Source organism: Cibotium barometz, chromosome 13 (genome assembly GCF_041138505.1).
Source record: "Cibotium barometz isolate CiBa-2024 chromosome 13, ASM4113850v1, whole genome shotgun sequence".
In the NCBI taxonomy this organism is placed as follows: domain Eukaryota; kingdom Viridiplantae; phylum Streptophyta; class Polypodiopsida; order Cyatheales; family Cibotiaceae; genus Cibotium; species Cibotium barometz.
In genome coordinates this window covers 23,339,609-23,411,697 of record NC_141058.1, presented here as the reverse complement: position 1 = coordinate 23,411,697, position 72,089 = coordinate 23,339,609, and the positions used below count along the sequence as shown (strand labels likewise).

The window sequence follows — 72,089 nt, the reverse complement described above, 5'->3', positions numbered from 1 at the left end:
TCCTTTATGCATACTTCTATGCATGAAATTAAAAATTGATAAAAATAACACTTTTGATATAAAAATTTATCCATTATGCATACTTCTATGCATGAAAATAAAAATGGTAAAAGTAACACTTTTGATATAAAAATTTAACCATTATGCATACTTCTATGCATGAAATAAAAATGGTAAAAATAACACTTTTGATATAAAAATTTTTCCTTTATGCATACTTCTATGCATGAAAATTAAAAATGATAAAAGTAACACTTTTAATAAAAAAAAAATTATCTTTTATGCATACTTCTATGCATGAAAATCAATTATGCATAATATAAAAATTAATTTCTCTATGATTACAATGAATATCTTTCAATCAATCTAGGATGATAATTCCTAGAATATGGTAGGAAGTCCTCTTTTTATGCTTTGAATGAAATTATTTTATGCATAATTTTTATAAAAATTTTGCCATAGCTCCGCTGCTATGACTGATAAATCTCAATTTTTCTAAGGGATAAAGCTTATCATTAAGGAAATAATTAAAATGATCTCTAATTGGATCATTCATCCATAATGGATTGAATCATCAATATACATAAACTAAAAGCATAAAAAAAGCCATTAATTTGGCCTCAAGCATAGCTTAATCTTGGGTTAAGGTGATTTGGATTGAGAATGGGTCATGAGTATGACCATTTCTTGATTGAGAGAGAGAAATTACATAAAAACTATTAGAATTTAAACATAAATAGAAATTAACTTCAATAGCATTTATTAAATTATGTAACTCTTCACTAACATTATCAATTCACTTCAATAGCATTCAAAAAAAAACCATACCAATTAAGCTTCTCAAGCTTGAGAGGGGTTGAGAAGAGAGAAACATTGAGAAATTATAGAAAGATCAATATTCACTAATTACCTTACAAATTGCTTGATTCTTTGTTCACGGTAGAGGCCCCCAACCAATCAATTGGTTAAGTATGTTGATGGAGCCACTAATGGGGATTGAAGAAAGAGGGAAGCTCCAAAAACTAGTGAATTATTAAATGAATTCACAGTTCTTGGCTTAGGTGGAGTAGAGTAACGATGCATAAACACTATGTTTTTTTCAACAAGGGGGAGGCTTCTATTTATAGGAAAAATTGAGCTCCTAACCAAACAAACTGATTCTAGAATTTTCTAAATCAGTTTGGTCAATATTTGACCATTTTTAGGTCAGTTAAGCTAACTTTTTGGAACTAGACTTGAATGAGGAGAGAGGAGAGATGAAATATCTCAATTTTTATGAGTTTAAAACTCATTCAAGCATGTGAAATATACACCTCCTTTAAAGAACTCCCCTTCCTTACATATGTGTCATAATGGAATCATTTTAATATTGCTCATAGTTTTTTACTAATAAACCTTGTACATTTTCAACTCTTCATCTTATGTGAAATATGCACCTCCTTTAAAGAACTCCCCTTCCTTACATATGTGTCATAATGGAATCATTTTAATATTGCTCATAGTTTTTTACTAATAAACCTTGTACATTTTCAACTCTTCATCTTATGTGAAATATGCACCTCCTTTAAAGAACTCCCCTTCCTTACATATGTGTCATAATGGAATCATTTTAATATTGCTCATAGTTTTTTACTAATAAACCTTGTACATTTTCAACTCTTCATCTTATGTGAGCATTTACTCATTTTTGGATACCCAAAATATCTCATATTTTTAATATTGCTCATAGCTTTTTACTAATAAACCTTGTACATTTTCAACTCTTCATCTTATGTGAGCATTTACTCATTTTTGGGTATCTTCTTTTACAAATTGGATTTATCTCCTCCCTACACATGGATTGATGCTATTGGCCCATAGGAACCTTAATTGGACCATAATCCAAAAATTTCTAAAAATCTAGACCCTTAGGCTAAGGTCCTTTATACCCAGTTCCAATTAATTCCAATTGCACATTGGAAAGTTCTTTTTGAATTTCTGTTTCAGGGGAACTTATTTTAATAAGATGAGTTATTTTTTTATCCAAAAATATTCATAATCTGAATATTCTCTCTCTAGAATATTTTCTCTCTCTAGGTTAAAACAGTTAGAAACAAGGTCTTTATATTTCTGAAGAGGGATTGATTACAGGGGAAGATATTAGACATCAAAAGGGGGTTGGGGGAGGAATCTTACATGCTGTGTGCTCTTGAGGTCTTCAGTCCCTTTGCTCACAATAGCTCGATACCATGCGAGGGCAAAAGGACGAAAGGACTAGATGTGCGAGAGATCAAAAAAAATCAACAAAGCACGAAATGGATGAATGAGTGTATGTATGATGGTGAATAAATTCCCGTACAAGAGACCCTCTGTTGTGAGGTAACTCTGAGTAGTAGACCATCGAAGAAGTAAAGACGAGGTTAGAACTGAAGCACGGTCGGTGACGAAGGCTTGTGTCGATGTGAGGCGAAGGCACTCCGAGAGGTGGTCGATGTCTATAGTGGGCAACGAAAGGTGTAGTGGTGCAGGCTCTGCTGACGAGTGATGCGGTACTTGAGGGGTGTAGCCTATGGTGATGAGGGTGTTGCAGTACCTGGAGGGGTGCAAGGCTGGATGTCGAAGGCACACGTGGATGTGAGGCAATGGCTCTCCGAAAGTGAGGTGATGCAGACAAACGCAAACCTGCAAATGAGTGACCTGCAGGAGGAACGTAGATATGAGGAGCAGAGAGGAATGTTGTCCCAATGTCGTTAGGTGATGATGAGCAGAGAGGGCTACTATCCCAAGTCGATGGAGAATGATGAGCAGAGAGGGCTATCGTCCTAATGTTGAAGATGATGAGTAGATAGGGCTGCTGTCCCAATGTCAAATGATGATGATGAGTAAAGAGGGCTGTTGTCCCGATCTCGAATGATGATGATGAGCAGAGAGGGTTGCTATCCCGATGTCAATTATGATGATGAGCAGAAAGGGCTTCTGTCCCAATGTCGAATGATGATGATGAGCAACGAGGGCTGTTGTCCGAATGTCGAATGATGATGATGATGAGCAATGAGGGCTGTTGTCCCGATGTCGAATGCTGATGATGAGCAGAAAGGGCTGTTGTCCTGATGTAGATGAGATCCACTGCAGGTATCAAAGGCTGAGCGTTGCAAATATCAGATCAAGGAGTGTTGCTGCCATGGAGGATAGAGCCAACAACACACAGATATGGACGGAATCGCAAGCGGCTGCTATGAGCAGGGGATGGAGCCAACGGATGTTGCAGATGATAAACGATGCTGCTACTGTTGCAGAGGTGGTTGATGATATGATGTCCTGTTGTTGTGCTGAATATGAAATGATGCATATATATGGGGTTGGGCGAAGGCTGGATGTCGAAGGCACTTGTCGATGTGAGGCGATAGCTCTCCGAAGGTGAGGTGATGCAGACAAACGCAAACCTGCAGATGAGTGGCCTGCAGGAGAAACACAGATCTAAGGAGCAGAGAGGGCTGCTGTCCGAATGTCGATGATGATGATGAGCAGAGAGGGCTGCTGTCCCGATGTCGAATGATGATGATGAACAGAGAGGGCTGCTGTCCCAAGTATCAAGGGCTGAGCGTCGCAGATATCAGATCAGGGTGTGCTGCTGCTGTAGAGGGTAGAGCCGACATCACACAGATATGGACAGAATCACAGGCGGTTGCTGTGAGCAGGGGATGGAGCCAATGGATGCTGCAGATGATAAACGATGCTGCTGCTGTTGCAGAGGTAGTGCCAGCAGCAGACAGGTTGATGATATGATGTCTCATTGTTGTGCTGAATATGAAACGATGCATATATATGGGGTTGGGCTGCTGGTCAGCCCAGAGCAGGGGCTGTCGGCCAGCAGCACAAGACCAAAATCCAAAATAAAATCAAATAAAAACCGGTTTTAGGGCTGGGAAAAATACCATTTTCACACATACCCCAACTTCAAAAAGTTCCGTCCAAAACAGCCAACTATTTGTTGAAGAGTTGCTTCACTATTTTCTTTGTAAAACAACATAAATTTAAAACAACAGATGGAAACTCTCTCATGAGGTAAAAGTCTAGAAAAGGAGGAAGGTGGGGCTCCCTCCATGGCTGGCCACTCTTAGAAAGAGGCTACATATGACGGGGAGGGGGGAAAGCCACACTGGGCGCTGTCACCTCTCTACTGCGGAGAGATGACCAGTAGCATTTGGAGGGCTGCTGCCTCAAGTCCATTAAGGGGATGGCAACTTCTCGCACAGAGTCAGTCTGTTCCATCTGGACAGAGCTCATCCAAACCCTGTGTGGCTGATAGGAGTGAGAATTTATGGACCTTTCTAGTTTAGAGGCAGGTCACCCCAAGTCATGTGCACCTAGCCGGCCAATGTGACAGTCAGCTGCACATATGCCAGATGTAGTGGCAATCTACATCGCCCAAGCAACTGAACCTCAGGCAGTGTGTGTGAAGGAGAAGCCAGGGTGGGGCTGACAAGCTGTAGGGTCCTTAACGCCACTCCCTTGGGCCATTGCGAATGTGCAAGGGCCAATGCTCGTAAGCCCATAAGCACCAAGAAGGGTCCTATCTGCCAACTGCAGCTGTAAAAGCCAATGATCCCAATGCACTGGAGTGGGCCTCTGGAATCCTCTTCTTTTGAAAGGTGATGGTGCTGGCTTTGGCGGCGAGACTTTGACATCAAAGGCCTTGGCGAAATCCTTCGCCATCCGAACTACTTCGGCCATGGAAACTGGCTTGGCATTCTTCACCAGGATATTCAAAGGTTCGTTCAGTCCCCAAATGAACCTGGCCATCAGCTGTTCTTCATCCAGCGGAGGCGAGTATTTGAGAAGGAGGGTGAATGCTTGGTGATATGCTTCAATAGTTCTACTCCCCTGGGTTAACTCTAAGAATTCGTTCATCTTTGTTTCTAAAAAGCCGGGAGGACAGAACCTCGTCCTTAGGTAAATTTTGAGATCAGTCCAGGTTTGGGTATTTCGGTCGAGATGGTTTGTCTCGCAGTGGTTTCTCCATGCCACTCTAGCTGACTCCACTATCTTTAGCCTTGCAAGAGCCATTTTGCTCTTCTCATTGTACCCGATGACATCGAAGTATTCTTCCATTGATTCGATCCACTTCTCCACAGCCTCGCCCAAGTTTTTCCCCTTCTCCCTTGAAAGGTCCAGGCTGCAAACTATGAAGAGTTTTACGAACATCCAGGTCGAGCTCTTCTTCATCGAGTTGGGGGTTAACATTTCTACCACGACGACCTTGATCCATGTTCCTATCAATACGAAAATTCTTGTTAAGTCTCTTTATTTATGATTCAATCCGATTTTTGATTCAACTGATTCCAGGGTTCTCTTAATAGGTCGGCTCCCCACAAAGTCAAGGGATAAAGATACTCATATAGAACGAATTATCAGTTAACAATTCATTCAGAATTATCTCATTCATATCTTTAACACAATAATGGTCCATCAGACTGAATTTTTCTATCTAAACAATCCTCCATGGGGATTTCAAATTTTTAGATTTTTAATTTATCAACCCTTAACTTGATCCACTGATGATAAAAAATTAACGGTAGTAATCTGCCAGCACAATCCACTAATCTCATAGTGATTTGCTGAAGTCATTAATGTCATTCTAGCTACGAACATTATCACAGGGACTCGTCCCATTCATCCTCATTGAGGTTTTGCTTAGTTATTACAATTCAGCCAAAAATTCAGAAATCTTCATTTTTCAATCAGAATCTAAATCAACTCATCATTTCTTAATCAGAATTTAAAATCATATCAACCACATTCGAATTCATCATCTGGATAGCATTAATGCTTATAATTTCAAGTCTTAGATTTACTCGTATATACTGCCAGTAAAGAGCTGCAGTTATACCCTCGGTATATACCCTCCCATCCATATATCCATTTTCACATCCACATTCATATATCCACATCCACATCCACATCCATACATCCACATTCACATCTACATCCATACATCCATTTTCACATCCACATTCACATTCATACACCACATCCACATCCACATCCATATCTACATCCATACATCCATATTCACATCTACATCCATACATCTATTTTCACATCCACATCCACATCCACATCCACATTCATACATCCACATCCACATCCACATCCACATTCATACATCCACATCCACATCCACACCCATACATCCATTTCCACATCCACATTCATACATCCACATCCACATCCACATCCACATCCATATCTACATCCATACATCCACATTCACATCTACATCCATATATCCATTTTTACATCTACATTCATACATCCACATCCACATCCATACATCCATACATCCACATCCACATCCACATTCATACATCCACATTCATACATCCACATCCATACATCCACATCCATATCTACATCCATACATCCATTTTTACATCCACATTCATACATCCACACCCACATCCATACATCCACATCCACATCCACATTCATACATCCACATCCATATCCACATCCATACATCCATATTCACATCTACATCTATACATCCACATCCACATCCACATCCATACATCCACATCTACATCCATACATCCATTTTCACATCCACATTCATACATCCATTTTCACATCCTCATTCATACATCCACATCCACATACATACATCCATACATCCACATCCACTTACATCTATCTGATTCCTATCACATCTATTTATAGAATGTAAGAGAATTCTAATTTTTTGATATAAAGATTCTTTACGCATATAATTAGGCATAAAGACAACTTTAGGAGGAATTTCTTTACGCATATAATTAGGCATAAAAACAACTTTAGGAGGAATAACACTTTTATAAAAATCCTTTTATGCATCTATTTAGGCATAAGTTTAATTTTAAGAAAAATAACACTTTCGAATTAAAAATAATCCTTTTATGCATTTTACTATGCATAAATTCCATTTTAATGAGAATAACACTTCTAAAATAAAAACAAATCTTTTATGCATTTTACTATGCATAAATTCCATTTTAATGAGAATAACACTTTCAAAATAAAAATAAATCTTTTATGCATCTAACTATGCATAAATTTAATTTCAATGAAAATAATACTTTCGAAATAAAAATAAATCTTTTATGCATCTTTCTATGCATAAAATCAATATTGATAAGAATAACTCTTTTGAATTAAAAATAAAATTCTTTATGCATCTTTCTATGCAAAAAATCAAAATTGATAAGAATAACTCTTTTGAATTAAAAATAAAATTCTTTATGCATCTTTCTATGCATAAAATCAAAATTGATGAAAATAACTCTTTTGAATTAAAAATCAAATTCTTTATGCATCTATTTATGCATAAAATCAAAATTGATGAAAATAACTCTTTTGAAATAAAAATAGATTTCTTTATGCATCATTCTATGCATAAAATCAAAATTGATGAGAATAACACTTTTGGATTAAAATAAATTCTCTTGCATCTTTCCATGCATAAATCCAATTTAGTAGGAACTACATTTTTATAATAAAAGAATTTCTCTTATGCATCTAATTTATGCATAAAATCCATTTATGATGAAAATCACACTTTTAATATAAAAAAATCTTTTATGCATATGTTTATGCAGACAAATCATTTATGATGAAAATCACTCTTTTAATATAAAAGAATTTCTTTTATGCATCTATTTATGCATAAAAATTATTTATGATGAAAATCACACTTTTAATATAAAAAAATATCTTTTATACATATGTTTATGCATACAAATCATTTATGATGAAAATCACTCTTTTAATATAAAAGAATTTCTTTTATGCATAAAAATCATTTACGATGAAAATCACACTTTTAATATAAAAAATTATCTTTTATGCATGCATTTATGCATACAAATCACTTATGATGAGAAAACACTTTTAAAATCAAAATAACAATTTCAATATGCTTCCTTCTATGCATAGAATTTAATTCTAAAGAAAGTAACACTTTTTTAATAAATTATTTTTAGTATGCATTTTCTTATACCTATGATGAAAAATAACACTTTAAGAATACATATACGATGGGAATTACTCTTTTTGAATAAAAAAATAAAACTTATTTTTCATAATTTTAGAAATTTTTTTCCATAACCTCCTTTGTATGGCTGACCATTTTTTAATTTTTAACTCTCTAAAATTAATTAGAAGTTCACCAAGAGTATTTAAATCATTCTAATGTAAACATTTTCTACTTTATTAAAGAGAAACATTATAAAAAAACTTGATTTTATCCATTAATCATTCATCTAGGATAAAGAATGGTTGTATTTACTAAAGAAGAGGGGAATGCCTTTTTTTCAATGAGGCATAACATCATAATCATTTTAGAGAAGACAAAAATCATAAAAAACCATAAAATGAAATAGAAAAGAGAAGAATCTTCAACTTACAAGGAGAATTTGAGAGCTTTCCTTTGGCTTGATGGTTTGAGGGATCTACTCTTGTTTGAAACAAGAGTGGCCACCAATCTTTTGAAGAGGGAAGGTCAAAAACTAATGAATTATGAGTAAATTCACAGTTTTTGGCTCTTGGGAGAAGCAGGGTAACAGTGCAAAAACACTATTAAGCTTTAACAAAGGGAGAGGCTTCTATTTATAGGAAAAAGTGAGCCTCTAACCAAGCAAACCGATTCTAGAACTTTCCAGATCAGTTTGGTCAATTTTTGATCATTTTTAGGTCAGTTTAGCTCACATTTTGCATCTAGTTGAAACAGGAGAGAGGAGAGATAAAAATATCTCATTATTTGGGAGTTTAAAACTCTCAGATCCCACATGTGAAATAGGCGCCTCCTTCATGAGGGGAATTCCCCCATACGGAGGTGTCAAAAATGCATCATTTCTTCTAAATATCTCTCTTTTTTAACTAATAACCTTGTCCTTAGTCAACTCTTCATCTTATGTGAGTATTTACTCATTTTTGGGGGGATTTTCTTTATTTCTTCCATTTATCTCCTCCACACATTTGGATGAATCTTATTGGCCCATAAGAACCTTAATTTAAAATTTCAAAAAAATCTTGACCCTCAGGATAAGGCCTCTTGAACAGATTATACTTGATTTCTAATGCACCTTCTGAAAATCTTTTTGAACTTCTGTTTCGAGGGAACTTATTTTAATAAGAAGAGATATTTTTCATCCAAAAATATTTAAAAACTAAATTACCACTCTCTAGAAGATTTTCTCTCTCTAGACCAAAACTGGTAGAAACAAGATCTTTTATATTTTGGAAGAGGGATTTGACTACAAGGGAAGATACTGGACATCCTGAGAGGCTGGGGAGGAATCTTACATTCCACCCCACTTAAAAAACGTGAGATGTCCTCATCTCGCTGGTCGAGTATGATCTCTTTCATCTTCTTCTTCTTCTTCAATCACTTCCAGCATTATTGCCTTGGAAGTGGACGGCCCATTTGGGAACAACTCTCTTTGACTTCCTCTATTCTGAGGTGGAGGTCTTGCATTACCTTGGATTGAAACTGCAGGTTGGATAGAGGGTCTACCTCTAGGATTTCCCTGATTTTGGCAGATAGAACCCTGATTACTCTGGACGGAAGGGATTGGAGTCTGGAATCTTGATCCCTCATTTTCTTGCCCTGAAAACCTTGATCCAAAAGGAGTTGAGCAATCCATGCTGCGATGTCCAAACCCTTGACCGTTATAGCATTTCACTCTCTTGTTCAAGGGTGGAACTTCTGAAGTTGAAATCCAAGAATTTGAGTTTCGAGAAAAGGACATTTCTTCCATTCTGGAACTTCCCATATCTTGGGTTTGACCCTGATATCTCTTAGGCAGAGGAAGGTTGGAATCACCTTCTGGGAATAAAAACCTTTTGAAAGGTGATGGTGCTGGCTTTGGCGAGACTTTGACATCAAAGGCCTTTGCGAAATCCTTCGCCATCCGAACTGCTTCGGCCATGGAAACTGGCTTGGCATTCTTCACCAGGATATTCAAAGGTTCGTTCAGTCCCCAAATGAACCTGGCCACCATCAGCTGTTCTTCATCCAGCGGAGGCGAGTATTTAAGGAGGGTGAATGCTTGGTGATATGCTTCAATAGTTCTACTTCCTTGGCTTGGCATTCTTCACCAGGATATTCAAAGGTTCGTTCAGTCCCCAAATGAACCTGGCCATCAGCTGTTCTTCATCCAGCGGAGGCGGTTTGTCTCGCACTGGTTTCTCCATGCCACTCTAGCTGACTCCACTATCTTTAGCCTTGCAAGAGCCATTTTGCTCTTCTCATTGTACCCGATGACATCGAAGTATTCTTCCATTGATTCGATCCACTTCTCCACAAGCCTCGCCCAAGTTTTCCCCCTTCTCCCTTGAAAGGTACAGGCTGCAAACTATGAAGAGTTTTACGAACATCCAGGTCGAGCTCTTCTTCATCGAGTTGGGGGTTAACATTTCTACCACGACGACCTTGATCCATGTTCCTATCAATACAAAAATTCTTGTTAAGTCTCTTTATTTATGATTTAATCCGATTTTTGATTCAACTGATTCCGGGGTTCTCTTAATAGGTCGGCTCCCCACAGAGTCAAGGGATAAAGATACTCATATAAAACGCATTATCAGTTAACAAACAATTCATTCAGAATTATCTCATTCATATCTTCAACACAATAATGGTCCATCAGACTGAATTTTTCTATCTAAACAATCCTCCATGGTGATTTCAAATTTTTAGATTTTTAATTTATCAACCCTTAAGTTGATCCACTGATAATCAAAAGTTAACGGTAGTAATCTGCCAGCACAATCCACTAATCTCATAGTGATTTGCTGAAGTCATTAATGTCATTCTAGCTACGAACATTATCACAAGGACTCATCCCATTCATCCTCATTGAGGTTTTGCTTAGTTATTACAATTCAGCCAAAAATTCAAAAATCTTTATTTTTCAATCAGAATCCAAATCAACTCATCATTTCTCAATCAGAATTTAAAATCATATCAACCACATTCGAATTCATCATCTGGATAGCATTAATGCTTATAATTTCAAGTCTTAGATTTACTCGTATATACTGCTAGTAAAGAGCTACAGTTATACCCTTGGTATATACGGGTAGTCATGGTCTATATTCACATCTATATCCATACATCTATTTTCACATCTACATCCAAATTCATACATCCACATCCATATCCACACCCATACATCCATTTCCACATCCACATTCATACATCCACATCCACATCCACATTCATACGTCCATATCCACATCCATATCTACATCCATACATCCACATTCACATCTACATCCATATATCCATTTTTACATCCACATTCATACATCCACATCCACATCCATACATCCATACATCCACATCCACATCCACATCCATACATCCACATCCATACATCTACATCCATACATCCATTTTCGCATCCACATTCATACATCCACATCCACATCCATACATCCACATCCACATTCATACATCCACATCCATATCCACATCCATACATCCACATTCACATCTACATCCATACATCCACATCCACATCTACATCCATACATCCATTTTCACATCCATATTCATACATCCATTTTCACATTCTCATTCATACATCCACATTCACATACATACATCCACATCCACTTACATCTATCTGATTCCTATCACATCTTATCACATCTATTTATAGAATGTAGGAGAATTCTAATTTTTTGATATAAAGATTCTTTACGCATATAATTAGGCATAAAGACAACTTTAGGAGGAATAACACTTTTATAAAAATCGTTTTATGCATCTATTTAGGCATAAGTTTAATTTTAAGAAAAATAACACTTTCGAATTAAAAATAATCCTTTTATGCATTTTACTATGCATAAATTCTATTTTAATGAGAGTAACACTTCTAAAATAAAAACAAATCTTTTATGCATTTTACTATGCATAAATTCCATTTTAATGAGAATAATACTTTCAAAATAAAAATAAATCTTTTATGCATCTAACTATGCATAAATTTAATTTCAATGAAAATAATACTTTCGAAACAAAAATAAATCTTTTATGCATCTTTCTATGCATAAAATCAATATTGATAAGAATAACTCTTTTGAATTAAAAATAAAATTCTTTATGCATCTTTCTATGCAAAAAATCAAAATTGATAAGAATAACTCTTTTGAATAACTCTTTTTATACTGGGCAATAAAATGTTAATAGTTCTTGTTTCCAATTATACACACTGCCTTAAGTCATGGCTTTCCCAGTAAGATAACCAAAGTACATGTATTCTTCAATACTATGAAGGAGAGTTCAGTATCTTATTTGCATATTTAACCATGTCGCTTGAGACATAACCAATCTGTTTGCCATCTAGATATTAAAAGTTTCATAGGATCTTATTTGTATGAGATGTAACCAATCTGTGTGATATGCAATCTAGGTCAATCCCTTGAGTTTTAATATCCTCCTTGTTTCCTCAAGTAAGACATTTACTTATACACCTTCATCCACAAATACTTCTTTCCGCTTCTCTCCTCCACATTCTATTGAAAACTTAGCCATAGTAACACCTGTAAGTGAACTGAGTACTATTAAAGTGGATATTGTTAGAGATATTTTTGACTCTTGTAGTTTTGATTCTTAATTTCTTTCTTGAGCCTTCAATTCATACTAATCTCGTTGAGATTCTCTACATTGATTGCTAATCTAGATTAATCTTCATTAGTCTTATATTACTTTTATGTAGGTCTCTTCCTATTTCTTCTTTTTTTTGTCTCTTACTAGTGCTTGTCCTTGGATGGCTCTTCTCCATTCCTGGGCTCAGTTGATCTCATTATGGTTCTATCCACCATCCCTTTTTTGTTCTTGCTCCAAGCTTCCTATTGGACCCAAGTGTACCTTGGGTGCATTTCAACACTCGTACTTGCTCAATACACCAACTACCATGTATTACATAAGAATATTATACTCCTTTTTGCCACACTTCTTGTACTTCATGTCCACAAGAAGATCAAACTCCCCACCACACTTCTTGTACTTCATGTCCACAAGAAGATCAAACTCCCCACCACACTCCTTGTACTGCTTCATATCCACAAGTGGAGAAATGTATTCTTGGGAGACAATTCACACTAACCTCCAGAAAACGCACTAACCTCCAGAAGAGTGCCAAATTGACTTACACTTGGCCTTGCATTCGGCCATACCAAATGCCTTAAGTATTTATCCATTGTGAGAAATGAAGTTGTCATCGGACCTCAATCCCCAAATAAAAATACGTAAGTCCAAGATTTGTCATTTCAAACTATGAACTCAGCAATCTCCTTAGTTTGTTGGATCTTCTCTACATGGTTTCTTGTCAAAATGAGACTGTCCACATAAAGGACTATATGATCATGTACATGCCTTAGAGAAAATTTGCTTAAAGAAAATGTACAAATTTGTTGGTCATGTGTTGGGGCTTGTTGGGAACCTCCACTGTCAGTGTGTTGGGGCTTGTTGGGAAGCTCCACTGTCAATGATCCATGAACCATCGGGTGTTGTAGAATGCTCTAACTTTACACATATTTCTTTAATTACCACAAAGAGATCCAAAAGAGATACTACATGTGCCTCTTGCTAGACATTTGGCATCATTCCCTACCCGAAGATGGAATCTCCTACTGGTTGATTGTAGGGAGCTATACCAATCCTTCTGCCTTGTTACATATCGAGATGCTAGACTCTCAATGATGCATGAACCATCTAGTATCTATATTAAACTTCCTTTCCCCTCATTGTTAGTATTGATTGAAGCTAACAATACTCACACTCAAGGACAAAGTATAGTGAAAGTAAGCATTGTTCCATTATATGGCTTGCACCATAACGTATTACTGTGGGTTCCATGAATTACGAAGTGAACCGACTCTATGATTGTATTCCTTCATGAATCAATGCTGCTACAATGAGGTCATCCTCTATTTCTAGGTTTTACAAAAGGGTGCCAGCTGGAGCGGAATTTAGAAGCTTCCTGCTTCCCACTCCAGTCCAAGATAGATGGCTAACCACTCTGATCGACAGATTGCATACATCTCCAAACCACCCCATCTTCAAGCATGCATGTTAGTATGAAACAACCCATCTAGGCCACCATGAGAGATTACGCATGCTTGCGCTCGCTCTGTAGCTTCTTCAATGTAGTTATTGTATCACGCGAAGCACGGTCTGACTTTCCGTGGGTAGATTCAAACCCTTTACCTCCCTTTCCGCAGCAGGAAAGGGTGCTACCGCTGGGATGAAAAACATGGAGGTGGCTACCCCAAATGTTTCAAGTAGTCCCTTGTTGAGCTCCTCGGTAATCTTTCAATACCCCTTGTAAGTATAGGTAGAGGTACATTTACTTCACCCACAACAAATTAATGTGACATTTTGCGGCCACTGCCAAGGCTGCTCAAACAGTCAATAAGTTCCTTTTCTAACACATGCAATGTGAAATTCTAGGCTCAGCTTAGAGAAGGAAAACATGTACCAACAGGTCTCCTAAAATCATCTTTGATAACACAAATTTTGATTACCACACAATTTGAAATATGTGTGTGATACCTTGTGAGGGTAAAAGGATGAAAGGACCAGATGTGCGAGAGATCAGAGAAAATCAATGCAGCATGAAATGGATGAATGAGTGTATTTTGATGGTGAATGAAATCCTATACAAGAGGCCCTATGATGTGAGGTAACGGAGAACATCGAAGATGTAGAGACGAGGTCGGAGCTGAAGCACGGTCAGCGATGAAGACTCGCGTTCATGTGAGGCGAAGGCACTCCGAGAGGTGGTCGATGCCTGTAGTGGGCAGCGGAAGGTGTAGTGGTGCAGGCTCTAGTGACAAAGGGTGTTGCGGTACCCGAGGGCTGTTGTCCCAAGTCAATGGAGAATGATGAGAAGAGGGCCGCTGTCCCAAGTCGATGGAGAATGATGATCAGAGAGGGCTTCTGTCCCGATGTCAATGATGATGATGAGAGAGGGCTGTTGTCCCGATGTCGAATGATGATGATGGGCAAAAAGGGCTGCTGTCCCAATGTCGAATGATAATGATGAGCAGAGAGGGCTGCTGTCCTGATGTAGATGAGACCAAGGAGTGCTACTGGTATCAGGGGCTGAGCATTGCAGATATCAGATCAGGGAGTGCTGCTGTTGTAGAGGGTAGAGCCGACAGCACACATATGGACAGAATCGCAAGCAACTGTTGTGAGCAGGGGATGGAGCCAACAGATGCTGCAGATTATAAACGATGCTGCTGCAGTTGCAGAGGTAGCGCCAACAGCAGACATGTTGATGACATGATGTCTTGTTGTTGTGCTGAATAGAAACGATGCATATATATGCAGTTGGGCTAGTGGTCGGCCGAGAGCAAGGGCTGTTGGCCAGCAACACGACCAAAATCCCAAATAAAATCAAATAAAAACCCTGTTGTGAGCAGGGGATGGAGCCAACAGATGCTGCAGATTATAAACGATGCTGCTGCAGTTGCAGAGGTAGCGCCAACAGCAGACATGTTGATGACATGATGTCTTGTTGTTGTGCTGAATATGAAACGATGCATATATATGCAGTTGGGCTAGTGGTCGGCCGAGAGCAAGGGCTGTTGGCCAGCAACACGACCAAAATCCCAAATAAAATCAAATAAAAACCCCTTTTAGGGCTGGGAAAAATACCATTTTCACACACCCCCTCTCAGACCAAAAGGGAACCATGAGAGAAGATGAAGGATAGTAGGGTCCCACACTAGCACACTGGCAGAATGCATGTATCTCCCTTTGGAAGCGAAGTCTGATAATTTCCGAGACGAAGGTCGTGATGGCAAAGATGTTGAGGGTGAGTAGGTGTAGACAGGTTGATCGTCTCCCAATGTAAGACCTCGAACATGGCTGTACAATGAGTAAGAAGTCCCATCCTTTGTGTGGTCCAGATATGAGTAAGGAGAATAAACTTTTGGTGAGAAAGGTTGGCCCATTGGAATTATGTGTAGACGATCCATGCTGTGTGCTCGAGGTCTTCAATCCCTTTGCTCACAATAGCTCTGATACCATGCGAGGGCAAAAGGACGAAAGGACTAGATGTGCGAGAGATCAAAAAAAATCAACAAAGCACGAAATGGATGAATGAGTGTATGTATGATGGTGAATAAATTCCCGTACAAGAGACCCTCTGTTGTGAGGTAACTCTGAGTAGTAGACCATCGAAGAAGTAAAGACGAGGTTAGAACTGAAGCACGGTCGGTGACGAAGGCTTGTGTCGATGTGAGGCGAAGGCACTCCGAGAGGTGGTCGATGTCTAGTGGGCAATGAAAGGTGTAATGGTGCAGGCTCTGCTGACGAGTGATGCGGTACTTGAGGGGTGTGTTGCAGTACCTGGAGGGGTGCAAGGCTGGATGTCGAAGGCACACGTGGATGTGAGGAAATGGCTCTCCGAAAGTGAGGTGATGCAGACAAACGCAAACCTGCAAATGAGTGACCTGCAGGAGGAACGCAGATATGAGGAGCAGAGAGGAATGTTGTCCCAATGTCGTTAGGTGATGATGAGCAGAGAGGGCTACTATCCCAAGTCGATGGAGAATGATGAGCAGAGAGGGCTGTTGTCCTAATGTCGAAGATGATGAGTAGATAGGGCTGCTGTCCCAATGTCAAATGATGATGATGAGTAAAGAGGGCTGTTGTCCCGATCTCGAATGATGATGATGAGCAGAGAGGGTTGCTATCCCGATGTCAATTATGATGATGAGCAGAAAGGGCTTCTGTCCCGATGTCGAATGATGATGATGAGCAACGAGGGCTGTTGTCCCAATGTCGAATGATGATGATGATGAGCAATGAGGGCTGTTGTCCCGATGTCGAATGCTGATGATGAGCAGAAAGGGCTGTTGTCCTGATGTAGATGAAATCCACTGCAGGTATCAAAGGCTGAGCGTTGCAAATATCAGATCAAGGAGTGTTGCTGCCATGGAGGATAGAGCCAACAACACACAGATATGGACGGAATCGCAAGCGGCTGCTATGAGCAGGGGATGGAGCCAACGGATGTTGCAGATGATAAACGATGCTGCTACTGTTGCAGAGGTGGTTGATGATATGATGTCCTGTTGTTGTGCTGAATATTAAATGATGCATATATATGGGGTTGGGCTGCTAGTCGGCCCAGAGTAGAGGCTGTCAGCCAGAAACAGAAGACCAAAATCCCAAATAAAAACCCCTTTTAGGACTAGGAAAAATACCATTTTCACACACCCCCTCTCAGGACAAAAGGGGACCATGAGAGAAGATGAAGGATACCACGGTCCCACACTAGCACACTGGCAGAACGCATGTATCCCCCTCTAGAAGCAAAGTCTGATAATTTCCAAGAGGAAGGTCATGATGGCAAAGGTGTTGAGGGTGAGTAGGTGTATACAGGTTGTTCGTCTCCCAATGTAAGACCTCAAACGGGGCTCTCCAATGTGTAAGAAGTCCCATCCTCTGTGTGGTCCGGATCTGAGAAAGGAGAATCAACTTTTGGTGAGAAAGGTTGGCCCTTCGGAATTATGGGTAGACGATCCATGCTGTGTGCTCTAGAGGTCTTCAATCCCTTTGCTCACGATAGCTCTGATACCATGTGAGGGAAAACGGACGAAAGGACTAGATGTGTGAGAGATCAGAGCAAATCAACACAGCATGAAATGGATGAATGAGTGAATGTATGATGGGGAATGAAATCATGTACAAGAGGCCCTCTGATGTGAGGTAACTCCGAGTTTTAGACCATCGAAGAAGCAGAGACAAGGTCGGAGCTGAAGCACGGTCGGTGACGAAGGCTCACGTTGATGTGAGGTGAAGGCACTCCGAGAGGTGGTCGATGTCTGTAGCAGGGTGTAGTGGTGCAGGCTCTGGTGAGTGCAAACTCTGGTGATGAGGGTGCTGCAATACCTGGAGGGGTGCAGGGCTGGATGTCGAAGGCACACGTCGATGTGAGGCGATAGCTCTCCGAAGGTGAGGTGATGCAGACAAACGCAAACCTGCAGATGAGTGGCCTGCAGGAGAAACACAGATCTAAGGAGCAGAGAGGGCTGCTGTCCCAATGTCGATGATGATGATGAGCAGAGAGGGCTGCTGTCCCGATGTCGAATGATGATGATGAACAGAGAGGGCTGCTGTCCCAAGTATCAAGGGCTGAGCGTCGCAGATATCAGATCAGGGTGTGCTGCTGCTGTAGAGGGTAGAGCCGACATCACACAGATATGGACAGAATCACAGGCGGTTGCTGTGAGCAGGGGATGGAGCCAATGGATGCTGCAGATGATAAACGATGCTGCTGCTGTTGCAGAGGTAGTGCCAGCAGCAGACAGGTTGATGATATGATGTCTTATTGTTGTGCTGAATATGAAACGATGCATATATATGGGGTTGGGCTGCTAGTCAGCCCAGAGCAGGGGCTGTCGGCCAGCAGCACAAGACCAAAATCCAAAATAAAATCAAATAAAAACCGGTTTTAGGGCTGGGAAAAATACCATTTTCACACATACCCCAACTTCAAAAAGTTCCGTCCAAAACAGCCAACTATTTGTTGAAGAGTTGCTTCACTATTTTCTTTGTAAAACAACATAAATTTAAAACAACAGATGGAAACTCTCTCATGAGGTAAAAGTCTAGAAAAGGAGGAAGGTGGGGCTCCCTCCATGGCTGGCCACTCTTAGAAAGAGGCTACATATGACGGGGAGGGGGGAAAGCCACACTGGGCGCTGTCACCTCTCTACTGCGGAGAGATGACCAGTAGCATTTGGAGGGCTGCTGCCTCAAGTCCATTAAGGGGATGGCAACTTCTCGCACAGAGTCAGTCTGTTCCATCTGGACAGAGCTCATCCAGACCCTGTGTGGCTGATAGGAGTGAGAATTTATGGACCTTTCTTGTTTAGAGGCAGGTCACCCCAAGTCATGTGCACCTAGCCGGCCAATGTGACAGTCAGCTGCACATATGCCAGATGTAGTGGCAATCTACATCGCCCAAGCAACTGAACCTCAGGCAGTGTGTGTGAAGGAGAAGCCAGGGTGGGGCTGACAAGCTGTAGGGTCCTTAACGCCACTCCCTTGGGCCATTGCGAATGTGCAAGGGCCAATGCTCGTAAGCCCATAAGCACCAAGAAGGGTCCTATCTGCCAACTGCAGCTGTAAAAGCCAATGATCCTAATGCACTGGAGTGGGCCTCTGGAATCCTCTTCTTTGCGGCATCCTGTGAAAGGACTAGGAGGCCAAGTGCCCAACCACTAGAAGGAGGTCATCCTGAAGGCTGCAGAGCCACAGAAGAATGTTGTCATGGAGAGAAAATTGTAATCCATCGAGGAGGTGGAAGAGAATCAAGAAGCATCAACCATGAAGGTGGAATGGCTGAAGCAATTGTGCCCATGAGGTCCCGTCTGCAGCCGCCGTATCCTGTGCTGGCATTGCTACCCAGGAGCTGGGAGAACTAGAGCCAGCATCCAAAGTTGAGCTGGGCCCACATCCCAACTGCCCCACAATGTTGCTTCACTTTCTATCTTGGCTTCAAGCTGTTTTCTTTGAGTATAAATTATTTCACTTGCAGGCCTTACAAAAACCATCTCTAACAGTCTTGATACGAAAGTTATCCCGAAAGCCTTTTTTGCATGAGCTCCTGTTACAATATCACTGATCTAGCTCCCTCCTCATGCACCATTTTGGTGCATCCTCAACCATGTCTCCCATTTGCCTCATCCTTACTCAGACGAGTTTAATAGTTATCTTTACAAGAGCATGCACCACCCTGGAAGTGATGAATGCGGTATGCATCTGAGACTATAATCTCTCGCATTTCTATCTTTGATATAATCTTAGATGCTGAATGGCAATCCGCACACATTCGAAGATTTTTGGCCACGCGGAGTGTCATGCCCTGGTGTGTACTAATAAGCCCGAAAGCTATGGCCAATTTTTCACAATGTCCACACAGAAAATCTTCTTTGTCTTCTGTCTTTTGATTTAAAACTAAGTCTACTCGTGGGTTGTACCCCTTCTCTTTCATTTGAATGCTTAATATATTTAGCTTTGCATAGATGTCCTCACTTTGTGGATGGCTTCTATCCCCTATGGAAAAGTTGTGCACCTGCCCATTGATCTCAATAAAAGCCTTTCCTGGCTTCTTCCAAGCATTTGCACTAGTCCTTAGCTCTTCCACTTCCTGGGCATCCTTTTCCATGCCAGCATAAGCATAAATGTTCGACATAAGGACAAACCCTGCAGCATTACCACGTTCAAGTGAAACAACGCGATCAAAACAGTGCCTTCCTAAAGCCACATTGCCATTGGTTCTGCACAAACTGAGCAAGGAGGTCCATCCCACCACATCCGGCACCAATGGGATCGTTTCAAGTAGGTCCACGGCCTCATTTAGCAGTCCTGCGTGGCCAAGAAGATCAACCATGGAGTTATAATGTTCGATTTTTGGAGAGATGCCGAGGTCCTCTTTCATAGACTTGAACTGTATGCATGATTCATTTACCAAGCCCATTTGACTGCATGCAGAAAGAAGGTTAAGAAGCGTCCCCTCATCTGGCTTCAATCCCTTTTGTTGCATATCCATGAAGAGTTGAAAGGCCAGCCTGTGATTTCTATGCTGGGCACAACCTGCAATCAGTGCATTCCATGTCACAATATTTTGCTTCGGTAATCTATCAAACACAGTGCATGCCATGTCAAGGTTGCCACATTTGGCATACATGTCAATAAGTGCACTCCCCACGAAAACATCCTCCATCCCGCCTTTGATAATGTAAAGATGAATCTGTGTTCCCTCTTCCAATGCAGCCATGTTTGAGCACGCTTGTAAAGCACATGCTAGAGTGACTGGTGTAGGCTTGAGACCCTCTTGTTGCATTTGTTGGAAGAGTTGAAGAGCCTTTACGCAGTGCCCATGTTGAGCATACCCTGCCATTAACGCACTCCACGTCACCACATCCACCTTTGGAATTCTCTTGAACACCCTGCATGCATCCTCAAGGCCTCCACACTTGGCATACATATCAACAAGGGCACTGCCAACATATATGTCTGCCTCAAATCCGGTTTTTATTGCAAGGGTGTGGATACGTATGCCATGTGCTTTAGTGGACAGACCTGTACACGCTTTCAGAAGATAGACAAGTGTGACTGAGCCTGGCTCAAGGCCTTCTCCTTGCATTTGTTCAAAAAGCTCGAGAACGTTCTCACCTTGGCCATGCTTGCTATGCCCTCCTATCAATGCATTCCAACTCACGACGTCTTGTTTGGGCAGCTTATTAAACATAGTGTGTGCATCCTCAAGGCTCCCACACTTGGCATACATGTCGATCACAGTGTTACCAAGAAATAAATCTAAAGCCATACTGCATTCAATTATCTGGGTGTGGATATTCCTCCCTTGCTCCAAGGCCGCTAGACTGGAGCAAGCTTTCAAAGTGCATAAAAAAGTGGCCTTGTGTGGCTGGACACCCTCTATTTGCATATGATTAAAAAGTTTGAGAGCTTCTTGGTAAAGCCCATGCTGGGCATACCCTGTGATCAATGCACTCCATGTCACAACATCCAGTGTCAACAACCTGTCAAACACATTTTGTGCAGCATGGAGGTGCCCACATTTGGCATACATGTCAATAAGTGTGTTGCCAATATTTGTAACCCTCTCAATTCCAGTTTCTATTATAGCAGCATGAATCTGCTTTCCCTGCTCAAACGCTCCCAAGTTGGAACAAGTTTTCAGAATGCAGACAAAAGTGACTGAATCTGGTTCGATGCCATCTTCTTGCATTTGCTCCACAAAAAAAAAGAGCTTCTCGAAAGTGCTCATGCTGGATATGTCCGGATATCAACGTGTTCCATGTTACGACATCTCGTTTGATCATGCCATTAAACACTATGCATCCATCCTTAAGACTCCCACACTTTGAATACATGTCAATAATGGCATTGCCCACAGGCGCATGCAAAACAAAGCCGCCTTCAACTACATGAGCATGGACTTGCCTACCCTCCTCAAAGGCAGCCACACAGGCACATGCCTTGAGAATGCAAATAAACGTGACCTCATCTGGCTTCACACCCTCATGCTGCATTTGCTTGAAAACCTTCAAAGCTTCCCAATTGTCTTCATGCTGAACATACCCTGTTATCATCACATTCCACATGACAATATTTCCCTTGGGCATCTTGTCAAACAACATGCGGGCATCCAGGAGGCTCACACATGTGGCATACATGTTAACAAGAGCACTGCCAACGTACTGGTTGAGCTCAAATCCTGTTTCAACTATATGAGCATGCATTTGCATCCCATGTTGAAAGATTGTTCTGCTTGAGCATGCTTTCACAAGTGCAACAAATATAATGCTGTTAGGCGTCACATTTAATTTTCGCATTTGCTCATACCATTCAAAAGCTTCCTTAGTTTTCCCAAGCCTGAGATATGCCAATATAGTCACAGTATACGAGGACAAGTCTGGTTCAGGTAGTTTGATAGACAATGAGTTTGCTTCACATGAACTCTCAACTGACACCTGTGTGTTGTTCACGTGGTTGTCCATAGAGACATGTGGCATGTTGCCACTGGCCATCACAAGTTGATAGAAGTCTTTCTCTAGATTGAGATCTTTGTCGTGAGAATTATTGCACGAGAGGTCCACAATGGTGTCCCTGTAAACAGGCACTCCTTCCTGCTCCGTGTAGTTCACAGCCTTTAATTTTTTGTTTAGCCCTGCCTTATCACATGATTTGATGGGGGTTCTGAGTTGACTAATTGGTGCCCTCCTGCGGGAATTTTTTTCGCGCAAAATATCAAGGTTATGTTCTTAATTATTTTGACACTAAGATCTATAAAAGAAGCATCTACAGATTACTTTAAAATAATTTTTCTAGTAATGTTCACAAATGACATGAAAATTCAATATTAATGAGACAGACCTGCCGGAAACAGCTCCATGGCAATCAATCCAATCTATTCGGCAATCTTTTCTCAACTGGTGATCGGAACAAACTGCCCCTTCGCTCAACATACATAGGTTTGCTTTGCTTAAAGGGGGGTTGCATGGATTGTTATTGTATGGCACCGCCATGGCAGAACCATATGCGCAGGCTGCAGCAAACAAAATACCTTAATTTCAATCACTAATCAAAGCGTAATGGCCACATACATTTGACATCATAGAGAAGGCATTGACCTTCTTCAATGGGGCATCCCACCAATGATGGCCACATCTAGAGCAACATTCCGATCATCCATCCAATGTGTTCTCATGAGCTTGCATGTCATGATGCTGCTTGATAAAAGCACACTTGTCAAAAATTCCTCAATTAAGAAAGAAACTATATTAAAAGACTGCTGCCTGTAATCTTAGAAAACTATATAATGCTTGACTTCTTATGCAAACCTTCTAGGTGTGTGTGCATGGATTTGTGTAGTATATAATCATGTGCATTGGCAAATATACACACGTTGTCGTGCCATGGCACGTCTATGGTGTGAAACTGTGCAAGCCATCAAATACACATCCAGATGCATGGGTTAAGTGCCGTGACGAGTCATTATATGATGCCATGTACATATGTTCATATTGTATATGAGGTTCAATAAGACAAGCTGAGGCTGAGCCAGATCTAGGAGTTTTTGTATATGAGTGTGGAGGGTGATGGTTCTGCTAAATGGTATCGATTGGGTCAAATCAGTGAACCTTATGGAATGCAAACATGAGGGCATGCCAATGCACAAAGGAATGTATTTATGAAGACATGGGAAAATACTTGAATGAACAATTGGGGATTCTATAAATCACATGGCCGATATGATGATTTATAAATTACGAAGGCATCAAGAGTAATGGAGATTCAATGGACATTGCAGTGTCGAGGAATTTATTGAATGCCGGGGAATAAAATTAGAAGAACTACCTTGCATTGAGCACCTTACCTTAATGTTAAGGTTAGGAGTATTACACTAAGGGGCAGATTGCGTGGCATTAAAAAGGAAAACAATGGAAAGCATTAGAGTGTGGGTGGCAGCATACGTGGAGTAAAAAAGAAATGTATTTCTTTTTATTAGAATTTGCTAGATAATGGGCAAAGAAGATTCGAGCGCAGCTTTTTAAATGGGGAATTTTCGGATTATAAGCTGAGAAAAGGTGATGCAACGCCGCATCTCTTGCGGGAAAAAGGAGAGAAAAACCAGAGGGAGTGGGCGGCGAGGACAAGTGAGAAAAAAATTCTGCAGAAAAGGAGAACCAGTGCCCATTCGACCAGTTTTTTTTATTTCAAGAATACAAATACTGTTTGTGCCTTGTAGGTGTTAGAATTAAAGGGTAAATTGAGTACTACATGATGATATACTTTTTGGAAAAACCACTTTCAAAATCGGCGCTGAAGCGATGCTGCTCCCCGCGTTTCTCCTTCGCATAATCAGCATTGAAGCGACTTTTGAGACAAGCAAAAATAAAAAACAAAGTGTAAAACCACTCGTGCATTCAGATAAGTTTTTTTTCTACTACTTTATTGGATTTAGGAAAAGGGTAAGCCCATAAATCCTTAAAGGATTTGGAAATGAGAAAAGCTTGGTGAACAAGCTAATGGTTTTTTTTAGAACTTGATGTTTTGTGGAAAAAGGTATCCTCTTAGCACATTTAAATCACGGGAAATTGGTCTTGCTTCTGCTTGATTGAATTCTGGAAGTCATGAGCATGTTATGCCATCTTTTGCTTGTGAGATGTTAGAATATTAAGGCAGGTTTTCAGGTGACTAAGAGCTTCTTGAAATGATGGTTTTGATGGCACTGGATGTAAAGAATGTAACTGGTCACATGTATATTGGAAAAATTTGAAGGTTTTGTTATGCTTACATGTGAATGGTACAAAGGATTTGGAAAAAGGAGTCAGAGAGAAAAGGAACAAACACTTGGTATGCAATTTTGTGCAATCATCAGAATGAATTCAAGGATGTATTGAGGTGATTCGACACATGTATATGTCATTGAAAATGGCGATATTCAATACTCCTTGGGAAATTTTGTGTGTGAGTTTCCTTGTTAGATTTGGTACCCACTCTCACAGCTAGAAGTCTCGTACTTTCCTGGTTGTACCGCACACGTCACGATAGCTTTGGTGAACCCGACGTGAAACTGCTGGGGTGAGAGTGTGGTGAAATATATAGGGAAGCTATGGCTGAGAATTCTGAGGGTCAGTGGGTTCATTTTGACCCCGGAGTTATGCAAATGTTTCAGATGTTTACCATGTACATGCAACAACAACAAGCTGCTGAAAGAGGACAAATTTCCACGACCAAAGCATTACAATCAATTGTGAAAAAGATGGATCAATTTGATGGGAAGGACATTACAAAGTACCTGCGCAATTATATAAAGGAGATGGAGCTAAACAGGGTGACTGAGGAGGACATGGTTCGAAGTTTCGAGCTGGTATGTGTTCCTGAAATAAGAGAGCGCATAAAAGGATTGCAGACAACACAGGGTGGCAGAAATTGGGAAGAGTTCAAGCTTGCTTTAAAGGATGAATATTTTATGGAGGATTCTGAGCGAGTGACCAAACGAACTTTCTTGGAATGGGTCACAAAATCTAAAATGGGAATTTCTGCCACAGAATTGCTAAGAGAGTTTGAGAAGCATTATGCCCAGTTGTCAAGGATAGAGCGTGCAACTTTGGACAGAGAAAAAACAGAGCTCTTCTTACAAGCAGCTGGGAAAGATCTCCAGGAGAAAGTGGAAATCCTCCTTGAGGATAAGGATACAGAGCAGGGATTAAAGAGTGATTGGAATGATGTTGAGGATGCAGTTACTATGTTAGCAAAGCGGCAGCGGAGGAGGGATAAAATGGTGATGGGCTCTGCAACCCCCATAGCTGCTGTTACCCCTGAGAATCTACCCAAACCAGCTGCTACAATTCCCAAGGTAGATGGGCCAATGGATGAGCTTATCAAGGGTATGCGTGACTTAAAATTGAAGATGTCCATGATTGAAGAAAAAGGTTTACCATTGGGGCAGGCTTCTATGCAAAGGCCTCAAAGCAAAGAAGGGTTTACATATAGATGCATATGGTGTGATGACCCAGAACATGCAAAGAAGGATTGTGCTAGCTATAAAGAAGCTCTTAAAAATCAACTTGTGTTTTTCAAAGATGGGAAAATCCATCTTACAGAGACTGGTCTTCCATTGAGTACAAACTTTGGGAAAGGAGGGATGAAAAAGCTGGTAGAGGATATGGCTGCTAGTCATGCCATTTCTATGGTTGAGGCAGCAACCTATGGATTAAAGGTTGGTCAACTAAAGCAGGGATTTGAGAATGATGAGGATTATGAGAATGAGGATTTTTGGCCATCAACAATGGAATTAATTGCGTCAAAGAAAGTGTCAAAGCAAGCTTTGCATGAGGCAGGTGATTGTATACGTCTTGAGACTGGCTGGGAGGAGCCTGTGGATTCTTTATCTATTCATGCCTATATTGCCAAATGCCAAAATAATGAGGCACAGGTAGAGGAGAAGCGTAAAAGGGAAAATGAGGAAGGAGGGCCATCAAAAAGAGTTACACGTGGAAGTGAAAAGAAGGATCCTGGGCCATCACATATGCCTCCACGGCATAGCAGACCTCCACAGGATGTTTCAATGGAAGAAGTGCCAGCAAAAATGAAGGAGAAGGGTAAAGGGAAAAAGCCCACTCTACAAGCTTCAATCTGATATTGAAGCTGCAACAGATCTCAAAAAGGTGCTTGAAGAGAGGATTCTAAACAGCAGGGTGGAATTCACACTAGGGGAAGTCTTGGGAATTGCAAAGAAAGAATTTCATGATGAGATAATTGATATTATACGAAGGAAAAGGCAGTCCATAATTGAATCTATTCCATCACAAGGGGAGGCAAGCACTTCCAAGACTCATGGAGTACAGGTACAGAAAAAGGAAGAGAGAGAAAATGTGGTGGAATGTAATCACTCTGCTGATGGGGCACGACAAGTGTGCTTTGTGGAAGAGGATGATGAAAAAGAAGTTCTTACAAAGAGTCATTACTCCAGGAGCCATTGGGCAAGAGCAACCATTGAAACCCTTGTCAAGATAGGTGATTTGGAAGAGCCATATGTCGCTCTAATTGATCACGGGTCTGAAATAAATCTTATGGCTAAAAATCTCTACAACAAATGTAAGTGGCCAATGGATGTGGATCATGGGTGGATGATTAAAGCAGCTAATAACTCATCTGGAGAGCTTTATGCAGCATGTCCAAATGTAAGGGTAACTATAGGGGATGTGAAGGATGATCAGAATTTCTTTGTTCAGGAGATGTCATCGTATCCCCTTATCCTTGGACAACCCTACATTACAGCTGTAAGGATGGAAACAAAGGTTTTGGATGATGGTTCAGCATATGCAAGAATAAGGAGTAAAGATGGCAAAAAAGCTGTCCAGTTTTTGACAGTTTGCATTAACCATGAAAGGAATCGTGAGTCTCTTCGGGCACAGTCACTCCCAAAGATAAACAGAGAGTTCATGAATTACAGGGAGATGAGGGATTTTGGCCAGGTGCCATTGTAAAGCGGGATTCCAATGGTACAAGGGGAAATGAGTTCTCGTAGGACTCAATCAATGTAAATAGCTTTTCAGCAAATTTTCAAGGATTCTCCAGCTATGGGTCACTGGTTTTTGTAAAAAGCAAGGATTTGAAGCATGGCATGCGAAAACATATACAAAATGAACAAAAAAGTTTTGAGCAGTGTGGTCTTTTGGGGAAAAATGAGTTTATTTCAGGGGTGCTTGATGAGGTGTCATTTGTAGATACTATGGATGTGCTTTTTGATATGGGAAGAGCATGCTTACAGGGTGGAAATGAAATGATAAAGGTGTCATCTGTGGAGATGTATGATATAATCCAGGAATTTGAGGGGGTGGAATGTAAAAACATGAATTGTGAGATGGATGCTCATGTTGATACAAAGTACAAAACGGTTGCAAAGAAGGTGAAACCAGTTGCCTTGCCCTTGCCACCAGGAAGCAAGGAGAAGATAGATGAAGCTTCTATGCAGCCAAATCTTAGAGATCCGAAGAAAATTGGGCATAAATTTACTCAAGAAACTCTAAAAGAGCTGAAGATTGGTCAGAAGGATTTTCTGTTGCCAGTTGAAAGGGAATGCTTTGAGGAGATGCTTGTAAAACATGGGAAAGCCTTTGCTTTTCAGTCGCATGAGATAGGCTGTGTTGATCCAAGTGTAACAGCACCAATGGTGATCTTTACTGTTCCACATGTACCCTGGAACCTGCGGCCAATTCCAGTACCAAAGGCTCTCTTGCCAAAGTTGATGGAATTACTAAAGGAAAAGATCAGGATGGGAATCTTGGAGCCTTCATGTGCCCCATATTCCAACAGATGGTTTACTGTACCAAAGAAAAATGGGACATTGCGCTTTATTCAAGACATGCAACCTGTAAACAAAGTCACAATCAGGAATGTGGGAGCAGGCCCAATTGTGGATGAGTTTGCAGAAGCATTTGCAGGGAAAGCTATATACTCTATGGGTGATCTGTATTCGGGATATGATCAGTTCCAGCTGGATATACAAAGCAGGGACTTGACCACAATGAGAACTCCTTTGGGATTAGTAAGGATGTGTACCTTACCACAGGGAGCCACTAACTCAGTGGCACATATGATGAATGGAATGAATAAAGTCTTACGAGACTTCATACCACAAAAAACTATGCCATTTTTGGATGATGTGCCAATAAAGGGCTGTGATGAGAAAGACAAAGATGGGGATTTGGATTCAAAGGGGTGCCGCAAGTTTGTGGCAAATCATATAAAGGATTGTGACATGATTCTATCCAAGCTTGAAGAAGTGAATCTTACTTTATCTGGGCTGAAATCGGTGTTTGGAGTTGGTGAAGTGCTAATAGTGGGACATCTTTGTAGTACTAGTGGACGCCGTCCTTGTCCAGCCAAGATAGATGCAATACAAAGAATGAAGGAAACATGCATTAATGTTACAGAGCTGAGGAGATTTCTTGGAGCATGTGTCTTTTATGTTATTTGGATCCCACATTATGCACATGTAGCAGATCCTCTTTATCAACTTTTGAGGAAAAATCAAAAATTTCTGTGGAGTGCAGTACATATTAAAGCTATGCGGAAGCTGAAATATTTGCTCCAATCATCACCCACTTTGAGAAAGGCAGATTATGAGTGTGGCAGGCCTGTGATTGTTACAGTTGATACTAGTCCTACTGGGATAGGATGGGCAGTAGGGCAAGATGATGAGGATGATCATAGGTATGTAATTAGATTTGGAGCAAAGGTATTAAGCTTTCGGCAACGAAAGTATCCACAGATCAAGAGAGAGTTATGGGGGATAGTCACTGCTCTAAAATGTGAAAAAGAATATCTTATTGGGGCATCTGTACTTGTGGAAACTGATTGCTTGCCACTTCTTGGGATGATAGCAAGTTGTACCACTCCAGATATTGCTATGCTTAGGTGGATTGCTTATATCAAGTCACTAAATCCTGAGTTTGAGCATATTGCGGGAAAAGATAATCCAGTTGCAGATATGCTATCAAGAGCTATGTATGAAGATGAGAAAGAGATGATTAGTGACATTGATGATGTGGGTACAAAGTTCTATACTACAGCATATGCAAAAGGGGATCATATTTGCCTATCAAATGCACTTGAGTCTTTTATTGAGGAAATATATGAAGGAGATTGGTTGCTTATTGGTCAATATTTGAGTACTCTGACAAGGCAAGAAAATTGGTCTGACTCAGAATTTAAAAGGATCCGCAGAAAAGCATATGGTTATTTCCTAAAGGATGGGTATCTCTGGAAGCATCCTAAGCAGAGGAATGCTATGCCACAGAGAGTCATATGTGATAAAGAGACTCAAGGAAAGCTTGTGAAAGAATTCCATGAGAGTCTCTGGGCTGGACATAGAAGTGTGTGGGCCACCTTTACCAAAATAAAGGAAAAATATTGGTGGAAAGGAATGTACAAGGATATTTCCCAATATGTGGAAACATGCATGGTATGCCAAATGTACTCAAATGTGCGGCATTGTGATGGCTTGCAACCAACCTACCCACCTGCCATGCACTACAAATGGGTAGTGGATCTAGTTACAATGCCTTTGGGAATTTGGCAGATGCGGTATATAGCACTTGCAAGAGAAGATTTGACAAATCAGGTAGAAGGACGTGCTCTTAGAACAAAGAGTACGGAAACAATATGCAAATTTCTTTTGGAAGATGTGATCTGCCGATATGGTTGTATTGGGAAAATAACAGCAGATAGGGGTGAGCTAGATGTTGAAGAAGCAAGGGAATTCTTCTCTAGAATTGGTATCAAACTGTCCCTAACATGTGCTTACAATCCTGAGGGCAATGGAAAAAGTGAGCGAGGACATCCTCCAATCATTAAAGCTTTGGCTAAGGCATGCAGAGAAAGAATGAGAGAGTGGCCAAAGCTGCTACCATATGCCTTGTGGGCTGACCGTACAACTCATAGCTCGACAGGATACATGCCTGCAGAATTAATGAATGGTCAGAAGCCAGTGCTGCCAGTTGAAGAAGTAATTCTAACTTGGAATGTATTGCCCTGGGTGGAAGGATTGAGCAGAGATGACCTCCTTGCATTGCGAATAAGACAGTTGGAGAGGAGGCCTGAAGATGTAGAGCTTGCTAAAGCTCGCTTGAAAGATGCAAGGCTGAAAAATAAAGAAAGATTTGATAGTAGACACAGACTCCGGCCAAAACCTATTGAAGAAGGTGATTGGGTTCTAATGTATGATAGTAGCCTTGACAACCAATTCACCGTTCAAAGAAAATTTGCAAAAAGATGGTTTGGCCCTTACATTGTCAAGCATGTGCATGGAAATGCCACGTATACTCTGTGTGAGCTTGATGGAACAGAAATAAAGAATCTTGTGGCAGGCAAAAGGATCAAGATATTTAAAAGAAGGCATGATAGTGATCCTTTTGATTCACAGGAGACTCAGGATGAGAGGCTTGACAGTGGTAGTATGGATATGGTTGAAGAGGAAGAGGATGATCTTCCTGACAATGCAGAAGATGAAGATGACATCCAGCTATATGTAGATCTTGATTATGATTTGGCACATACCAGAGGATGTGCAGGTTTAGAGGGGGTGGATGTCGTGCCATGGCACGTCTATGGTGTGAAACTGTGCATGTGAGGCCATCAAATACACATCCAGATGCATGGGTTAAGTACCGTGACGAGTCATTATATGATGCCATGTACATATGTTCATATTGTATATGAGGTTCAATAAGACAAGCTGAGGCTGAGCCAGATCTAGGAGTTTTTGTATATGAGTGTGGAGGGTGATGGTTCTACTAAATGGTATCGATTGGGTCAAATCAGTGAACCTTATGGAATGCAAACATGAGGGCATGCCAATGCACAAAGGAATGTATTTATGAAGACATGGGAAAATACTTGAATGAACAATTGGGGATTCTATAAATCACATGGCCGATATGATGATTTATAAATTACGAAGGCATCAAGAGTAATGGAGATTCAATGGACATTGCAGTGTCGAGGAATTTATTGAATGCCGGGGAATAAAATTAGAAGAACTACCTTGCATTGAGCACCTTACCTTAATGTTAAGGTTAGGAGTATTACACTAAGGGGCAGATTGCGTGGCATTAAAAAGGAAAACAATGGAAAGCATTAGAGTGTGGGTGGCAGCATACGTGGAGTAAAAAAGAAATGTATTTCTTTTTATTAGAATTTGCTAGATAATGGGCAAAGAAGATTCGAGCGCAGCTTTTTAAATGGGGAATTTCCGGATTATAAGCTGAGAAAAGGTGATGCAACGCCGCATCTCTTGCGGGAAAAAGGAGAGAAAAACCAGAGGGAGTGGGCGGCGAGGACAAGTGAGAAAAAAATTCTGCAGAAAAGGAGAACCAGTGCCCATTCGACCAGTTTTTTTTATTTCAAGAATACAAATACTATTTGTGCCTTGTAGGTGTTAGAATTAAAGGGTAAATTGAGTACTACATGATGATATACTTTTTGGAAAAACCACTTTCAAAATCGGCGCTGAAGCGATGCTGCTCCCCGCGTTTCTCCTTCGCATAATCAGCATTGAAGCGACTTTTGAGACAAGCAAAAATAAAAAACAAAGTGTAAAACCACTCGTGCATTCAGATAAGTTTTTTTTCTACTACTTTATTGGATTTAGGAAAAGGGTAAGCCCATAAATCCTTAAAGGATTTGGAAATGAGAAAAGCTTGGTGAACAAGCTAATGGTTTTTTTTAGAACTTGATGTTTTGTGGAAAAAGGTATCCTCTTAGCACATTTAAATCACGGGAAATTGGTCTTGCTTCTGCTTGATTGAATTCTGGAAGTCATGAGCATGTTATGCCATCTTTTGCTTGTGAGATGTTAGAATATTAAGGCAGGTTTTCAGGTGACTAAGAGCTTCTTGAAATGATGGTTTTGATGGCACTGGATGTAAAGAATGTAACTGGTCACATGTATATTGGAAAAATTTGAAGGTTTTGTTATGCTTACATGTGAATGGTACAAAGGATTTGGAAAAAGGAGTCAGAGAGAAAAGGAACAAACACTTGGTATGCAATTTTGTGCAATCATCAGAATGAATTCAAGGATGTATTGAGGTGATTCGACACATGTATATGTCATTGAAAATGGCGATATTCAATACTCCTTGGGAAATTTTGTGTGTGAGTTTCCTTGTTAGATTTGGTACCCACTCTCACAGCTAGAAGTCTCGTACTTTCCTGGTTGTACCGCACACGTCACGACAACGTTTTACACATGCATGCGCATACATGCATGCGTGGGTGTGGATGCAAGAGTTTGTGGGTGTGTATATCCAATGCTAGACATCAGAGCTTTATCTCAAAATGAAGCTACATACTAAAATCTTCTGTCTGCTGGAAATATAAAACCGAGCCATGCTGCAAAAGCAGACCATCTAGAGGATTTTGACATGTGCACATGCATACATGAAATATGTGCATATGCATATGCACAGAAGTATATATGCATATGTGTATGTGGGGGCGGGTATTATATTCATGTGTGTAGGTATAATGCCACCTGATGAGTATGGGTGCCTGTGTTTATATGTATGTATGTATGGGATGTATTTGTATAATGCTAAAACGGAGTACCTTTTTCCTCAAAAGGAAACTTCCTGCGAGAGCATCTGCTGATAATATGATGGAATCTCCATAGTTGAGAAGTGCCCAACGATCCAGGGGACTCCAGCATGTGCCTCCCGCTTCTTGACTGCCATTCCGATTTGTTACGCCCACCAGCTCACGGGCCTGAGCTCCAAGGCTTGTCCATCGCCCACTGTTCACGTCGTGAAGAAGAACCTTTCTTCTGATAGGATTCTATGAACTAAACTGTTGCCCTCCCCAATTTGGTTGGGTAGCCCTCGTTGTTCGATGTAACTTGAACAAGTTGATGCTTCTTCATGTTCATCAGACTTAACTATTATGCAAGGCTTTCCATACTGTAATAATCATTTTGCTTTGTCAAAAAATCCTAGTTCCTTAAACAAGGTAATAATGTTCACATGTATGGAAAATGGTTAAAGCAGAGTGGTTAAAGCTGACGAAGTCCTAGCCGGTGATGTAGGTTCGCGATCCGTGCTCTGTGCGGTGTTGCACGTCCTTATATCCGGAGTTGGGTGTGTGAGTAGTGTATATAAACTGGTGTTTCTTGCCAAATTGTTTTTTAAAGGAAAATGGATGTTGACATATCTATTTATACTATTAAGGAAACTTAGGGAGGCCACACTTCGTGCCTATGTGCCACTTGTGTGGTGTGGATTGAATGTGTATGCATTCTAGATGGTGATGGGTGATGCGAGTTGCGAAGGATTAGAATGTTTTACATCCACCTAACAAGAACCTTGTAATATATATGTGATGTGAGGATATAATTAGTATAGAAGGTAACTAATCTATGGATTACATCTAAGAGATAGAGATAGAAAGAGAGAGAGAGAGAGAGAGAGCATCCACATCCAATCCACACCATACAAGTGGCACATAATTTCACCCTTCCACCAATAGAAAGGAACGGAGGAAGGCTGAGGCACGACCTATGGCTTCCCTTAGTTTCTTTAGAGTTCATCCCTAAGTTTGTATAGAAATTAGTCTTCAAGACCCCATTCATTGATTCACATGACCAATGCGCTTGTGCCATATGTCAATATTTGCAATGACACCTATTCCATGCGCAAACATGGCTGCCTTTATCTCGGCATGTTTACATCCAAAGTAAATATCCTGCCATTTTTGTTACCCTTTGCAACCAAGTGACACTTATTTTTGAAGTCTTCCACAAAACATCCTTGAGGATTAAACCTCACTCTTGCAGACCCTGCTCAAACATCTGTCCCACAGAAACCAAGCTCTTTATAATATTCGGAACATGAAGTACATCAACCAAGTACTTCATTTTGCCATCCTCTATAGACAATGGCACTTTACCAACATGCACAATGGGATGCGTAGTATCATCACCTATTTCTACATAACCTGGTTTTTCCATTTTCTACATATCTCTAAACCACTTAGCATGACTGATCATGTGGTTAGAGGTGCCAGAATCCATATACCATATATCTTGAGATCCTGACACATCCCCTGTTATGGAACTAAGCATGTGCTGCATCATAAACAACTGCTCACTTAACTCATCACCTCCATGTTTGCTAGATGATGCATAGTTGCCTTGCTGCAACTTCCCACTTTTAATGTCATTCTGCTTTTTGTAGCAGTCCTTTGCCATGTCTCTTGGTTTGCCATAGTAATAGCACTCTATGCTATTTGCATTTTGATTTCTTTGCCAACCACCTCAGCCTCTTTGGCTTCCCTTGCCTCTAGACTGGCCTCTTCCACCTGTGTATGATTGCTGATGTGAATCATTAGACTACTGTTGTCCAGAATTCTTATTTCCTTGTCGGCCACCACCCTGGCCTCTATCTCTGCCTCTACCTGAATTAGAGTAGAAGGCCTGTTATTACGATGATGTGTTCTTGCTTTGTGAAGAAGAATCCTCACCTAAAGCCTTTTCTTCTATGATCAACATAGATATCAAGTCTCGAAAGTTGGGAATATTCTCCCTAACTGTAATGGAGGTCTTGAATGGCTTGTACTCTTTGCCAAGCCCATTCAGATAGACACTCACCAAATCATCATCCTTCACTGATACATTGATAGACCCAAGGGATTCAACAATGCCCTTGATCTTTAAGTCATATTCATTGATGGACATGCTTTTCTTTTCCACAGTATGCAACTCTTGCTTTAACTGCAACTTCCTTGCCTTTCCACAGTATGCAACTTCCTTGCCTTTGTGTTAGTTTGGAACATATGAACTAGATTCTGCCATGCAAATGCTAGAGTGTTTGCATCCTGTATGTGTCCTATCATAGTGTCTGTAACATTGATTGAAATCCAGTACATGACTTTTCTTGCACCTTGATTCCAATCCTTGAATGCCTTTATATTTGCAGGAGTGGCATTCTCCTCAAATAACTCTGGAGGCTCCTCATTGTCTCCTTCTACATAAACCCAAAATCCTTAACCCATTAGGAAATTGGTCATTCTGAACTTCCATGCATGGAAGTTATTCTTATCCAGCTTCTCACTAACAATCTGATTAATTCCGTTAGACATGTTTTCCTGCAGAGCAGGAATCAAATAACCTACAAATAGACAACTTCTGTTTGCAACATGTAATACAACAGTATCTCCTGTAACTGCTGCAATGGTACTTCAGCACAGCATGTGTGTCACCAAATGTGACCAGAGTACATGTACATACACCTAGTATCAACAATACATGTGCAAACCCTATCTGCACTTCCAAAATGTATTGCTGCACTGCAATAACTAGATCTTGAGTAGAAAGAGTTCTCTACCAAAACTTCAAGAAAACTGTCGAAAATACCCTGCAGTGACAAAACGTGGCCCGTAACGCGCTCGAAACACGAATTTGGCCAAAAAATAATGTCTAATAGGACGGTATACATGCCATGCAACTCCTCTCCCATAAAGACAGCTCCTCAATCAGAGATGTGTAGCTCCCAGAGCTATTGAGGGGGGGTGATACCTAAAACCAAGAAGGGGAAAGAGCTGATGGTGCTCTTACTCGTTAGTACCGCTTCCTTCCTTGCTTGTTCTTGTCTCCTTAGCTCGCACATGAACCAGGATCTGATACCATAAAGAGAATGTGGGGGAGAGGGAGAGCTTCAAACCCTAGCAAGCAAACACACACACACAAGAGAGAGATGGATAGCTGAATTTTCTTCTATCTTCTTCTTCTCTACTCAACCAACATAACATAAAGATAAGAGTACACACTATATGGGTTCGTACTCAACTACTACAACATACAAGGGTCGGTCCATAACGTGAACCCGACTAAATGAGCTAGTGCTATAACTATGCCAGTCTTTAGTAATCCAAAATGGCTATCACACAACCTGTCATCCCACTGGCCGCATATCACCCATAATATTACAAACCATTCTAGTGGTGTAGATGAGGAAGCTATCACCCAGACAACATATCAAAAGATGACATGGCTTCCATAGATCGAACAATGACGTGACATCAAATAGATCAGAAGATGATGTGGCTGATGCTGAATTTACAACCCAAGTGTAGAATGCTGAATGCCATAATGTAGAAGACTGACTTAGCAATTTGTGCAATGCTAACACGGAGCAAAATGGTTGCATATTTGAGATGGTCCAGATTAAGGCAATGTGTAACTAAAGCTGATGTAGATACTAATGTGCTTGATCTCAAAGGCTAGGACTCTACACAATGGAGTAAACAAGGCTCTTATACCATGTGAAAATTGTGAGGACATGAGGAAATGTGACACAACGAGCAGCACATCAATTGAATGAACAAGTTAAAACTGAATCAACACTATTTATATTATTGAAATAGATGAGATAAAAGACTGATAAATTTTGACTCTAAGTTGTGGATGAGTTGATCCCAAAAACCCTAATCCTAGTACTTAGGAGCTCAAACAACTAAGATCTGATAGTTTGTATAGTGCTGTTAGTGTCAAGCTCAGGCTACACTCAACAAGTGCCTTTTTCTAACTGTCTTGTTCACTAGAGTCACTCCAGTTCACCATTAGTGCTGCATACAAAACAGGCTTTTATAATGATCCAAGATGAGCAGCTCGTCGTCGTCGATAGTAGACGTGTTGTGCTTCATCTCTATTGATGTAATCAAGTAGGTGTGATTAGAATTCTACAGCTTCTTGCTAGCCAAATCATGACGGTTAGGTCAGCTATGCAAAATTATCTCTTGAGATGATGGCAACCTGCAATTCCTCCTTTGATGTAGGAATCGATTTTTCTTTAGTTATAAGTTGGATTTACCACCTGCATGGGAAAAACACATCCAAGTTTTCACTTATCATGGATTAAATTAGTATATTTAAGGATGTTCCAGAGATTGAAGATTCAAATGTAACAGATGTTCCAACTTATGTTCTAGAGATTAAAGATGAACATGTAATTTTGATTTTGGAAAATATTATTGGTGTTCGTCGATAGAAAGAAACTCGACAAAAGATTATTACAGAGTTCTTGATATGATTTATTGATATAATGTAAAGATTTAGATGACTCAAATTCAACTTGTCAAAGTGATGATCTTTAAGAATATTTGAAATTACTACAAGGCTTCTTTCATCAATAGTAGTTAGTCACTTATATAACCTTGGGCCTTAATTAAAGTGAGAGTTAATCTCTTTTAATTATAACCTAATAATGATTATTAATGAAGAGACACTATTCAAAGGTTGTGTCTCATTGCTAAGGTTATTATGAAGAGACATGCCTTATCTCTAAAGGAGGATATGATGCTAAAGATACACTTATTCACTCAAAAGACATAACTCTTTGATCAAGGGTCACACCCCTCTACATTGGGGATGTGACTTTTTAGGAGGTAAAAACTCCTAAGCTAGCTAAATTGTTTATCGAACATCTCTACAAGCTATATGACCTACTCGTAGATATAGTTTCTCATAGAGATAGGAAGTTTAATAGCCACTTTTAAAGGAAAGTATTCAAAAAGTTGGATACTACTATGAGTATGAGTATGGAGACCATACACAGTCTAATGGGTAGATAGAAAGAGTCAACCAAGTGCTAGATTTTTTTTTTCGAGCCAGAGTAAAAAATGAGCAAGCTCGTCCCCGGAGACTCAAATAGAGAAATGCTTTTATCATTAGCTTCATCGTCTCTAGTCTCAGAAAAAGTTTTGCTACTTCCTTAGGGAATTACCTTAGAAGACCCATGAGCTAGGCACAACAGCGACCAAGTACTCCCGGAAGAGCCTAGGTACTATGGGAATTGCCCTTAGGTGCACCCACTAAAAACTGTGTATACCCAATGGATTTCCAAATAGGAATTGCCCTACCCAAGTTGGGTGTTGGCTCGAAGGTGGAGCAAGTGCTAGAAGACATGCTTCGAGCGTATGTGAGTAAAAAGCAGTCAAATTGGGAGTACGTACTGTTGTTGGAGTTTGGTTACAATAGTTCAAAGTATTCGATGACAACTAGATTTAGCCCATTCATATTGATGTATGGTTTGCAGTCGAGATCTCATGTATAGCTGTATGACTAAAGAAGGAAAAAATCCAGGTCTGTCAAGGATTTCCTTGAGGACATGCAAGATATTCTAAAAGCAGTAAAAGATAGCATTCGTAGTGCACAAGATCATGCAAAAACGTGTGCTGACAAGAGCCGCATAGAAGTGACCTTTGAAGAGGGTAACTCTGTTTTCTTGAAAGTCCCTGCTACTCTACAAAGTTAGAAACTCTCCAGATAGGAAAGTGTCAAAATATTTCTCCTAGATATTGCGGTCCGTTTAAAATCCCTAAGAAGATTGGTAGTGTAGCATACAAACTTAAGTTTCTAGAAAGCTCTCAACTACATCCTTTTTTTCATGTCAGTAGAATATGAAAAATAGTGGATCATCAAGATAACGTAGTTACTCTCCTGACATTTTGGTGGAGCTTATTGAACCACCGTCTCTTCCCCATAAACCTAAGAGGATTCTTGGATTCAGGGATCGGAACACGAGGCATGTACTAAGAGGAACTTGCCAAGTGGAAGGACAGAGATGAGGAAGTGTCCACTTGGGAATGCTTGAGTACACTTACCAAAAACTATCCTTAATATGTTTTCATGGACAAAAGATCTTCTCAAGGGGGAGGTAATGTCATGTGGCTTGTAACCAGCTACGTAGGGCTCAATTGAACATGGAGTCCGATTGCTGGAGTGTGATCGATGAGGGTGTCCAAGGTTCAAGGGTGATGTGCCTTGGTCAAAGGATTGCATATGCGACTAGGCAAGTGTGGCCAAGAAAGCCACTACATAAGCTACCACGGATGGTGTATTTTCTTTATTAGAATGATGTAAATCTGAAAAGAAAATACAGAAATCTTGACCTTTCTTGGCTGAGAAATCTCTGCCCTTGACCTGCAGTCCTCCACTCCTTTGCTTTAGCAACTTCTTGGTGGCTGTCCTAGCCCTGTTTTGCTTGCGCACGCTTGTGAAATGTGAGATAACACAATGGGATTGTGGCTCTCCTATTTATACTTCTCATAAACAGCAGCAGTCCGCCAGCTCTTATCCAGGTGGTTAGTTCACTTTTCTACCCACCACGACTATAAATCAGCATTAAATGCTGGATAATTCACATAAAATCCATTAAACTACTGCGCATCTTTTCCCTTGGTTGGCTGGCACTGAATTCCCTCTGTTTTGATGGCTAGGTGCCTGATTCTCTAGGAGCTGGGCATTGAATTCCCTCTATTTTGAGGGCTGGGCAGCCCGTGTGGGCTGCCCCACACTAGCCCTACAGCCATCAAACACTAGATGTGCTGTCGGCTCTACCCCTAGCATGCCCTAGGTCTGTCCTACAGCCGCTCCATGGCTGGTGGGTTCAGCCAGGGCCTTCCTAGCCCTCATGGGGGTGATTTCACACCATCCCCATGCCCACACTAAGACGGGGTAGTCCTATGGGCTGGCCCCTATTCCTAAAAGCAAACCCTAACTGTCTGCATAATGATCTGGTATCCGATACCGTACAAGATACACAGAATCACTCACATCATTCCAGAGGGAGACTCACAGTGCGGAGTGGCACTATTTCATGTGCAGGACAGTGCACACCTGACCTTGGACTCAAGTGCAGGACAATGCACACCCGACCTCGGATGACTGAGATGGATCCCTGGCTGACTAGGCTCACATGGGACCAGTTTACCATTCCAGGTCCTGCACCTTCTGTATAGATATGTCTACGTGGCATCCAAGTGTAGGATGCATGTGACACGGAGCTCGAAGTGAAGGCGAACCATGAACGACAGACCCAAGAAGACTTGAGAGACCAGTTTCAACAACAAACACTTTGGACTCTCGTAACTTCTTTCCACCCTTCTCAATCCTCCACAACCCCAGCCATAGCCTCGACAACAGTTATCCGTGCCTCACTGAACTTCACCAAGTATGACAGCAAGTGCAACCATTCGGTTGTGACTTGGTGGCAACATTGGTCCTAGTTTGTTGCCCATTTTCCTCTTTCAAAAATCACAGAAACCCAAGACGAAGTCCATTTGGTAGCTCCACCCCTCATGGGTGATGCAGTTACTTGGTGGCAACATTGGTCCTGTTTGCACACAAATTCCTACACGGGCTTACCGGACTATGATTGGGACACTTTTGTGTCAAATTTGAAGACCAAGCTTCTACCTCCACAGTACATGACAAATCTTGAAGATGAGTTCTACAAACTCACCCAGAACGGTTCCCCTATGCTTACCTACTCCAACAAGGTGATCAGATCAACTCAACAGTATCAATGAAGGGGGTGTCCACAGCTCCCTGAAGAACATGCCTGGGTCTGCTCTGAAGCGAGCTAGTCGCTCCGCACCCTCTCTGTGAAACTGAGCTCTGATCTCTATCATCTCTCTCTGGTATAGGCGTGGTGTCCGAAAGCCATGTGTCCTCTGTCTCCTGTGGGCTCTGAGTGTCTACTCTATGGAGATTAATTCCCTGCTGTTGTGTAGGGGCAGGGAGTGGGGTGGATCTCTAAAAAAATGTAGTAATCTGTGTCTATCGTCCCCCCTCTGGAGCTGTCTGAGCCTATAATGATGTCTCTCTATGACGATGTATGTCTAGAATGAATCTCCCCAGTATATGCGTTGGTCTGCTACCTCAAAGATCTGGCGTAGGGAATGTGGCTCTCTGAATAAAATGGGATATCTCTCTTTGATGGCTGTATATGCTCTGCATCTGCATACATAATGCTCCTCACTCTCCACCTCCTCTCTGCACAATTTGCATACCCTCTCCTCTCGGGGGATCCGTGCTGCTCTGCCAGTCTCGATCTCCAATTGATGTGATGAGACTCTAAGCTGACCAATAGCTACTGGGGAGCCGTGTGGTAAAAAGCCCTCCATGTATCTAGGACTCTCTATAAATCCATCATCAGTGATACTCATGAAGTGATCTCTGTAGTATAGCATCTTCGGCGGAAGAGGCCGTGTAGGTGATATCCATGTCTCTCGTGTATAGAGTTGCCATAGGTCCTGTCTCAATACTCTGTTCCTCTCACTATGAGAGAGAGGGATATGTGGTGCATCCCTGTCATACTGGAATGGTGGTAGATGATCCATGTATAGTCTTCATTCGAGTACGGCCCAAAAGAAGTTCTTTATCTCTTGGGAAGTATAAGAAGTTATCCCCCCAGATATTGTGGGCCATATCTGATTTCAAAGAAAGTAGGTGACTTAGCCTATGAGCTTCTTCTACCTCCTCATCTCAAAGTTCATAATGAATTTCATGTTAGCCTTCTAAAGAAATATATGCCAAGCCCAAATCATGGAAAGACGGTAAAACTTCAGTGGTAGATACACCGCCAGCTTCTAGGTTATGCTAGCTCCTTCTTTTATATAAGTCGTAACTCTTACTTATCGCTCGTGATAATCTTACTTCCATCGATCTCCTTTCTTTCTTAATCTCTTTTATCGCTTGGCAGAAGGACTTGGTTTTATCCATGATGATTTCTCACCTTCAAGACGCAAGCAAGTCTGTGAAGAAGGATTTTATAGAACTGTATGAGCGCTCACTTTTCCCTCACTTGGGAACTTCTGTAGCTTAGACCAAATGGCGGACCTATCGAGACATAACTAGGGTAACACCGTGGGATCGGCATCACTTTGGTAACAATGTCCGCTTGGCTATGGTTATTGAAGCCTTGGGTTTGGGTCCTCGATACTATTGCGTTATAAGATTAAGGCATGGTGGGTTTTCTGAGCGGGTACTTGCGTGTTTTTTTCCTCACCAGAAGATATGCCTTTATCCCATTTTTGGCTTGCCTCTTAGAGGTCATTTTATTAGGTCACCTCATACCAATGAGGTAGGTGCTGCAATAACCGATCGAATTATTTCTATAGATGAGTTACCTTATACGTGTGCTGCTTGTGAGTGCTGCTTTTGTGACCATATGATGGACGGGCTTATGGAATTGTAAAAAGTTCTTCTATCTTTGCTGTATATATTCCAAGAGTGAATAAAGTTGAAATCTTTGTTCTTGTCTCGAGTCTCGCTCTCTTTGAGACTTTTCTTGGTGGTTACTTTTAATTAAATTTTCTCTTAGTCTCATATTTGTGCAACTTGCGGGGAATTACCCCCCAAATTGTGAGATAAGGGCATCTCGCGTTTTTCAAGTGGGAGAGAATGTAAGATTCCTCCCCAGCCTCTCAAGATATATTGCATCTTCCCGCTGTAATCAATCCCCTCTTCAGAAATATAAACGATCTTGTCTCTGCCTATTTTGACATAGAGAGAGAAAATATTCTAGAGAGAGAATATTCAGATTTTGAATATTTTTAGATAGAAAAATTTCTCATAATATTAAAATGAATTTCCCTGAAACAGAAATTCAAAAAGAACTTTCCAATATGCAATTGGAATTAATTGGAAAGGGTATAAAGGACCTTAGCCTAAGGGTCTAGATTTTCAAAAAATTTTGGATTATGGTCCAATTAAGGTTTCTGTGGGCCAATAGGACCAATCCATGTGTGGGGATGAGATAAATCCAATTTGTAAAAGAAATTATCCAAAAATGAGTAAATGCTCACATAAGATGAAGAGTTGACTATGTAGAAGGTTTATTAGTAGTAAGAAACTATGAGTAATATAAAAAATATGAGATATTTTGGGTATCCAAAAATGAGTAAATGCTCACATAAGATGAAGAGTTGACTATGTACAAAGTTTATTAGTAAGAAACTATGAGTAATATAAAAAGTATGAGATATTTTGGGTATCCAAAAATGAGTAAATGCTCACATAAGATGAAGAGTTGACTATGTACAAAGTTTATTAGTAAGAAACTATGAGTATTATCAAAAAATGAGATATTTTGGGTATAATGATTCCATTTTGACACATATGTAAGGAAGGGGAGTCCCTTCAATGAGGTGCCTACTTCACATGCTTGAATGAGTTTTAAACTCAAAAATAATGTGATATTTTTATCTCTCCTCTCTCTTGAGCCAAACCAAATCAAAAGGGAACCAAACCGAATAAAAAAGGAACCAAACTAGGTCCAAATCTAGTCCAAATTCAACCAAACTGAATCTGGAAAATTCTAGAAATCTGTTGGTCTTGGTTAGAGCCTCCCTCTCCTATAAATAGAACATGTGTCCTTTGAAAAAAATAGGAGAATTTTAATATACTAGAATTATGCTAAAATAATGCTAGTTTTTACTATTCTCTAAAATTCTCTCTAAATTGGAGAAATTGGAACTTCCCTCTTTCTTCAATCCCCATTGGGGGCTCCATCAACATACTAAACCAATTGATTGGTTGGGGGCCTCTACCGTGAACAAAGAATCAAGCAATTTGTAAGGTAAATGGTGAATTTTGATCTTTTCTATAATTTCTCAATGTTTCTCTCTTCTCAACCCTTCTCAAGCTTGAGAAGCTTAATTGGAATGGTTTTTGAATGCTATTGAAGTTAATTGATGAATGGTAGTAAAGAATTACATAAATTGATGAATGCTATTGAAGTTAATTGATTAATGATAGTAAAGAATTACATAAATTTCTATTTATGCTTAATTCTAATGGTTTTTATGTAATTTCTCTCTCTCACTCAAGAAATGGTCATACTCATGACCCATTCTCAATCCAAATGAAGCTTTTCATAAAGCTTTTCCTTAATCTAAGATTAATCTATGCTTGAGGCCAAATTAATGGCTTTTTTTATGCTTTTAGTTTATGTATTTCATGAATATTGATGATTCAATCCGTTATTGGGTTAATGATCTAATTAGGGATCATTCTAATCATTCCCTTAATGATAAGCTTTATCTTTTAAAATAATTGAGATTTATCAGTCATAGCAGCGAAGCTATGGTAAAATTTTTGTAAAAATTACACATAAAATAAATTCATTCAAAGCATGAAAAGAGGACTTCCTACCATATTCTAGGAATTATCATCCTGGATTAATTGAAAGAATTTTATTATAATCATGGAGAAATTGATTTTTATGTTATGCAGAGTTGATGAATTAAGAAAAAGAGGATTTCTAGTAATAAAATTTTATGCTAAAAGAGTAATTCCTATCAATTCTATACTCTAAAAGTATCTTTTTTATGCATAGAAGATGTAAATTGATTATTATATTTGGATTTTCATGCATAGAGGTATGCATAAAAGTTTATTATTTTAATGTAAAAGTGTTACTTTTATCATATTTGATTTTCATGCATAGAGGTATGCATAAAAGATTATTATTTTAATGTAAAAGTATTATTTTTATCATATTTAGATTTCATGCATAGAGGTATGCATAAAAGATTATTATTTTAATATAAAAGTGTTACTTTTATCATATTTGATTTTCATGCATAGAGGTATGCACAAAAGATTATTATTTTAATGTAAAAGTGTTACTATTATCATATTTGGATTTCATGCATAGAGGTATGCACAAAAGATTATTATTTTAATGTAAAAGTGTTACTTTTATCATATTTGGATTTCATGCATAGAGGTATGCATAAAAGATTATTATTTTAATGTAAAAGTGTTACTTTTATCATATTTGGATTTCATGCATAGAGGTATGCATAAAAGAATATTATTTTAATGTAAAAGTGTTACTTTTATCATATTTGGATTTCATGCATAGAGGTATGCATAGAAGATTATTTTAATGTAAAAGTGTTACTTTTATCATATTTGGATTTCATGCATAGAGGTATGCATAAAATAATACTATTTTAATATAAAAGTGTTACTTTTATCATATTTGATTTTCATGCATAGAGGTATGCACAAAAGATTATTATTTTAATGTAAAAGTGTTTCTTTTATCATATTTGGATTTCATGCATAGAGGTATGCATAAAAGATTATTATTTTAATGTAAAAGTGTTACTTTTATCATATTTGGATTTCATGCATAGAGGTATGCATAAAAGATTATTATTTTAATGTAAAAGTGTTACTTTTATCATATTTGAATTTCATGCATAGAGGTATGCATAAAAGATATTTTTTAATACTAAAAGTGTGATTTTCATCATAAATGGATTTTATGCATAAATTAGATGCATAAGAGAAATTCTTTTATTCTAAAAGTGTAATTCCTACTAAATTGGATTTATGCATGGAAAGATGCTTAAAGAGTTTATTTTAATCCAAAAGTTTCATTCTCATTTAAAATGAATTTATGCATAGGAAGATGCATAAAAGATTGATTTTTATTTCGAAAGTGTTAGTCTCCTTAAATGGAATTTATGCATAAATAGATGCGTAAAGAAATCTTATATCAAATATAAGAATTCTCTTGTATTCTATTAAATAGATATGGGAAGAGATAGGATGTGATAAGATGTGTATGGGATGAGGTAAGAAGTGTATGTGATGGGATAAGATGTATATGGGTTGTGATAGGGCGAGAATGGATGTGATGTGGATGCATGAATGTGGATGAGGATGTATGAATGTGAATGTGGATGTATGGATGTAGATACGGATGTGGATGTATGTATGTGGATGTGGATGTATGAATGAGGATGTGAAAATGGATATATGTATGTAGATGTGGATGTATGAATGAGGATGTGAAAATGGATATATGTATGTAGATGTGGATGTATGGATGTGAATGTGGATGTGGATGTATGTATGTGGATATGGATATATGGATGTGAATGTGAATGTGGATGTATGGATGTGAATGTGAATGTGGATGTGGATGTATGTATGTGGATATGGATGTGTTTGTATGAATGCGGATATGGGATTGGATGTATGATGTGGATGTACGAACATGGATGTGTATGTAGAATAATGAATGTGAATGTGTATGTGAAATAATGTGTCGTCGATATGAGTGAATGGATGAGAATGAGTACACATATGAATGGAATGTGGAATAAGTAATGTGGATTGAGGAGGGATAATGTGGAAAGACGAGAGTTCGATATAGAAACTGCATTTTGTGACCTGCTTGTAAATGACTGTGTTATGTCAAGAATGCTGGGGAAGCATTTTGACCGTCTTGTGGATTAAGGTCATAGAGACCTAACTGATAAAGTTGCAACTGTTGACGGAGAGTCAATGGAGGATGTCTCGCGTAGCAAGGTTGACCAGCCTCGGTACGATTTAAATGGTGAGCTTCTGGTATGGTGGATGAGGGACCAAGGAAGCGGCCTATGAGTGAAGCGCTAGGTCACCTGCGAAGGATCCTAGAGGGTGCTGACCATACGGTGCTCGGGCTCTGGGTCGCGAAGATACCCACACGTGCGTCGTGGAAGATATTGGAACAAGGAGTAAGAGTTGTTTTCTGAAATCGGGCATGGATTTGGTTGATTGACCTTGCTGGTTCTCAACGGATGAGTCCATGGCTCTCTTATATGGATCTGTTGATTGATCTTACTGATCTTCAACAAGGATTCCATCTTGATTTTTATATGTGAAAATATTGCCGGGTACTATGAGCTAGGAACTATTGAAAAGGCCCCTGAACAGGTGGTGAGCGTTCTGGTTGCCAATGATGCCATAAGTACACCGATGAATGAATGATTGAATGAATGATTGGAAATATGGATTCAACCAAAGATTTTGAGGATTGTCATCAGTGACATAATGGTTTTATTAAAGTATTGTTTTAAAGTTAGCTGATACTGAGAAAAAGGCAATTTCATATTGGGTGTGTAAGTGGTGTGACTAGTTTTATGTTTGCATGAACTTCCGGCTAGGGGCCCTGGGAACTATTTTCCCTGGTACCCGAGACAAAACCTAACCAAATTCCTAATTGGATCCCATCACTAGGGTGGTTGGGTGGTTGGCTAACCCATGGGACTGGATGGGGTTAGGCTGGACTGATGGATCCGTAAATCGAGACTCAATTTCTGTTATTACGATAGATAAAGTAAATCCTGGATGGTAATTATTCTATGGATAGGAATCAACGGCTGTACCTCTTGATGGGGAAAAAAGCATTGATCCCAATGATCCAAGTGCAAGTTTCTTCCTTGATCTGACCGAGTATCTTTATAGGTGCAGTCGGATCAGTTTGATCAGTAATGGTTTTGACTACGTTAGAGTAAAAAGTTATCTTGGTGGAATCGCCCGTGCTTTCCGGGCAAGAGAAGTTTTTTCGAGTTCGGTTTGGAAGAATCGAGGAATTAGTCACTTGTCCGGATATCCGTGGGGTGAGGCCCCGAGTGTGGGACCCTGCCCCGCGCACGATGTGCTGCTTCCGCTGCTAGCACCCCGAATCCATTGCATGGTAGGGACATGGATCCTACACACTTCTATCATCACCTTGTTTATTTAAAGTAGCCCTTTGTAATATGGCCTACTTTTACCATAAGAATAGTACTCCTCCATGCTATTTGATTTCTTTGCCACAACCACCTCGGCCCCTCTAGCTCCTCTTGCCTCTAGAGTGACCTCTTTCACCTCTCTATGAGATTGTTTTTCTTGTATTTATTAATGTTGCTAGTTTTAATTTCTAAACTGACCATATCATCATCATCTAGTGATCCAATAGAAGAAAGGGCATATGCAAGCCCTTTAAACTTCACTAAGTAATCAATTATATTCAACTTTTCTCTGGTCACCTTTATGTAGCTCTTGCTTTAGTTGTATCTTTTAAGCTCGGGTGTTTGTACATCCTCACCAAGGTGTTCAAAGCCTCCTTAGGTGTTTGTGCATCATGTATATGCACAATCATAGAACCTATCACACTTAATGTTATAGCACCTTTCTATCTCTCTCATGCCATGCTTTTTATTTAGCAATCTCTTGCTCTTTTTCATTGCCTATGATAAACTCCCAATATCCTTTTCCCATAAGAAAATTGGTCATCTTGAATTTCCATGCCTAGAATATACTCTACACGTGTCTGTGTTGTAGAAGGCCTACTCTTGCATATTTGTAGATGATGATTTACTCCCAACATTCATCCCTCCTCAGTTAAGAAGACCTATAAGATCCTCAAAGTTTGGAAAGTTTTCTTGAGTTAGGATACATGTCCAAATCTGGTCATACTCTTTGCCAAGCCCATTCAATGTGACCAATACCAAGTTATCGCATCACAACAACAAGAGATCCAATGGAGCTTAGGACATCTATAAGCTCATTCATTTTGAATGAGTAATCATTGATAGTCATCTTATACCTCTACACATTATGCAGCTCTTACTTTAACTACATCTTTTGTGCTTTGCTACTTGTGCTATATAGCATAACCAAGGTATATACATCCTTAGGTGTTACTTCATCCTATATATTAGCAACCATAGAATCTGACACACTACTAGTACATTAGTTTATTGGCTCTCTCATGCCATGATTTAAAGGCTTATGCATGCCACCATCTCAACTAGGTTTGTAGTTTTGGAATATCATCATTGTAAGCATGCCCACCCTCCCACAATTTTTAAAGAACCTTTTATGTATTTCAATTGTTTCATTAGAGGACACATTTTTTGGAATATCCTCATTGTAAGCATGCCCACCCTCCCACCATTTCTGAAGAACCTTATATGTATTTCAATTGTTTCTTTAAAGGGCACATTTTTCCACAGTCTACACTTTCACTTGTGTTCCTCTTGAAAGGGTAGCTTAACAAACACGAGGTTGCTAGGGCATGATTTTCTCCCAATGGAACTCACATGATCTCTCCTCCTTTGGTACTATGTTATACACAATCCTTACTACATTCCAATTTGAAGATGCCTCATCTGAAAAAGATGCAAGGGTGAAGAGAGCTTGAGCTCTTCCAAGCACACACACACTCACACAAACCCTAGAAGAGAACACACAAGGTGAGAGGCTGAAAGTTCTTCTTCTTCTTCACATATTAAAAGAGGTCTACAAAGAAGATAAAGTGACTAACATACATAATAGAGTATATACAAGCGGTCCATAATATGAACACGCTATGTGGAGTGGCCAGGTGTGGACTAGTCAATGTAGTCCATTTGTAGAATCTCTGGCAACGATATGTCCGTACCAGCTACCAAACCCGCCAGTGATGTAAATGTTGAATGGTCATGCAAGCACCTCATGAGTGTCAGCTCATGTTGAGCTTGACATCTCAACATCATCTACCATGAACCCTCTAAATTTTGGTCTCCCAAATCCATGCTTTTCCATGACACTATTCAACATGTTCTTAAATGTAATCTAAGCATTAGCATCTCCAACTTTGAAGTCACATAGACTACTATTGTTAGTAATTCTTAAATACATGGGTAATATACATGTGCTCCCATTGTTGCCCAGCCCACGGATTCTATGACAATGATAAGGAAACCCAAATTTTTTTTAAGTCACCTCTTGGTTGTATTCTATTAACTAGGTTCACCCCCTGATCCTACTCCCTTTGTTGACATCTTAAACACATGGCACCTTGTTGGATCTTCATCTTCTAACATACCAATGAAAAGAACACTATGGATGTATGCATATAAGCACCTTCTTTTTAGTTCCACAATACTAAATTGGTCATCTGGTCCTAACTTATTCAGATCACATTCCTTTTGCACCCATCGTCCACCACCAACCTTGCCTACGCACACAAATCCCAACCATTGATAGTTTTGTTAAGATGGCAAGCTCAACACGAACTGACACGCACAAGGCGCCTGCGTGATCGTTTGACATTTACGTCACTGGTAGGTTTGGTAGCTGGCACTGACATATCTTTGCAAGAGATTCTACAGCTAGACTACATCGGCTAGCCCACACCCACCCACTCCACTTTAGTGTGTTCACATTATGGACCGCTTGTATATACTCTAGTATGTGTGTTGTCACTTTATCTCTTTCATAGACCTCTTTTGTTAAAGAAGAAGAAAAACAACAATTTTTAGCCTCTTGTCTTGTGTTCTCTTCTTCTAGGGTTTGTGTGAGTGTGTGTGTGTTCTTGCAAGAGTTCAAGCTTCCTTCTTCCCTGTATCTTTTCATGGTATTAGAGCCTAGTTCATGCTAAGACACTGAGCAACAAGTAAGAGAAGCACAAGAAGCAATACGAGGGTAAGGGCTTCATCTCTTCTTCCCCCTATGTGTTGGCTACTACACCCTTGTCGTCGGGAGTTCTTCGGGAGGCACCGACAAATGAACTCTGATTGAGGAGTTGTCTTCACGGGAGCTGAGCATTTCAGGGCAACTATTTTGTCCAATTTTTCAGGCCAAAAACTCGTTTTGGGCGCATCTTGACCTTCATTCTTTAGTTCATAGCATTCATTGCACACTGCAGCGGCCCACGGGTAAGTTTCGATTCTCTGCAGATTTCTATTTTTGAAAGTGCAAGAAGGGTAAGCAGTTGTGTAGACACTGTGTGTACTATAAAGAGGTCTTATAGTTGCCATTGGGTGTATGTATGCGAATTGAGGGCACTTATCGCTACAGCAATTTGTGCAGGTCAAACAAAGTGTTGTTTTTGGTGAGTTTATGTTGCTGCAGACAAGATGTCAAATGATGGAATCAATTGGAGTGTTGCAGAAAAGCCTGACAAGAATAACTTCCATGCTTGGAAATTTAGATTAACAAACTTCATGATAGGAAAAGGCTATTGTACATTGAAGGTGAACATTAGAAGGCACCAAAGATACCAGAGATTAATCCACCTACTAAGAATGTAAAAGAATACAAGGATTGGATTCAAGGAGCAAGAAAAGTCATGTATTAGCTTTCTATTAGTATATAGGACACCATGATTGGGCATATACAGGATGCCAAATCACCCAAGAAGGCATGGGACACCTTGGTGAATCTATATGAAACTAACACATAGGCACAAAAGATTCAGTTGAAGAATAAGCTTCATACTATGGAGAAGAAAAATATGTTTGTGAATGATTATGCCTTGAAGATCAAGGGCACTATGGAATCCCTTGTATCTATTGGTGTTTCTGCTGATGATGATAATAAGATGGAAGTATATCTACAAGGTCTTGGGCCACAATACAAGGTATACAAGACGTTTATTCAAACTCCAGAGAATATTTCCAACTTTATAGATTTGGTGTCAATGCTGATCATTGAAGAAAAGAGTTTGGGTGAGGACCATTCTTCACAAAACAATGGCAATTTAGAGTAATAAGCCTTTTACACAAGTGCAGGTAGAGGCTGAGGCCATGGCCAAGGTAGTGGGACCAAACATGTGATCAAAAATATGGTCAACAGACAGCAGCAACAAACAGTCCGAGGATTCACAACAACAACACAGATGGAAGAGGCCAGTTTAGAGGCAAGGGGAGTCAAAGAGGTCGTGGTAATTGGCAAAGGCAACATAATGTTACATGAGGCTATTGTTAATGTAGTAAGCCTGGACATGTGCAGACAGATTGCTATAATAAACATAATGACATGCGAAATGGAAAAATGTAGCAAAGTAACTATGCGTCCTCTAGTAGAAATAATGAGGATAATGAGAGGTTGTTTGTTATGTAACATGTAGTTAATGTTGTGTCTGGAAATGATGTATTAGCATGTAAGGATGATGTGTGGTATGTTGATTCAGGTGCTTTGAACCACATGACAAGTCATGGTGAGTGGTTCAAGGAAATTAAAAGTCTTGAAAGGCCAAGTTTTGTTAACACAGGGGATGACACTGCTCATCCGATTGCCCATGTTGGAGATGTGCCATTGTCTATGCAGGAAGGTAAGGTGAAGTACCTTGCAGATGTACTTCATGTTCCAAACATTACAAAGAATCTGGTTTCTGTTGGCTAGATGATTGAGCAGGGTTTGTAGATGTGGTTTAACCCTAATGGTGGTTGTTATGTGGAAGACTTTAAAGATAAGTGCAGGTTGGTTACAAAAGGTAACATAGTGGGTAGAATGTTTACACTGAATGTAAATATGCCTGAAGTAAGTGCTACAATGTTTGCAAATGGTTCAGGAGTTGTTGCATATACAAACATTTGGTATAAGAGAATGTGACATGTAAATGTGCAAAGAATGAAGTATATGCAGACTAAAGAAATTGTGACAGGGCTGCCCGAGTTTAAGGTTGATGGTATGCAGAACGTATGTGAAGCATGTCAAATTTGAAAGTAAACAAAGCATGTATTTTCACATGACAGAAATGTGAGCAGGAATGTACTAGATGTTATGCATTCACATGTATGGGGTCTTGTAAAAACTACGTCCATGGGTGGCTACAAGTATTATGTAACGTTCATTCATGTGACCACACAAGGAAAGTGTGGGTGTATTTCATAAGGGAGAAGAGTAAAGTTTTCACTCATTTTCCAAATTTTAGAGTGATGGACAGGGAAGCATGTGAAGTGCCTAAGGTCAGATGAAGGGGGAGAGTACTTCTCCAATAAGTTTTCTAATTTCTTGAGAAAGAATGACATTTAGAGATAGTTTACATGTAGATACACTCCTCCCAGCAAAATGGAGTTGTTGAGCGAAAAAACAAGCACATTGCAGAGATAGCACAAGCATTAATGGCAAAGAAGAATATGTCGCATAACTATTAGGCTAAAGCAGTTTCTATAACAGTTTATATCATGAACAGGACTCCTACTATAGCCATACATAATGTAACACCAAAGGAGAAATTCAATGGGGCAAGAAACTTGATTTGTCTCACTTGAAAGTTTTTGGATGTATTGCATATGTGCATGTGCCAAATGAGTTGCGTACTAAGCCGGATCCAAAGGTAAAAAAATGTGTGTTTATTGGGTATTCCCTTTAGCAAAAGGGATATAGATGTTATAATCCTGCTACACATGGATTGAGGGTAAGCAAGGATGTTACGTTTGATGAGATGAGTAGTTTGTATGCTACTGAAAAAGATGTTGTTGGGACTGATGTAAGTGTAAATGTGGTTGCACAGAATGCAAGTCAATAATCACAGTCATTGAGTGGACCAAGAGAGTTCTTATCCAAACGGTTGTGTTGATAGACCATGGAGTGGCAAGTTGCATCATAATACGAGTCCTGGAAATGTAGTTGGTATATCACATAAAGGCAAAGAGAAAGTGGTTGACCCCCTTTGGTATGCCTAATATTTCTATAGGGCATTCTTTTGTTAAGGGAGAGTCTAGTGGCTCGAAGATGAGCCTTGTTGAGGAGCTTGGGATTCCAGCAATGAGGACACTTGGTGTAAGGAAGGCTTTAGAAACCATAAATGCAAAGTTACGAAGATCTAGAAGAGTCAAAAACCCTATGAATAGGTTGACTTATGATGGTTATGTGGCACATCACTATGCTTACATGGCAAAGGTTGTGCAAGTTGTAGAGCCCACATGTTTTGATGAGGCTATTGGAAATGTGTATTAGGAGAAAGCTATGGATGAGGAGATGGATGCATTCTATGGAAATGAGACTTGGGATATTCGGTGCCATTGCCTAAAGGCAAGAAAGCTATTGGATGTAAGTGGGTATATAAGGTGAAACATAGCAGTGATGGTAGCATAAGCAGGTACAAGGCTAGATTGGTAGCCAAAGGATATGTGCAGACACATGGGATTGATTATGAGGACCCTATTGCAAAGATGGAAACTATGAGAGATGTGATAACGGTGGTTGTAGCTAAAGGCTAGTTTTACATCAAATGGATGAAAAAAATGTGTTCTTGCATGGTGACTTGGAAGAGAAGAAGTGTATATGGATCAGTCGCTTGGTTTTAAGGATACAGGTCACCTAGAGTATGTATGTAAGCTTTGTAAGGGCTTGTATGGGCTAAAGCAAGCTCCATGAGCAGGGCATGACAAGATTACAGAGTATCTTGTCACTATTGGTTTTCATCTGGTAGATGCAGATCACTCTTTATATGTGCGCAAAAGTGATAAGGGTAATGTGATCATCACTGTCTATGTAGATGATCTTATTGTTGGAGGTGACAACTTGGAAGAGATTAAGCATGTGAAAAGTCTTCTCAAAAGGAAGTTTGACATAAAGGATTTGGGAGATATGTGCTACTTTTTGGGCACTAAAGTCATTCCCACACTTGATGGTATTTGGATGTCAGAAACACGATATGTACTTGACATGTTTCCAAGTATGGAATGGCTAGTTGTAAGCCAATCTTGGTGCCATTAGATCAAAATGGCAAGCTCAGTGTGGATGCACGTTATGTGTTAGAGGACCCCACTATATACAGAAATATTATGGGGAGTTTGATCTATGTCATGATCAGCAGGCTAGATTTGAGTTACTCTATTGGCTTAGAGAGCCAGTTTATGCATGTTTCACGCGTAAACCACATCTTGATAGTATGTGACGCACACTTTAGTATTGAGGTCCACTGTTGATTATATATTGTTTTATGTAGCAGGTGTACCATGGGTGCTATATGGGTACACAAATGTAGATTGGGAAGGTAGCATCTCAGACAGGAGATCTACCAGTGGATTTTTGTTTTCATTGGGGAGTGTTGTTGTGACATGGAGCACCAAGAAGCAGCCCACAATTACCTTGTCGAGTACAAAGGCAGTGTACAGAAGAGCTACGGCGGGTGGCGGCGTGTGAGGTAGCTTGGTTATGCTTGGGGTTGCATGTGGAGAGAACGATTGTCATATATTGTGACAATCTTAGTAGTATACAGTTGGCCACCCAGGAACCCAGTTTTCCATGCATGGACGAAACACATTGAGGTACACTACCACTTCATCAAGTTTGGTAGGCGACATTGACTTTGCCTACATCAACACACAGGATCAGGTCGTTGACAAAGGCCTTGGGAGAGCTGAGAAGCTCCGTAAATTTTGAGATATGCTTGGAGTTCACGAGTTAGAGTTAGCTTGAGGGAGAGTGTTCAGATGTCAAGCTCAACATGAGCTGACACTCACGAGACACCTACATGACCATTCAACATTTACATCACTAGAGCAGGTTTGGTAGCTTGCATGAGAGATTCTACAGCTGGACTACACTGACTAGTCCACACCCATCCACTCCACTTTAGCATGTTCACATTATGGACCACTTGTATATAATCTAGTATGTGTGTTGGTCTCTTTGTCTCTTTTGTAGACCTCTTTGGTTAAAGAACAAGAAGAAGAATTTTCAACCTTTCATCTTGTGTGTTCTCTTCTAGGGTTTGTGTGAGTGTGTGTGTGTGCTTCGAAAGAGCTCAAGCTTCCTTCTCCCTTGCATCTTTTCAATAGTGGCAAAATGCACATGGCCAAATAAATTGGTAAGTTGATAATCGCCATTATCATAAAACTTTTGGATAATGAGCAAACCTTCCCAACGTTTTAACAATTTGGCATCAAAATGGTCATCGAGGTAGCTATCATATTTGATACAAGCATGTACTTATGTATACCTTTTGCCTTAAGTAAAGAATCAAGTCTTTCCTTAACATTCTAAGAATTAGTGATAAAGTAATCAATAGCTGCTTCTCTATCCAATTCCAAATGATGCAAGATTATGAGTCAATCTTGAAACACATCATCAAGGTCTCTGTTTATCTTCTTTAATAATTCAACATTTGGTACATAAACTTTAATATAGAAGGAAGTGTTTCTTGTCCATAAACAAGATGAAAATGAGTGAATTGTGTTGAGGCTTTAAAAGTAGTCCTATATGCCCAAAGTGTCCCATCCAAATGATGTTGATCCTAAGTTTTGGCTTAGCTTCCACATGTTAAGCTATAATTTTGTATTAAATACCATTAATCTTTTTAACTAAACCATTACATTTTAGGTAATAAGGACTAGAATATCGATGTTTAATATTGACTTTATCAAGAATCTACGTCAATATTCCTTCTCGAAATCATGGAACATGGTCAGAAACCAACTCCAAAGTTGTGCCAAAACGGCAACATATATGAGAAAAAATGAATATGGAAACTGTAAGTTTTGTCAGCCTTGAATAACTTGCTGCTTTAGCCCATCTAGTCATATATTCCAAAGCAACCAAAATATAAACTTTACCATTTTGAGTTCTAGGCAAAGGTTTGATGGCATTAATACCCCATTTCTCAAATGGTCCATTAATACCCCATTTCTCAAATGGTCCATTAGTCACAGAATAGGTTTTCTTTGTCCATAAATCAATCTTAAACATGATAAGTTTTACACCAATGAACCACATCAACATGTAAACTAGGCCAATTATACCCTACTTGTAAGATCTTTTTAACATTCAAGTCATGTGCAAAGTGTCCACCACATACCTCATCATGACAATGTTGAGGAATACGTGGAATATCGGTAGCATTTGGAACTCTCCTTAAGACCATATCCTTCCCTTTGTGATAGAGAAGATCCCCTATAAGTAAATATGAGAGCTCGTTCTTTAAAAGCCTCCGTTTTCGTATCGTTGTCAAACCAATAGGTAACTCCCCAGTTTGACACCATTGCCAAAGTTCCTTCAATGTTTCTTCTCCTTGAAAAGGCCATTTCTAGCCATAACTGCCATTTTTTCTTTCGCTAATTGATCTTCTTCTTGATTCTTCTCCCTATGTACATGTAACAATTGTACCACCTTGAATTGCTTAAAGAGATCTCGGATCCTTCGCACATGCTCTTTTAATTTATCGTTTTTACATGCCTAAATACCAAGAACATGTTTAACAAGTAACAATGCATCCCCTTTAATGATAAACTTATCCACTCCTACTTGCTTACATCTCATCAATCCTTCCTCAAGAACATCATATTCAGCTTCATTGTTGGTTTGTACATTTTCTAAGACTATCTTTTCTTTGAACACAGTTTGACCATGTGGGTTATATAAGACTAAACCACCACCAACTGTCCATGTCTGTCTTCGATATGCTCCATCAAAAAAGAATAAGAAGGCACTAAAGGTTTCAGAGGTTGTATCCCTTTTAGTGGTTCCTCAATTCATAGCCATTTTTCATAAATTTTGTGAGTTAATATGTCTGCAAAGTGAAGCCATGTTGCTTTCTTCCACTTTAAAAGTATAGTCAAATTCCTACAATTCCAAAATCCACTTAACAATCCTATGAGACCTTGTCATATGGTAAACAACAAGTGGAAAAATTTTCTCCACAATATCAAAATAAAGGGTTTTCTTAGCAAATATGCACGAAATTTTCTCACTGCAAATATCAAAGCTAAAACAAGCCGTTCCGTGTCAAATTAACTCTTTTCTCTGGTAGTCATCACCTTGCTTGAAAAATAAATGGGTCACAAAAGAGAAGTCTAATTAAGTCGTACTTCAATCATTTTTTATAGATTTGGAATGGTAATGATCATTCTGAAGAGCACATATCAAAGGAGAAGCACATGAGGCATGAATGCCTTAATATTTTGGGAGATGGCTAATATGATCGAGATTGTTTTCCTCTTTTTTAAACCTCGCAAGAAGAGAGGAAAAGACCTTTGGAAAAATAGTGAAGTTTTAGCTTTCTTGGTATATAAATAAAATCATAAGTTCATACTTTTTTGGTATTTGATTACTCCAAAAAATGTCTTTCACTTTTTGTTGGAAAGAGGAGGATGTATCTTTTCTTTATTTGCCTGCAACCATGGGGGAGCTCTCCTTTTTTATCCCACATCCATGTTTTTTTGGGTATGTATTAGCCTTTATTGGCTAGAAACATGCCCTCTCTCCCACTACCTAAGAGGGGGCTTGGCAAGGAGCTTGTCTTGTCTTGTGGCCTTTGAATAGCCTTTATAGGCTAGAAACAAGCCCTCTCTCCCACTACCTAAGAGGGGGCTTGGTAAGGAGCTTATCTTGTCTTGTGGCCTTTATTGCTTGTGTGCCTACTAGCAAGGCATATCCATTCTTTAGCTTGTGTGAATGGGCGCTCTCTCTCTCCTCGAGTACCCTCGGCTGTGTGTCTCCCACTACCTAAGAGGGGGCTTGGTAAGGAGCTTATCTTGTCTTGTGGCCTTTATTGCTTGTGTGCCTACTAGCAAGGCATATCCATTCTTTAGCTTGTGTGAATGGGCGCTCTCTCTCTCCTCGAGTACCCTCGGCTGTTGAGAGTCACGTCTTCCTTTGACGTTCATTCTCGGCCATTGTCCGTGTAGGTCTACAGTAGTGCCACGCCCTAGTTTTTGAGAAAGGAAAAGAGAGAGAGGCTGGGAGTTAAAGAGAAATCCTTTTTTCCTTTAAAAAGGGTTCTTCACAATATAAGGATGTCAATTTATGCATATCAATTGAAGTACTAGTATTTTCTAGCCAAACGGAGAGGAGGACAATTTCTTGAGAAGCTATTTAAGCAACCATGTGTGTAACTATTAAGGGTGTGAATTTAGAGCTGATTATTACATATAGAAGAGGAGCCCTACTCCATCTTGATTTGTGTGGGTTTATTACCACCCAAGAGGATTTTCACTCAACAGAATCTCTACCCTCCTGAAGAGGATGAGATCTCCATGCTCGTCGAATCCTTGCAACATTTGTGAGCATCATGTTGTAATTGCTCATCACAGATGGCGAAAATTATACTTTGTTCTTGTTTCTTGGTTGTTCAAGAGAAGAAGAAGAAAATGGCTCCTCCTACTTTCCTTAATCTCAAAGAATAATTTTGTATTCCCATGCTATAAGTAGATATATTCATGGTCTTTTTGTCATCTATATTCTTCTCAATTCAAAGTTCTTTCTTTTGAGAGAGTTATATTGTTCTCATTTTGGGTGAGTTTTGTTTCTTGTCCCAAAGGCTAAGAGTGTAGTGCCACAAGGAGTGTGTTTCTTAAAAAAACAACAACACACTAAGAGCTTCTTTTGGAACTTTATGCTCACCAACAACATTTATTCACTTCTATCTCTCCTCTAAATCTTCCCCATCTCTTTGGATTTTGCAGCTAAGGGATTATCAGTTGGCTCTTTTTATCTTGAGAGAATGTATGAGTGATACACTAGGATTTATCTTCCAATGAGAGAATAGAGGATGCTATAGAGGGTTGTTCTCCTTTGTTGCATTCACTGTATATAATAACTATATATATATATATAAGAACTCTATATACATTTAGAATTATATGATGTGTCAAGGTTTTTTTTCTCATATATACACTTTGTCTTGCTCCATCTCCACCTCCCTCTCTCTCTCACTCTATCTCCACCTCCTTGATTGTGTCCCTTGATGATGATGCCATCAATGTTGATCAATTCATAACCATGCCTAACTAGTATGTCACGTTTTTTGGTATTGATTTTGTTTCTTAATATTAATGGGGCTGAATATCAATTTCATGTTTACATAACATAGCTTGGCATAAATTTAGAAAGCAAATGGTTTGAAATATCTTTAATGTAGGTCATTACCTACGTATGCAGAGGCTATCATAGGTTGCGAGACATACCAAATGTCATTCCATAGGGTAGGCGATAGAAGAGGTGATGCCCTCTAGTGAATGATGAGGCACATGATGCATGATATAGTGTTGCCTATTGGATGTTTCTATACTAGGTGACACTTTTTTACTCTAGTTACTTACATTGATTTTTGATGAGGCAGTGTCCTCTAGTAGTTGCATCGCTCTTTACTTACATTTCTTATTTGGTCATTCTATATTTTTATGTGGCAGTGTCCTCTATTGGATAATGAGTCACATGATTGATGATATAGTACTGCATACTATTTGGTTCTACCCTACAAGACTCTATTATACTCTAGTTAAAACATTGGTGCATACTAGATGGTTCTTCTCTATGTGTTTATTCTTTTTTTAATAGTCAATACATTTACTTCTTTTTTTGACATTATGAATACTAAAATACAATAGTATATATATAGTTTACTATAGTAACGTTAAATGCATTAGCTATAGGAAAGAGACTATGTCATCATATCATCCACTTGTTATCTTTCATAAGTTGTATGGTAAGATAGTTTTGTGGCAAAATCATATTGTCATGTTCTCTTGTGTGATGTCATTGTGTGTTAAAATCTACACAAATTGATGTCACTTGCTCAAAAGCTCGAAGCTGAAAGCTCGAACTATTAACAACCCAGAGCCGATGGGGCAAAGGCCACATATTCCTACTAAGCCCGCCGGCCATGCACGCCCCCTATGGATTCAAGTAGTGGGACATGATTAGCATAAGTTAGCTCTTCTAAAGTTGATTTAGGGGTGTAAAATCACTAGAGCTAAGATACAATCAAGGCTCATGTTGTGTAAAATAATGAGGAAAACTTTGAGACATAAGGAATTCTCTAAAGGAAAGGCTTCATTGATGATAGGGTTATTACAAAGGTACAGCTCGATCCATACAAAGACACATGGCATATAAGATTAGGTAAGCACAACACTGCTGAGGCTATTTAATATATGTGCTCCTTTGAATAGTATAACTAGTCATTCTAGAGGAGCTATTGATTCATCCACTTCTAGTCCCCACTTATCAGCAGCATGTGTTTTCCTAATTAGGGTTTCAACTTATTTTATAATAATTATCCCCAATATGCGTGGACCTAGAATGACCATGCATAGATTACCCCTATTTGGTCGGTTCGTTCGATAGCATTCCTATCTTTACCACCTCCTCTCATACCACCAGGTGCAATTACCATGTAATCAACCAATTAAAAATCTAATATCATCTCTTCTAACCTTGCTGGAGGAGGGGACCCTATTGTATATAATAGTATTCTTTTTGGGTCCTCGATAATCTAAAGGTTCATACTTCTATTCCAGTAGGACTTTGTATCATTAGTTATATCATCTCCACTCTACTTAAGAAACATGTCTTCAGTTTTTCAGGCATGTTGGTATGCCATGATTAGAATTGGAGTTCTTAGATTTATAGCTCAGACATATTATATGTCTATCATAGTAGGCCTTAGACATGGCATGTGTCTACTTTATGATAGCCTAATTATTGGAGCCAAGGTTCCTAGTTAGATTGCCACCATTGTGGGAAGGCTCAATATAATATAGAACACGCTCTGTGCGGTCACCCCACGTGGTACATCAGCTGGCACTGGCATAGCTCTCTGGAAGAAATCTGTGAGCTCGGAGTGTCTCCCACCCCTAGTGGGAGCAGGTGTCTGGAGAACTATGAAGCTCTAGTAGTAGTTTGCCAAGCTGTCGCTAGTCGGAGGCCTCCATCAACTGATGTAGTGAAGAGTTCTCCTCAAACAATCCTGCATATCTATCTCTGACCCCCTGGTGGGCTCTACATCTACATACAAAGTGATCCTCAGTCTCCACCTCCTCGCAGCACAATCTGCATATCCGCTCGGCTCTGGGAAACCGTGCCCCTCTCCCAACCTCTATCTCTAGCTGATGTGATGAGACTCATAGCTGTCCAATAGCAACGCGAGAGCTATGTGGCATGTATACATCCATATACCGCGGTCGCTATATAAACCCATCCCCTGAGATGCTCACAAAGTGGTCTCTGTAATACAGCCTGGATGCCTCAAAAGCTTGGTGGGATAATCTCTCTGTGGGCATCTCCCTCATCCTATATATAAAAGAGATTGTCTGGAACAATGGCTCTACTGCCATAGGTGGTGCAACAAACTCAGCTCGAACAATGTCGTGTGGGACGGATGGTTTGCTATGTGTCATCCTCGAGAGCATCAAGATCTATGGTCTCTCCAGCTGTACCCATGTGGAGGTTGCAAGCCCTGGTGCCCAAACCGCTGCTGTGCATACATCAAGGCTGGTGTCACTAATGTATCAAAGAGCCACCCCTTCGTGCGGGGTTCTTGAAAATGTGCCTGATGACACTGATGCTCAAGGCCAGCAAGAGCTGCATACCCCCGGGTCACTCTGTCTCGGACTGCCTGAGCCATGGAGAAGCATCTAGCTGAGCTAGTAAATGTGATGCCAAGGTAAACATAAGAGCTCACCACCTCGACTAGCCCTCCTGCTAATGTGAGAGTAGTGTGGCTCCTGACTGCACGTGAGGTGTGGAAGATCATAACCTTGGTTTTCCCAAGGTTCACTATGAGACCCGCCCTCCTGCTAATGTGAGAGTAGTGTGGCTCTTGACTGCGGGTGAGGTGTGGAAGATCATAACCTTGGTTTTCCCAAGGTTCACTATGAGACCCTGCTGTGCACAAAAGTCATCAAGGGCCACAAGGTGTCTTTGAAGCCCAACCTGCATGTCAGATACCAAGACAATGTCATCAGCATAAATCATAACATGGACAGTAATACCTGATAGCTCAACCCTAGAGCCTCCTCCCTGTGTGATGTAGTCGACCACCTCATCAATATAGAGCCTAGTGGATGGGTGTGGACTAGTCAGTGTAGTCCAGCTGTAGAATCTCTCGCGAAGATACGTCGGTGCCAGCTACCAAACCCGCTCTAGTGATGTGAATGTCGAATGGTCATGTAGGCGCACCTCGTGAGTGTCAGCTCATGTTGAGCTTGACATCTCAACACTCCCCCTCAAGCTAACTCCAACTCGTGAACTCCAAGCATATCTCAAAATTTATGGAGCTTCTCAGCTCCCAAGGCCTTTGTGAAGATGTCAACGACCTGATCCTCTGTGTTGATGTAGGCCGAGTCGATGTCGCCTGCCAAACTTGATGAAGTGGTAGTGTACCTCAATGTGTTTCATCCATGCATGGAAAACTAGGTTCTTGGCCAACTGTATACTGCTAAGATTGTCACAATATATGACAATTTTTCTCTCCACATTAATCAAAAGTGGACCTCAAATACCAAAGTGTGCATCACATACTATCAAGATGTGGTTTGCATGTGGAACGTGCATAAACTGGCTCGATAAGCCAATAGTGTAACTCAAATCTGGCCTGCTGATCATGACATAGATCAAACTCCCCATAATATTCCTGTATATAGTGGGGTCCTCTAACACATAACCTACATCCACACTGAGCTTGCCATTTTGATCTAATGGCACCAAGATTGGCTTACAACCAGTCATTCCATACTTGGAAACATGTCCAATACATACTGTGTTTGTGACATCCAAATACCATCAAGTGTGGGAATGACCTCAGTGCCCAAAAAGTAACGCATATCTCCCAAATCCTTTATGTCAAACTTCCTTTTGAGAAGACTTTTCACATGCTTAATCTCTTCCAAGTTGTCACCCCCAACAAAAAGATCATCTACATAGACGGTGATGATCACAATACCCTTATCACTTTTGTGCACATACAAAGAGTGATCTGCATCTACCATATGAAAACCAATAGTGACAAGATACTCAGTAATCTTGTCGTGCCATGCTCATGGAGCTTGCTTCAGCCCATACAAGGCCTTATGAAGCTTACATACATACTCTGGGTGACCTGTATCCTTAAAACCAGGCGACTGATCCAAATACACTTCTTCTCTTCTAAGTCACCATGCAAGAACACATTTTTTACATCCATTTGATGTAAAACTAGCCTTTAGCTACAACCACTGTTATCACATCTCTCACAGTTTCCATCTTTGCAAAACAGGGAAGAATGTCTCCTCATAATCAATCCCATGTGTCTGCGCATATCCTTTGGCTATCTACTACCAAGCTAGTCTTGTACCTGCTTATGCTACCATCACTGCTATGTTTCACCTTATATACCCACTTACATCCAATAGCTTTCTTGCCTTTAGGCAATGGCACCAAATCCAAAGTCTCACTTCCATACAATGCATCCATCTCCTCATCCATAGCTTTCTCCTAATACACATTTCCAATAGCCTCATCAAAACATGTGGGCTCTACAACTTGCACAACCTTTGCCATGTAAGCATAGTGATGTGCCACATAACCATCATAAGTCAACCTCTACATAGGGTTTTTGACTCTTCTAGATCTTCGTAACTTTGCATTCATGGTTTCTAAAGCCTTCTTTACACCAAGTGTCCTCATTGCTAGAATCCCAAGCTCCTCAACAAGGCTCATCTTCGAGCCACTAGACTCTCCCTCATCAAAAGAATCACTTTCTCTTTGCCTTTATGTGATGTACCAACTACATTTCTGGGACTGGTATTATGATGCAACTTGCCACTCCATGGTCTATCAACAAAACCGTTGGATAAGAACTCTCTTGGTCCACTCAATGACTGTGATTGTTGACTTGCATTCTGTGCAACCACATTTACACTTACATCAGTCCCAACATCTTTTTCAGTAGCATACTAACTACTCATCTCATCAAATGTAACATCCTTGCTTACCCTCAATCCATGTGTAGCAGGATTATAACATCTATATACCTTTTGCTGAAGGGAATACCCAATAAACACACATTTTTTAACCTTTGGATCCGGCTTAGTATGCAACTCATTTGGCACATGCATATATGCAATACATCCAAAAACTTTCAAGTGAGACAAATCAAGTTTCGTGCCATTGAATTTCTTCTCTCGTGTTACATTATGTATGGCTGCAGTAGGAGTCCTATTCATGATATAAACTGTTATAGAAACCGCTTTAGCCTAATAGCTATGCGGCATATTCTTCTTTGTCATTAATGCTCGTGCTATGTCCGCAATGTGCTTGTTTTTCCGCTCAACAACTCCATTTTGCTGTGGAGTGTATATACATGTAAACTATCTCTGAATGCCATTCTTTCGTAAGAAATTAGAGCTCATTAGAGAAGTACTCTCTTCCTTCATCTGACCTTAGCACTTCACATGCTTCCCTGTCTGCTTTTCAGCCCCATCACTCTGAAATTTGAAAAATGAGTGAAAACTTTACTCTTGTCCCTCATGAATACACCCTCATGAATGAATGTTACATAATACTTGTAGCCACCCATGGATGTAGTTTTTGCAGGACCCCATACATCTGAATGCATAACATCTAGTACATTCCTGCTCACATTTCTGTCATGTGAAAATACATGCTTTGTTTACTTTCAAAATTGACATGCTTCACATACGTTCTACATACCATCAACCTTAAACTTGGGCAGCCCTGTCACAATTTCTTTAGTCTGTATATACTTCATTCTTTGCACATTTACATGTCCAATTCTCTTATACCAAATGTCTTTATCTGCAACAACTCTCTCCTGAACCATTTGCAAACATTGCAGCACTTTACTTCAGGCATATTTACATTCAGTGTAAACATTCTACCCACTATGTTACCTTTTGTAACCAATCTGCACTTATCTTTAAAGTCTTCTACATAACAACCATTAGGGTTAAACCATATCTACAAACCCTGCTCAATCATCTAGCCAACAGAAACTAGATTCTTTGTAATGTTCAGAACATGAAGTACATTAGCAAGGTACTTCACCTTACCATCCTGCATAGACAATGGCACATCTCCAACATGGGTAATCGGATGAGCAGTGTCATCCCCTGTGTTAACAAAAATTGGTCTTTCAAGACTTTTAATTTCCTTGAACCACTCACCATGACTTGTCATGTGGTTCAAAGCACCAGAATCAACATACCACACATCATCCTTACATGCTGATACACCATTTCCAGACACAACATTAACTACATGTTACATAACAAACAACCTCTCATTATCCTCATTATTTCTACTAGAGGACGCATAGTTATTTTGCTACATTTTTCCATTTCGCATGTCATTATATTTATTATAGTAATCTGCATGCACATGTCCAGGCTTACTACATTAAAAATAGCCTCATGTAACATTATGTTGCCTTTGCCAATTACTACGACCTCTTTAACTCCCCTTGTCTCTAAACTGGCCTCTTCCATCTGTGTTGTTGTTGTGAATCCTGGGACTGTTTGTTGGTGCTGTTGTCTGCTGCACAATTCTGATTACATGTTTGGCACCACTACCTTGGCCATGGCCTTAGCCTCTACCTGCACTTGTGTAGAAGGTTTATTGCTTTGAACTGCCATTGTTTTGTGAAGAATGGTCCTCACCCAAACTCTTTTCTTCAATGATCAGCATTGACACCAAATTTATAAAGTTGGGAATATTCTTTGGAGTTTGAATAAACGTCTTTAATGCCTTGTATTGTGGCCCAAGACCTTGTAGATATACTTCCATCTTATTATCATCATCTTAAAAAAAAAACACCAATAGATGCAAGGGAATCCATAGTGCCCTTGATCTTCAAGGCATAATCATTCACAAACATATTTTTCTTCTCCATAGTATGAAGCTCATTCTTCAACTGAATCTTTTGTGCCTTGGTGTTAGTTTCATACAGATTCACCAAGGTGTCCCATGCCTTCTTGGGTGACTTGACATCCTGTATATGCCCAATCATGTGTCCTATATACTAACAGAAAGCTAATACATGACGTTTCTTGCTCCTTGATTCTAATCCTTGTATTCTTTTATATTTTTAGTAGGTGGATTAATCTCCGGTATCTTTGGTACCTTCTAATGTTCACAATGTAGTCCCAATACCCTTTTCCTATCACGAAGTTTGTTAATCTAAATTTCCAAGCATGGAAGTTATTCTTGTCAAGCTTTTCCACAACACTCTGGTTGATTCCATCATTCGACATCTTGTCTGCAACATAAACTCACCAAAAACAACACTTTGTTTGACCTGCACAAATTGCTGTAGTGGTAAGTGACCTTAATTCACATACATACACACAATAGCAACTATAAGACCTCTTTATAGTACACACAGTGTGTGCACAACTGGTTGCCCTTCTTGCACTTTCAAAAATAAAAATCTACAGAGAATCGAAACTTACCTGTGGGCCGCTACAGTGCAGCAAATGCTATGAACTAAAGAATGAAGGTCAAGGTGGACCCAAAAAGCGTTTTTGGCCTGAAAAATTAGACAACATAGTTGCCCTACAATGCTCAGCTCCCGTGAAGACAACTCCTCAATCGGAGTTCATTTTCCAATGCCTACCGAAGAACTCCCGACAAGGGTGTAGTAGCCAACACAAAGGGGGAAGAGTAGATGAAGCTCTTACCCTCGTACTGCTTCTTGTGCTTCTCTTACTTGTTGCTCAGTGTCTTAGCATAGACTAGGCTCTGATACCATGAAAAGATACAGGGGAGGAGGAAGCTTGAGCTCTTGCAAGCACACACACACACACTCACACAAACCCTAGAAGAGAACACACAAGATGAGAGGCTAAAAAAAGTTGTTATTCTTCTTCTTTAACAAAAGAGGTCTATGAAAGAGATAAAGTAACAACACACATACTAGAGTATATACAAGCGGAACACACTAAAGTGGAGTGGGTGGGTGTGGGCTAGTTGATGTAGTCTAGCTGTAGAATCTCTCGCGAAGATATGTCAATGCCAGCTACCAAACCTACCAGTGATGTAACTATCGGAACAATCATGCAGGCGCCTTGTGAGTGTCAGTTCATGTTGAGCTTGACTTCTCAACAATTGTCAATGTTTGGGATTTGTGTGCGTAGGCAGGGTTGGGCGATGGGTGCAAAAGGAATGTGATATGAATAAGTTAGGACCAGCTGACCAATTTAGTATTGTGGAACTAAAAAGAAGGTGCTTATATGCATACATCCATAGTGTTCTTTTCATTGGTATGTTAGAAGATGAAGATCCAACAAGGTGCCATGTGTTTAAGATGTCAACAAAGGGAGTAGGATCAAGGGTGAACTTAGTTAATAGAATGCAACCAAGAGGTGACTTGGAAAAAATTTGGGTTTCCTTATCATTGTCATAGAATCCGTGGTTGGGCAACAATGGGAGCGCATGTATATGATCCATGTATTTAAGAACTACTAACAATAGTAGTCTATATGACTTCAAAGTTGGAGATGCTATATGCTTAGATTACATTTGAGAACATGTTGAATAGTGTCATGGTCCATGGAAAAGCATGGATTTGGGAGACCAAAATTTAGAGGGTTCATGGTAGATGATGTTGAGATGTCAAGCTCAACATGAGCTAAGACTCATGAGACGCCTGCATGACCGTTCGACATTTACATCACTGGTGGGTTTGGTAGCTGGTATGGACATATCTTTGCCAGAGATTCTACAGATGGACTACATTGACTAGTCCACACCTACCCACTCCACTTTAGCGTGTTCACATTTTGGACCGCTTGTATATACTCTATTATGTAAGTCACTTTATCTTCTTTGTAGACCTCTTTTGTTATGTGAAGAAGAAGAAGAACTTATAGCCTCTCACCTTGTGTGTTCTCTTCTAGGGTTTGTGTGAGTGTGTGTGCTCTTGCAAGAGCTCAAGCTCTCTTCACCCCTACATCTTTTCAGATGAGGCATCTTCAAATTGGAATGTAGTAAGGATTGTGTACAACATAGTACCAAAGGAGGAGAGATCATGTGAGTTCCATTAGGAGAAAATCATGCTCCAACAACCTCGTGTTTGTATTGAGCTATACCCTTTCAAGAGGAACACAAGAGAAAGTGTAGACAGTGGAAAAATGTGCCCTTTAAAGAAACAATTGAAATACATATAAGGTTCTTCAAAAAGGGTGGGAGGGTGGGCATGCTTACAATGAGGATATTTCAAAAAATGTGTCCTCTAATGAAACAATTGAAATACATAAAAGGTTCTTTAAAAACTGTGGGAGGGTGGGCATGCTTACAATGATGATATTCCAAAACTACAAACCTAGTTGAGATGGTGGCATGCATAAGCCTTTAAGTCATGACATGAGAGAGCCAGTAAACTAATGTACTAGTAGTGTGTCAGATGCTATGGTTGCTAATATATAGGATGCAGTAACACCTAAGGATGTATATACCTTGGTTATGCTATATAGCACAAGTACCAAAGCACAAAAGATGTAGTTAAAGTAAGAGCTACATAATGTGTAGAGGAATAAGATGTAGTTAAAGTAAGAGGTGCATAGGAATAAGATGACTATCAATGATTACTCATTCAAAATGAATGGGCTTATAAATGTACTAAGCTTCATTGGATCTCTTGTTGTGATGCGATAACTTGGTGTTGGTCACATTGAATGGGCTTGGCAAAGACTATGACCAGATTTGGACATCTATCCTAACTCAAGAAAACTTTCCAAACTTTGAGGATCTTATAGGTCTTCTTAACTTAGGAGGGATGAATGTTGGGAGTAAATCATCATCTACAAATATGCAAGAGTAGGCCTTCTACAACACAGACACATGTAGAGTATATTCTAGGCAAGAAAATTCAAGATGACCAATTTCCTTATGGGTAAAGGATATTGGGAGTTTATCATAGAAAAGGCAATGAAAAAGAGCAAGAGATTGCTAAATAAAATTCGACCCCATAGTAGGTACATGCATATAAAGCATGGCATGAGAGAGATAGAAAGGTGCTATAATAGTAAGTGTGATAGGTTCAATGATTGTGCATATACATGATGCACAAACACCTAAAGGAGGCTTTGAACACCTTGGTGAGGATGTACAAACACCGGAGCTTAAAAGATACAACTAAAGCAAGAGCTACATAATGTGACCAGAGAAAAGTTGAATATAATTGATTACTTAGTGAAGTTTAAAGGGCTTGCATATGCCCTTTCTTCTATTGGATCACCAGATGATGATGATATGGTGTCGGTGACCTTGAATGACCTTAGCAAAGAATACAACCAGTTTTCGACCTCCATTGGAGTTTAAGAGAACTTGAATGATATGGTGTCGGTAACCTTGAATAACCTTGGCAAAGAATACAACCAGTTTCAGACCTTCATTGGAGTTTGAGAGGACTTTATTCATTTTTAGGAACTAATTGTTCTCTTCATCTATGAGGGTATGAATGTTAGGGGAGGTTCATCCTCTAGAAATACACATGAATAGGACGAGGTAGAGGTAGGTCATCATCTAGAGGACGAGGTCGTGAGTCCACTACGCATCAAACAAGGTGATGATAGAAGTGAGTAGTTTTTGTGATGCGACACATGCTCAGTTACATGATAGGATATGTCTCATCATCAAGAGATGTGGGTGTTAGAACTTTTAACCACATGATCAATCATGGTGATGAGTGGTTTCGAGACATGTAGAAACTGAAAAATTAGGTCATGTAGAAACAGTGATACTTCACACCCCATTATGCATGTTGGTAAAGTGCCATTATCTATGCAGGATGGAAAAATGAAGTACTTAGTAGATATACTTCATGTTCCAAATATTACAAAGAATCGATGGTTAAGCACGGTCTATAAGTGAGGTTTAATCTTTAAGGTTGTTTTGTGAAAGACTTCAAAAACCATTGCTACTTGGTTATAAAGAGTAACCAAAATGTCAAGATGCTTACTTTGGATGTTAACATACCTAACACTACAAGACAATGCTGCCATACACGCGTTTCATACACGCGATAAATTACGAACGCATGTATGGTCGCGCTTGTATTTGAATAGAATCGGGCGCGTGTATTTTAGCATTTAAGTTCGCGTGTATGTTTGCATTTATCAACGCGTGTATAAACGCGTTTATATACACGCAGTAATACACGCATCTATACACGATAATATTCACGGGGTAATACTCGCTATTATACACGGATAAATACACGCTACGATACACGGATTAATACACGCATGGCAGAGAAAAACTGAAGAAAAACTGAATTTCTTTACAAAATTAAAAACTATTTTCCTTAAACCATCTCATAGTACATTACAGTATACATAATTACACAATCCCACTACATGCATTTACAACAATGAAATATATTCAAAAATAAATCATGCATATGAGATGATAGAAATGTCATCAATTTAGAACATACAGTGACGGATTGGTTGGGGTTCGATCTCATCTTCAATAAGATCCATCCTTGCCAAACGAACAACATCAATATCCATTTGATCAATTGGTAAGGCTACGATTAAATTTATTCCACTATCGATATTCTGTACTCCATTGATAATGGTATCGATGTCCTGATCATCCTCATCAACATCACCATCATCCTCAATGGTAGGGTCATTCTCATGATCATGAGAAATGGCATGCTCATCCTCATTATCATGATCATCTCTTATTTCTTGATCATCGATCACAACATCTTCAATGGCATGTTCGACATCATCTTCATTGCGGCTTGTTACATCCTCCATATGCTCCATATCAGTGAATGTATTATACATCACTTTGGAACGTGGTGCAATAGGGATGACGTACCACCATTTGATGTCATGCACCATTGGTAGATAGATAACCTACTCAAATACACACAGTACAGTAATTAATTAGCATATCAAAAGTCAAGGGGTACGCGAGCTTAGATATATATGTACATGAAACACATTAGTAAAAAAATGCATACCTGCTCACATTGTTGTGGCAATACGAGCCTATCTTTCTTTGTTTGCCAGAACTTTGTAGAGTCAATAGTTACATATCCACTTGCATGGCGTTTTATCGTTGCATCAGGCCCTTTTTCCACCACGTTCATTTGCCATTTGACATCCAAAACATACACAAAGAAGCGACGAAAGTAAAGACTTTACGAGGTACATCAAAACTCTTCATATCTGTTCTGTACCTTGCTTCACCACAAGTGGGACAATGTAGAGCCTCCTTATGCGTCCCACGAAAGAGAATGCAATCATTGACGCATGCATGTATTTTATCATAATCCAGTCCTCCAAGAGATGTCACATAGCGCCTCGCTATGTCTCTTGAGGTGGGTAGTCTATTTTCCTTTGGAAGCATGTTTGATAATAGCCTGCATCCAATATCATCAATTATAATTAG

The 72,089-nt window shown here is 39.8% G+C and overlaps 1 protein-coding gene across 3 annotated transcripts; it reads right to left on the bottom strand.

The window, feature by feature from the left end:
• Nucleotides 1–18,383: 18,383 nt before the first annotated feature.
• On the bottom strand, nt 18,384–33,557 carry LOC147632510 (pentatricopeptide repeat-containing protein DOT4, chloroplastic-like). 3 transcript variants are annotated; one of them, XM_086807304.1, is made up of 3 exons: nt 23,206–23,301; nt 22,949–23,120; nt 18,384–22,795 (listed from the first exon to the last, which is right to left on the bottom strand). In XM_086807304.1, exon 3 carries the CDS (start codon nt 21,837–21,839, stop codon nt 19,749–19,751), a length of 2,091 nt encoding a protein of 696 aa, XP_086663430.1. In that variant the 5' UTR covers nt 21,840–22,795; nt 22,949–23,120; nt 23,206–23,301; the 3' UTR covers nt 18,384–19,748. The 3 variants fall into 3 exon arrangements, with proteins under 3 accessions (XP_086663430.1, XP_086663429.1, XP_086663431.1); XM_086807303.1 differs by having other exon boundaries at nt 18,384–22,792; XM_086807305.1 differs by lacking the exons at nt 22,949–23,120; nt 23,206–23,301 and adding an exon at nt 33,197–33,557 and having other exon boundaries at nt 18,384–22,792.
• Nucleotides 33,558–72,089: the final 38,532 nt, after the last annotated feature.

Excerpts from the sequence above, each read along its gene's own strand:
- LOC147632510 (XM_086807305.1), bottom strand. The coding sequence starts at position 21,839 with ATGAGCACTTTCGAGAAGCTCTTTTTTTTTGTGGAGCAAATGCAAGAA.